The following is a 72,089-nucleotide window of genomic DNA, read 5'->3' as shown; positions in this document are numbered from 1 at the left end:
GGTCAAGGTACAACTCCGGGTCGTCCTTTTACCGAGGGACACGGCTATTCGAATAGATAAACTTCCCTGCAGGGGTGCACCACATAACCCAACACGCTCGATCCCATTTGGCCGGACACACTTTCCTGGGTCATGCCCGGCCTCGAAGATCAACACGTCGCAGCCCCACCTAGGCACAACAGAGAGGTCAGCACGCCGTCTAAATCCTATGCGCGCAGGGGTCTGGGCCCATCGCCCATTGCACACCTGCACGTTGCGTAGGGCGGCCGAAGCAGACCTAGCACCTCCATTACAAAGGAAGTTGTGTTAACGCATTCCAACCCGGCGCGCGCCGCTCAGTCGCTGATGTCACGAAGGCTTCGGCTGATACCACGACGTCGAGTGCCCATATCTTTCCCGCGTAGTTGGTTAGTGCGTATAGGCCAGTGGCCAGACTCACATCAAATACCAAGATCTCGTTAAGCGTGTTATTATGAAGCAACCGCGGACGCCGACCAGGGCCAGGCCCACCTCTCTCCTAGGTGGTCTCAACCCGCCCTGTCGCTCCGCCTCAAAGTAACAACCGGGGGCCGTCGGGAACCCAGGCCCACCTCTACCAGGATTGAGCCACCTGTCCTTCCAGCCCCCACATCGGAATCACTTGCGGGTACTCAACAAGCTGACCCGACTTTAGTCACCATCTGTATAGTATGTATGTATAGTATAGCATATACCCGTGATCACCTCCCAAGTGATCCCGGCCCAATAATATAGCAAGGCAGACTGACAAGAATGTAGGGCCAATGATGACAAACTAGCATCCTATACTAAGCATTTAGGACTGCGGGTAAAGGTATCAATGACTGTAGCAACAATGACAGGCTATGCAACAGAATAGGATTAACGGAAAGCAGTAACATGCTACACTACTCTAATGCAAGCAGTATAGAGGAGAATAGGCGATATCTGGTGATCAGGGGGGGGCTTGCCTGGTTGCTCTGGCAAGGAGGGGTCGTCAACTCCGTAGTCGAACTAGGCACCAGCATCGGCGTCGGTCTCGTAGTCTATTGAAGAGAAGAGGGGGAAGAAACAATGAATATAATGCAAACAGATGCATAACGATGCATGACATGACAAAGCGTGATGCCAGGTGTGCCCAAACGCGGTAGTAGGTGATACCGGCGAAGGGGGAAAACATCCGGGAAAGTATTCCCGGTGTTTCGCGTTTTCGGACAGATGAACCGAAGGTGAAAGTTGCAGGTTTGATAGGTTAGGGATGCATGACGGACGAACGGGCTGCGTATTCGGATTCGTCTCGTCGTTCTAAGCAACTTTCATGTAGAAAGTATTTTCATCTAAGCTACGGTTTATTTTATATTAATTTTAAAAGATTTAAATCATTTTTAGGATTTATTTAATTATTTTAAAACAGCATTATCCAGAACAGTGTTTGCTGACGTCATCATGACGTCAGCATGACGTCAGTAGTCAACAGAGGTGTTGACTGGTCAAACTGACGTGTGGGTCCAGTGGGACCCACCTGTCATACTCTGTTTAGATAACTAGGGTTTAGTTAAACTAATTACGGTTTAACTAAACTAACAAGTCAAACAGATTAATTAAATAAGATTAATTAACTTACTTAATTCACTAATTAATTAATTAGTAATTAATTATATATTTTATTAATTCATTTTTACTTATTTTATGTTCTTTTATTAAAAAAACTTTCTAGGGGCGGGCCCCACATGTCAATGGCCCTAGGGGCCTAACGGGCGAATGGGTTACGGGCATGGGGGCGCACGGGCGCTGGCGAAACGGGGCGGAGCCCCAGGGTGTGGGCGTAACCCGCCGAGGTGATGCGACAGAGCCGGGCGCGGGCGCCGGCGGCCAGGGGCCGCACGAGCGCCGGCCGGAACAGGGCGATGGGGTGGAGGGAACCGGAGCTGTGGGCGCGTGTGCGCAGGCGGGCGGGGCGCACGGGCAAGGTGCTGTGGCCACACGTGCAGGCGGCGTCGGGCGCAGCGGGACGACGGGGGCAGTGGCGGGGCGGAGCCCACGGCGGAGTGAGCTCCGGGCGCGGGTGCGGGCTCGCGTGTGGCCGTGCGTGGCAACGACGGAGTGAGGCGCCGAGCGTGCGTTGAGGGTGACACGCACGCACAGAGGAGGAGAGGGAGGAGGGAGGGGTGGCGGCTCACAGGGGAACGGGAGGGGCATGGCAGTGGGCTTGGGGACGATCCATGGAGAGGAGGACGGCGGCGACGTGCGGCGGGGCGACGAGATCCGGCGGCGGGGTGGACGTAGGCGATGGCGTCCGGTGCGGTCGTCATGGTCGGCGTGGCTTGAGGAGGCCGGCGGGGAAGAGACGATGGGGCGGCGCCGGCGATGCTGGCGAGTGGCGCCTGGGCGGTCTGGCGAAGACGGGTTCAATCCCGACCGCGTCGGGGCGAGGTGACGGAGGCGTTCAAGCCCGATCCCGATTGGATCGGCGGAGAGGGAGAGTGGGGGCGCGAGTGGGGGGGGAGTGGGGTGTCGGTGCCTAGGGTTCGGTGGGGAGTGGGGTTTAAGGGAGTGAGGGGGCCAGATGGGCCAGTGGGCTGGCCGGCTGGGCCGTTTGGCCCAGTTGGCCTGGGGGTTTCCCCCCTGATTTATTTATTTTGTTTGCTTTTCTTTTCTTATTTTTTTCTACAAGTTTATATTATTTTAGTTTTATAAAACATAAAAGTTGCACCTAAATTAGTATTACTAATTATACCTCGGTCACAAAAAGGTTTAACCCCCAAATAAAATAATTTACTATTTTATAAAATACAAAAGGCATTTATCTAGTTGTTTTAGCTACTGCTTAAATGATTTTAGAGCATTCAGACATTTTATAAAAGTGTGGTTTCTTCACCTTAATTACCTATGCATTATTTGTCACCGTTTGTACTTTTTAGTTTTGACATTTGAAAACCTTACTAGTTTGACTTTATTTAAATTTGAATTCTGAATCGGTTTTGAACTATCGAGAGTTTATCAACAGTAAGCGAGGTGACGTGGCATCGTTAACGTGGGATTACTGTAGCCTGATTATCCGGGCGTCACAATTCTCCTCCACTACAAGAAATCTCGTCCCGAGATTTAAGAGGTGGTGTAAGGGGGAAATTTGTGGTAGTGAAATTCTAACGGATCTTCTCGATCTTGGTTGCTCTTCTCGAAGAGGTCGATCCATTACGTTGATGTCTTCATTTCTCTGCTTCAGGTCATCATGATGAAGTCGGTGTCCTTCCTTCGGGAGCTCCATCGTACTTACGAATAGGAAAGGGGCAGCTTGACAACGATAGAACGCTACCAGGGGTAATCATCGGGGGTTACCCCACGAATGATCATCTGAGTATCTCTTGAGTTGAACGAATAAAACATGTCGAGAGCACAGTAATATGGTACAATAAGAAGTTTCAAACGGGTAGACAATCGTTCGATCACTGACACAAGGTGTGAAAGGGGTACAGAGTAACGAGAATAAGTATTATGTCTGATACCAGAATAGATCACTAGCAAGGTGGCTCACGAATTACACACGAAGCCAAGCGTGAGGAATAACCTTGGAAACGAGGGGTGTATTGGAGAGTCAGGTTTCGATCCTGTGGAACTATGGGTTATGGGCCCACCATGTGGGTTAAAAGTAGGAAGGGTGTTGACATCTTGCACAATCATGTAAGCAAGGCATGTTAGAGGTTAGTCTATCGGTTATGTCAACAACCACATCGGTATCAAGGGCGAGGGACAAAGAGAACCATTTTCCTTCTCATTGAAACGAGGCGGACCAATAGGCAAAGTTCTTGTCCATCGGTGGTTACCAAAATGTCATCAACAATAGTAACAGGGTCTTACTGACAGAGTTGTACACCGAGGTGTTTGCACAAGCAGGGAATTATTACTGCTTATATCATATAGATCATAGAAAGGGTTTAGACAAACCAATGGAAAGGGAAAAGTGTTTATCAAATTTAGTCAGAACAATGGATAGAAAAATGTGTTTAAACACATAATTCAGGGGTATATCCTTCCCAAGGACAAGCATAGCATGATATCATGACAGGATATAACGTAGAAAACTATTTAGGTAATGGGAGAGAATTTTCATGGCATTACCCCATGCAACGGTGTTAGGATAATTAAGAAAGAAACATTTAGCATTGGGCTTCAAACATTCTTATTGAAAATTGGAGTACCACAGACATGCTTCGAGATAGCATTGACATGGTTTTCAAGCAAAGGTCGGATTTTGGATACCCAAAGGATCAATCAGGAACAACTTATAGAATAAGTCTTACAATTTCCTCATGAAAGAATGGATAACCTTGCTGAAAAGGAAAACTATAACAATGGGTCCTCCGACCAGGTGTACTAGGCATGACATTATCTTACCGGGTCAAATAAAAGACCAATGTTATAACTCTTGGAAATATATTCCAACCATCATATCTGACCGAGATTCAGATCTGATTGGTGTCAGGATACCTCCGACTCGAGATGCCTGAGAAGAAAAGGTGCAACACAAATTGACGAGAAGACATCATAAGATTCTCGGGAAATGTACCATGGAAGCAAGTTCCGAAACAAGAGTTCATCATTAATTCAAGGAGAGGGTTAGGAGGTGGTTGATGGACTCAGCGACAATTCATTGAGATTCCCAAAAGATGAATTTCCACACTTATGTGAACAAAGAGATAACATTTGTCAGATCAAATGATATAATGATGTATGCTCGAGGAAAACATACACAATTTAACAATAATAGAAGGGGGCACCCGGAAATCTGGACTAGGTATCACGATCAATGTTTGAATGATGATTCAATAAGCAATAGACTTGGAGTGAAACTACCGACCATTAACTTCAAAGCAATAGGGTTGCTAGAAGTACAGAATCCAAGCAGCACGGTTCACGTGTTGGTATCCCGGGTAAAATCAACACGGGGACCCATGAATGAGCGGATATGGCAAGAAGTAGTACTATACCAAGAATTCTTAAGAGGTGGTGAAATTCTCACAACATTCTTGACATAAAAGATGGTAATACTCCAAGGTAAAGGAGAACAAATACTGGATAGCAAGAATCTCAAGGTATAACACAGAACACGAACAAGTTTGTGTTGGAGGGGAGGCATTAAAGTGGTCGATGACCACACAAATCATCGAGGGAAAGGATGGTATTTCTCATCATGAATTCAATTGATATCCAGGAAGGAGTCAAGATGTTGATGATGATCATGACAATTTTTGTCAAGAGGCTCCACGAAGATGTAATCAATCAGCGACGACAACAAGTCAAAGGAATGATGAAGCGGAAGGTTATTAGAACCATGGTTACGACAGAAACTCGAAATCAAGCTTGCAGTTCAAGGCGAAATGATATGATGAGGAAAATCAACGTAAGCTTAGCTCACCATCGAAAATTGTGCTCCAGGAAGAAGGACCAAGTAGCACAGTTAAAATTTAGCATGATAAAGATATAGTTGATCAGGCTAGAAATGACGTGATCGAGTACAAACTCGTAACTAAATAAGATTACTAATAGTTGTTCAATCATGATGCGGACTCGATTCAGTTATCAGTGTCCTTAAGTGTTTAATGACTTAGAGCCCATGAAAAAAAATTGGAATCAATGAGAACGTAGTACTTGATGGAGAACTCATAAGAAGTTATGTAGTTCTGTGATAATCTCGAGATTCCAGGGTGTAATACTCGACGAAAGATCAAAGTAAAGGTTGGACTGGTGTATTGATCCACAGAAGTCAAGTGCTTAAACTTGCCCGAGAAATGGGATCAAAGAAGAACATATTGTCAGAACCACAATTGCAAAAGATCAATTCTCCGATACCAAAGGATATTATATCAAGGAAATAGCTATTATCGCAATAAGCTCCCATGGTAGGATCTACATCGTGTCCATGGGCATGAACACAAAGGTTCAAGGTCGACTCCCACTTCCTCAATGCATAACCTTCCATTCACCTCTCGTATTTCAAAAATGACATTAGTTGTTGAACATTTTACCTGGTACAATACCAGATAAGTACGACCCGTGAAATCTTTCGGGTTCGCACTGATTAGGGAAGGTAATGGTTCAACCCATGGGGGCATCTAGGAATATATACCACAAACTTCGGAGTAAAGAACTCAAGCTCGGGAGCAGAGCATGGTTGACAAAAGCAAGGGATACAATTTATCAAAGGCCTTATGTATCTGAGGAAAAGCTCACAAGGTTAATGAATACGAAGGACGGTGTCGGACAAAATCCAACAAAGGACTTGGCGGTCCCTAAGGGATTTGGTGTGAGCATCGGTACTCAACCGGAAGAAGAAAGAATGCAAGGAGATCTGATTATAGAAACAACCAACTAAGTCAAGCTCAAATGCAAAAGGAATTAAGATTTCCAAACCAAGGGATCAGAAGCAAACACTCTGATAAAGGATGGATAATTTGAATACACTTAGGGGTACAATCGACGACAATTTAATTGGCCGAGAACCAGCTCATGTTCAAAATGACATCTGAGCCAGAAGGATAATTTTCAGGGAATAAATGATGATTGTGTGCATTCTCACACATGTTGAATTAACAAGATCAGAATGTCGATCACAAAGTATTTTAATAAATATTGCTAGACATATGGAAGTAACCATTATGCAAGCAGGTAAAGAAAATCAAGAGCAATAGGCTACTGAGGATTTTGGAAGAGCCAATGGCATTTAGAAGCGTTTTGCGAAACACCTGAACAACTGGGGATGAGCCGATAATCGGTAAGTGCGAGGAATTATCCGTAGGGGTATTTATGAGGAAAAGGAGTTGCAAGGCAGCAGACACAAAGGATTCTCGGAATATCCGAGGTATTTCAGGGTATCTTGTAATATCAAGATAAAATTGGAAATGAAGTTATGGACGACAAGTGTATGTAGCTTTCCATAGGGATTTATCGGTGGTATGGTATTGCAACGGCTAAGGGCACAAGGGTCTCAAGGAAACATCGGAGAGTATCTTCAAAATTTTCTGGTGCAGCAGGCGATCATCTGGACTGAAGGGGCTCACCGGGAGAAAGTATTATCGAGAACCTTGAGTCAGAGTTAGTAAAATCATTTAACCCGAATAGAATAGATGTCAGAGTCCCAAAGTATAGGTCGAGGAATAAAAGATCCTAATACCACCCAATGGCGACGTGGGCCCATGGGACGCACAGCCAAGTTAGTAAAACAATTTTCATCGACTAGACTCAACTTCGGCCAAGGAGTTGGAAAGGGGAATTCCTCCAGGCAGTCGGCTCTGATACCAACTTGTGACGCCCCCGATTCAATCGTACACTAATCATAGACGCAAACGTGTACGATCAAGACCAGGGACTCACGGGAAGATATCACAACACAACTTACTTACTTACTTACTTACTTACGAAGCCTTTTATCCCAAACAAGTTGGGGTAGGCTAGATATGAAACCCTTTCATGAGGACTTCCCAGGAGGTCACCCATCCTAGTACTACTCTCACCCAAATGGGTTTCATACCCAAAAGACTGGCTAGTTTTTACGTTGGCTCGCCAAGCCGATCACAACCCTTAGATATGAAACCCTTTCACGAGGACTTCCCAGGAGGTCACCCATCCTAGTACTACTCTCGCTCAAATGGGTTTCATACCTATGGGACTGGCTAGTTTTTACGTTGGCTCGCCACGCCTATCACAACCCTCCTCCTTTACCCGGGCTTGGGACCGGCTATGCCTAGAAGACATAGGCGGAGTTATATCACAACACAACTCTAAAAATAAAATTAGTCATACAAGCATCATAATACAAGCCAGGGGCCTCGAGGGCTCGAATACAAGTGCTCGATCATAGACGAGTCAGCGGAAGCAACAATATTTGAGTACAGACATAAGTTAAACAAGTTTGCCTTAAAAAAGCTAGCACAAACTGGAATACAGATCGAAAGAGGCACAGGCCTCCTGCCTGGGATCCTCCTAAACTACGCCTGGTCGTCGTCAACAGCCTGCACGTAGTAGTAGGCACCTCCAGTGTAGTAGTCGTCGTCGACGGTGGCGTCTGGGTCCTGGGGTCCAGCATCTGGTTGTGACAACCAGGTAGAAGGGAAAGGGGGGAAAGAGGGAGAAAAGCAACCGTGAGTACTCATCCAAAGTACTCGCAAGCAAGGATCTACACTACATATGCATGGGTATATGTGTAAGGAGGCAATATCGATGGACTGAACTGCAGAATGCCAGAATAAGGGGGGATAGCTAGTCCTATTGAAGACTACGCTTCTGGCAGCCTCCGTCTTGCAGCATGTAGAAGAGAGTAGATTGAAGTCCTCCAAGTAGCATCGCATAGCATAATCCTACCCGGCGATCCTCCCCTCGTCGCCCTGTGGAAAAGCGATCACCGGGTTGTCTGTGGAACTTGTCTGGGTGTATTTTATTAAGTATCCAGTTCTAGTTGTCATAAGGTCAAGGTACAACTTCGGGTCGTCCTTTTACCGAGGGACACGGCTATTCGAATAGATAAACTTCCCTGCAGGGGTGCACCACATAACCCAACACGCTCGATCCCATTTGGCCCGACACACTTTCCAGGGTCATGCTCGGCCTTGGAAGATCAACACGTCGCAGCCCCACCTAGGCACAACAGAGAGGTCAGCACGCCGGTCTAAATCCTATGCACGCAGGGGTCTGGGCGCATCGCCCATTGCACACCTGCACGTTGCGTACGCGGCTGGAAGCAGACCTAGCAACCTCCATTACAAAGGAAGTTGTGTTAATGCAGTCCAACCCGGCGCGCGCCGCTCAGTCGCTGACGTCACGAAGGCTTCGGCTGATACCACAACGTCGAGTGCCCATATCTTTCCCGCGTAGTTGGTTAGTGCGTATAGGCCAGTGGCCAGACTCAGATCAAATACCAAGATCTCGTTAAGCGTGTTATTATGAAGCAACCGTGAATGCCGACCAGGGCCAGTCCCACCTCTCTCCTAGGTGGTCTCAATCCACCCTGTCGCTCCACCTCAAAGTAACAATCGGGGGCTATCGGGAACCCAGGCCCACCTCTACCGGGATGGAGCCACCGGTCCTTCCAGCCCCCACATCGGAATCACTTGCGGGTACTCAACGAGCTGACCCGACTTTAGTCACCATCTGTATAGTATGTATGTATAGTATAGCATATACCCGTGATCACCTCCCAAGTGATCACGGCCCAATAATATAGCAAGGCAGACTGACAAGAATGTAGGGCCAATGATGACAAACTAGCATCCTATACTAAGCATTTAGGACTGCGGGTAAAGGTATCAATGACTGTAGCAACAATGACAGGCTATGCAACATAATAGGATTAACGGAAAGCAGTAACATGCTACACTACTCTAATGCAAGCAGTATAGAGGAGAATAGGCGATATCTGGTGATCAAGGGGGGGGGGCTTGCCTGGTTGCTCTGGCAAGGAGGGGTCGTCAACTCCGTAGTCGAACTAGGCACCAGCAGCGGCGTCGGTCTCGTAGTCTTCCGTAGAGAAGAGGGAGAAGAAACAATGAATATAATGCAAACAGATGCATAACGATGCATGACATGACAAAGCGTGATACCAGGTGTGCCCAAACGCGGTAGTAGGTGATACCGGCGAAGGGGGAAAACATCCGGGAAAGTATTCCCGATGTTTCGCGTTTTCGGACAGATGAACCGAAGGTGAAAGTTGCAGGTTTGATAGGTTAGGGATGCGTGGCGGACGAACGAACTGCATATCCGGATTCGTCTGGTCGTTCTGAGTAACTTTCATGTAGAAAGTATTTTCATCCGAGCTACGGTTTATTTTATATTAATTTTAAAAGATTTAAATCATTTTTAGGATTTATTTAATTATTTTAAAACAACATTATCCAGAACAGTGTTTGCTGACGTCATCATGACGTCAGCATGACGTCAGCAGTCAACAGAGGTGTTGACTGGTCAAACTGACGTGTGGGTCCAGTGGGACCCACCTGTCATACTCTTTTTAGATAACTAGGGTTTAGTTAAACTAATTACTGTTTAATTAAACTAACAAGTCAAACAGATTAATTAAATAAGATTAATTAACTTAATTAATTCACTAATTAATTAATTAATAATTAATTATAAATTTTATTAATTCATTTTTACTTATTTTATGTTTTTTATTAAAAAACGTTCTGGGGGCGGGCCCCACATGTCAATGGCCCTAGGGGCCTAACGGGCGAATGGGTTACGGGCATGGGGGCGCACGGGCGCTGGCGAAACAGGGCGGAGCTCCAGGGTGCGGGCGTAACCCGCTGAGGTGACGCGGCAGAGCCGGGCGCGGGCGTGGGGCCGCATGAGCGCCGGCCGGAACAGGGCGATGAGGCGGAGGGAACCGGAGCTGTGGGCGCGTGTGCGCAGGCGGGCGGGGCGGACGGGCGAGGTGCTGTGGCCGCACGTGCAGGCGGCGTCGGGCACAGCGGGACGGCGGGGGCACTGACGGGGGGGAGCCCACGGCGGAGTGAGCTCCGGGCGTGGGTGCGGGCTCACGCGTGGTCGTGCGTCGCAACGACGGAGTGAGGCGCCGAGCGCGTGGTGAGGGTGACACACACACACATAGGAGGAGAGGGAGGAGGGAGGTGGCGGCTCATAGGGGAACGGGAGGGGTATGGCAGTGGGCTTGGGGATGATCCGTGGAGAGGAGGACGGCGACGACGTGCGGCGGGGCGACGAGATCCGGTGGCGGGGTGTACGTAGGCGATGGCGTCCGGTGCGGTCGTCCCGGTCGGCGTGGCTCGAGGAGGCCGGCGGGGAAGAGACGATGGGGCGGCACCGGCGATGTTGGCGAGTGGCACCGGGGCGGTCTGGCGAAGACGGGCCGACGGCGTCGGGGCGAGGTGACGGAGGCATTCAAGCCCGATCCCGATTGGATTGGGGGAGAGGGAGAGTGGGGCGCGAGGGGGGGGGAGTGGGGTGTCGGTGCCTAGGGTTCGGTGGGGAGTGGGGGTTAAGGGAGTGAGGGGTCCAGATGGGCCAGTGGGCTGGCCGGCTGGGCCGTTTGGCCCAGTTGGGCTGGGGTTTCCCCTCCCCCCCCCCCGATTTATTTATTTTGTTTGCTTTTCTTTTCTTATTTTTTTCTACAAGTTTATATTATTTTAGTTTTATAAAACATAAAAGTTGCACCTAAATTAGTATTACTAATTATACCTCGGTCACAAAAAGGTTTAACCCCGAAATAAAATAATTTAGTATTTTATAAAATACAAAAGGCAATTATCTAGTTGTTTTAGCTACTGCTTAAATCATTTTAGAGCATTCAAGCATTTATAAAAGTGTGGTTTCTTCACCTTAATTACCTATGCATTATTTGTCACCGTTTGTACTTTTTAGTTTTGACATTTGAAAACCTTACTAGTTTGACTTTATTTAAATTTGAAATCTGAATCGGTTTTGAACTATCGAGAGTTTATCAACAGTAAGCGAGGTGACGTGGCATCGTTAACGTGGGATTACTGTAGCCTGATTATCCGGGCGTCACACATAGATAGATCTTGGTGACTCATAGGAAATTTTTGAATTTCTGCTACGTTCTCCAACAACCAAGCCTCTTTATTAACGACATATTTTCTAATCTTTCTAATCTTCAAGCGCACTGGATCCATCTTGATCTTGTGATCGTCGACGACATCGGCAACATACAACTCCAATTTCATCTTCTCTTCTTCAATTCTTTTCAATTTTTCTTTCAAATACTCGTTTTCTTTTTCAACTAAATTTAACTTCTCGACAAGAGGTTCGGTTGCAATTTCCGGTTCATATACGTCCTAGATAAAAATATCTTTGTCAACTTGATGGGCATAATTGTCATAAACACAAAATGCAACAAATAGTTATAAAAGATATTATACCACATCCGAATCATAAACCGAACGAGGGCCGACGGGGACGGATATCAAAACCATGGCACTAAGTATAACAAACAATCATACAAGTAAGAAAATTATACAAGCAATTATTTGAATCATACAAATACAATTTTTTTCACAAAAAGGATAAGAACAAGAGCGTCACCAAGGTAGTGCCGGCGACGTGACGGCGCGGGCGATCGACGACGGTCAGGACGGGGACGGGAAGGCCCTAGGTAAACCACACCTACACATATGCAAACTAAGCTGTTAATTTGAGCTCAAATTGCATATAAATCAAATAAACTCCCACATAATTACTCCCAAACTAGAACCCACATATCCACAAATGACTACACTTACAGAGCATGAAACGAGCTAAACTAGAAATGAGAGATGAAAGGAAAAAGTTGCTAACCTTATAAACACTTGGATAGATGGGGTGCCTTAGATCTTGACAAATCTTGGCAACAATGGAGGATGAGCTCGAGCTAGGGGAAGAAAACAGAGAGGAGAGAAAGGAGAAAAGAGAGAGGAGAGAAAGGAGAAAATAGAGAGGACGAGCTGGAGCTCGGGCTGGTCGAAGCAAAGGTTTATATAGGGACATCTTTAGTCCCACTTGATAATATAAACCGGGACTAAAATTCCACCTCTAGTCCCAGTGGGTGATACCAACTGGGACTAGAGGGGCTCGCAGGTCCCAGTCTGACGCCAGCCTGCCACCACCGCATTCAGTCCCAGTTGGTATCACCAACCGGGACTAGAGGTCACGGATGAATCGGGACTAGAGGTGACCGTGTGACATCTTCCGCTCCTAGCCATTGGAACTTGGACTAGTGGTCCCATTAGTCTCGGTCCAAAACTCGGTCGGGACTATTGCTTCAGACAAAAGGCCTGTTTTCTACTAGTGGAATAGCAAATCCATAATTTCAAACACTAATTATTACGTAAAAAACATCAAAATGAAATGTATTATTTCCAAGAACAAAGTTCACGACATTATTAGGACCATCAAAAGTAAAGAGAGGAATGCGGACATTGAGCATCTAATCCAGAGCAGAAATGCACATGCATCAATAGTAAATTTCAAAAACATAGTAAACAAAATCTAAGAAATCTATATTTTTTGTGTAGGAACATCAACTTAAAATCTAACATCCTACAAAATTTAACTTTCGGAAGACATCCGTGGAGGCTTATACAAAAATATAAGGGTCAATTATCCTTTTGCCCTTAGTGGTGTCCATCTGCTCAGTTTTGCCCTCAGATGCAAATTGTACTCAGTTTTGCTCCTAGTCCGTGCGCACCGACTCGTTCTGTGAACTTTGGCGTCTCTGCCATGTCAACGTTTTGACTCGGCCCTTACAGGTGGGACCAGGCGACAGAGGCGGCCAATTTTATTCAGACCGTTGCGCGCGTGGCTTGTGGGACCCAGCAGAGAGCCGTTGAGCATAGAGCCGTTGCGGGTGTGCTATATTAGCGGGCGACAGCGGCGGTCACCACGGCGACAGAGAGCACGGCGCTAACCACGGCGAGAGAGCGAGAGCACGACGGCGGTGGGAAGCTAGCTGTGGAGGGCGCGGCGGTGGGAAGCTAGCTGTGGAGGGCGCGGCGGCATTGAGATCCCGTTCGGCTCCGAGCTCCATGTATTCCGCAAGCTCCCGCGCCACCTCGCGGATGCAGAGTCGGGCGCGTGTGGAGATGCATGTCTTCGTCTGTCCATGGTGCCGGGCGAGCGTTGATCGGAGGTTTTCTCACACATCGAGGAACCACAATCGTTCGTTCTACGTGTGCAGCAAGAATGGGGTAAGAATCGGGGCAATTGCACCATTTTCGTGGTCGGGATCTTTGAGCAATCGGTTAATCTGTTCCGTGTTCATCCAGGTGACATGCTTCTTTCTTTGGGTCGATGCTCTGGCCAAGACTCTGATAAATGAACTGCAAGAAGAGCATGACGAATGGTTGTGCATGCTGCCCCAAACCGCAGTGGCCGCAGCACGAGCTCCGGAAGAAGAGATGGAGGGCGAAGCACGCACTGACAGAGAGCTAGCTGTTGAGCTTAGGATGTTGAAGAAGAAGGTTAGGAAGCTTGAAGATCAAGCACTACCAATACCCATTTGCAAATACTTTTGGGCATTTGTAGGTATGGTAATCGCACTGGTTGTAATGTTGAAAATGTATGGAAAGGCATGAATTATGGAGGAATTTGTAATCTTGAAATTGTATGAGAAATTCACCTAGTTTAAATGTTGGTCAAAGTTGTTTAAATGTTGAAAAAAAAGAGAAGAAGTGACCAACATTTAAATATGTTGAAAAAAGGAGAAGAAATGAGGAATTCAGAAACTTTTGATCAATGAAATGCAGCTAATGAATTATTCCAGAGCCAAACAATTAAGGTTAGAAATTTTTTGGAGCTGTTAAATATTTATAGCAATTTAAGTAATCCAATTCAAATACACCGTGATTTAAATAAAAGACCAAAATGTCATGGAAAATGTGCCTCAGCTCTGGTAGATGTTTACACCTAGTGCCAAAATAAATGAACATTTTTTAAGGGCATTACATTGAGTAGAAACTAATTTGTCTAAAAAATGAAGGGTGGAAAATGCACAAAAAATTGGTGCGGCTGGGGACTCGAACCCAAGACCGCGTGGGTTAGTGGTGTTTAGGGATGCGCTGGTAACCACTAGGACAGATGACAAGAGTTTGACATGGGTAGGGAAGCAATGTATACATAGTGAGACTGTGAAATTTGTCAAAAAAATGAAGGGTGGAAAATGCACAAAAAATTGGTGCGGCTGGGGACTCGAACCCAAGACCGCGTGGGTTTGTGGTGTTTAGGGCTGCGCTGGTAACCGCTAGGTCAGATGGCAAGAGTTTGACATGGGTAGGGAAGGAATGTATACATAGTGAGACTGTGAAATTTGTCAAAAAAATGTGAGACCGTGAATGTTTGCACACGCATGAGAGTGGTTTTCCTTTGTTTTGCACTGAAATTTTGGAGGGTTGGAAGGTTGAAAACGTATGTTTGCACTGCCACGTGGTTTTGGTTAGAGTGGCACTTGGTTTAGTGTCAGAGTGGCACTTGGTTTAGGATTTAAATAGAATAAATTTGCATGTTAGTTCATGACTTATTTTTTTGAATAAAACGGAGGGCTTCTCACCCCCTCTTTTGAATGACAACCACAAGTTCTCGAGCTTCATGACTTGGTTTAGGGAAGAAATTATATGCTTGGGAACGGACATTTTTTAACACACATAATAAACCTTAATAAATAACTTAGATAAGATGCAACACAAGTACCATTACAATAATAAGTTCATGGACAGTTCACGGACACATGATAAAACATGACACGACACGACACAACATAGAAAAGCAACAAATAAAAAATGGAACAGTCTTCATCTTGATCTCATCCTTCCACTTTGGCTGCGCGCGCCCCTTCAACACCGTCTTCATCTTCACACCTCCTCCTCGTCGTCATAGGGAAGGGAGTGCATCCCGGCTGGAGTGGGGAAGATATTCTCGTAGTTGGTGTAGATTGTAGACGGTGAAGAAGATGGCCTCGCAGCCGCACCAAAAGACTTGGCCGAGGAGCTCGCGCGCGTCAAACGGGTTGGTGAAGGTGACCGTGAGCAGTAGGAGGATGCCGCCGCGGTCACGAACCTCGTTGAGGGTGAACATCCTCGGCGAGCCCCGTGGGAGGTGGGCATAGCTGGCTCTGAGGAAGGCGCGGGTGAGTTCGACGGAACCCCTCCACCTTGAAAAAGCCCACAAGCGGAGCTCCCTCTCCACGAGCACGCCCGATGGGTAGCGCCGCTCCGGCACGACATGCGGATGGCTGAAGGCCGGCCCGTTGAACTGCATGGTCTCGCTTGGGGAGGGCTCAGTCGATTGGGTGTTTGAAGTTGGAGAGAATGGATCCGTGGGTGGGAGAGGAAGATAGGCACCCCATTTATAGGCCTGTGGGTGGGAGAGGAAGAGAGAAAGGGTGAGAATGGTGCGTGTGTGAATCCGAACGCGTGTGTGTATCCATTACGCTTTGCACTCTTAAATTTTTGCACAAAAACGATGCATGCATGGGGCGCGTGCGTGCATTTGAATCACTGCATAGCTCTTTGACCGGACGGTGCATCTGACTCGTTGAACCACCTAGCTGGCCTCACTAGCCTAGCGCGCCTAGCACGCCTCGCTCGCCTCGCTCGCATGCATGCACATCGCAGCCTCCCGCGCATGCAAACCCATGTCGCAGCCTATGCACGTCGCCGCCTCCCATGCATGCATGCAAGGCCTGGAAAGGCTGAGACGGGCTATTTACTGCGGTCTCAGCGGTCTCAGGCCCAGACAACAAGACGGCCCAACGGTCCATCCAGCGCACCCGATATTTGCTTAAAAAAAGAATCTCCCAGCCAATCAGATTGCATCTCGCGGATCGCCCCCCTCCTCCCCACAGATTCCTTCTAGAAGGGTTAGATCGACGGCCCTTGTTCAGCGCTAGGGTTAGATGAACGGTCCTGGTTCAGCGCTAGGGTTAGCGGGGTTTGGGAGGGGTTTGGAGCAGTCAAAGCTATGTTTGACCAGATTTCAAATGAGCATAATAAATTAAATAAAAATCAGAAAAATAAAAAACCTGCGCACATAGTCTTCTTATGTCATATACTAACGATTTAAGTTGATAAACAAGGTTTACATACATTTAAACGATAAGTTCATGTGTATTGTATGATATCTCGAGTATCTCAAACTCTTTTGTATGAAGTGAAGAGAAGTGTTTTGGGGAAATAAACATGAAAATTTCAAAAAACTCACCACAGCTTCATTTTAGAGTGACTAAGAAGGATCCAGGCTTAGTTTTTCATTTTGATGTTTTACACTTATTTAAATCTTGGTCAAAGTTAAGTTTGACCAGAATTCAAATGAGCAAAACAAATTTAAAAAAAATCAAAAAATGGAAAAACCAGCGCACATAGTCCGTATATATAGAATATATAGAATATATGTTTAGGAAAGTTATTTGGCTGATTTAGACAAGGTCGAAAAAAACCTTGCTTAGAGATGAGGCCGTTTACCCTACCTTTGGACCCTCATTTTAGCACATTTTTCATGAAAATTTCAAAAACCTCACCACAGCTTCATTTTGGATTGACTAAGAAGGATCCAGGCTTAGTTCTTCATTTTGATGTTTTAGACTTGTTTAAATCTTGGTCAAAGTTAGGTTTGACCAGAATTCAAATGAGCAAAACAAAATTCAAAAAAATCAAAAAAAGGAAAAACCATGTGCTCATTCAAACATCATCCAACAGATTTAAACATCATGTCAAACATAGTTCTAACATCATCCAACAGAAATACAACATTATTCATAATGTTTCATAATTATTCACATATAGCGTTCGGGCTTCTGTCTGTTCCTTGAGCTTCTTGCCATCACTTTGCTCCTCGTGCACCTTGTGCTCATTGCTTCTTCTCTTCTCCTCTTGGTTGTCGGTACCTTGTGCGTCTTCTTCAAACCTATCATAGAGCTGTGCAAAACATAAAGGGTAATGAGATCATGTCAAGTGACCCATAAATGTACAGTAGTATTTGACCCTTGCAAAATTTACATACCTAGCAGAACTCACAACAACAGAAGATTGGTCAGCATTTAGAGCCTCACTTGGATCATCATGATCATCATTTGGAGCCTCACTTGGATCACCAAGATCATCATTTGGAGCCTCACTTGGATCACCATGATCATCATTTGGAGCCTCACTTGGATCACCATGATCACTATTTGGAGCCTCACTTGGATCATCGTCAAAATCATGCGGCTGTTGACCATCATCATTTTGAACCTCGTCAAAATCCTCATCTGATGCAACCGGCTGCTGTCCATCATTTTCATCGAAGCCTTCATCGAAACTCTCTCTGAACGCTGGATCTACTGTGTTATCACAATACTTACCGAAATGACCAGACCCACTACATCTTGTGCACTTACGCTTCCTCGCTCCAAGTCCAGCTCCTTCGCTGCGAGGTCTGATTCGACTCTTCCTTGGTCTACCTGCTGCTCTCTTCAGAACTGGAGCACAAAGCTTGAATCCAGGGTCCACCATGTCCCATTGTTGTTTTCCGTCCATAGCAGGCAAGGCATAAGCATATGTGGCTTTGAACCTTGCAACAGAGTAGTAATCATGCACATACTGCTGAATGTTCCCTGCTGGACCAGGGAGAGAAGTGATGAAAAACAAGGCATGAATGCATGGCAACCCAGTTATCTGCCATTGCCTACAACTACAAGTTCTAGCTTCTAAATCCACTGGATATCTCCATTCCCTCTTCTCTTTATCCAAATATGATATCTCTGTTGTGGTACCCGAGCAAAGAGTCATGTTCATTTCCAAGCCTGTTGTTTTCTGCATCAGTTCATTCATCACGGCAGGGATGATAATGTGGCCCATGAATTTTGCCTCGGCTATTCCTGCATGATAATGAAATTTCTTCATGTATTCTATCCTTATCCTGTCCAGCAAATCCACCACATAATGACCCTTTAGTTTCCGGATCGTTGAGTTGAAAGACTCTGCTAGATTATTGTGCACATAGTCAACTTTGCTCAGTTCACTGAATTGGCTTCTGGCCCATAACTTGGAGTGGTGTGTTTCCAAGTATTCTTTCACTTTGGGATTCATGTATAACTGCCTCAAGTGGTAGTTGTGCTTCTTCACACTGCAAGTCAAAGATGTTGGCCATAAATTGTCGGTATACACCTTTCCTTTGAATTTCTTCATGAAATTTGCAGCAAGGTGACGCATGCATTCCCTATGCTCTACTCCAGGGAACACATTGTCCACGGCCACTTCTAAACCTTTGCAGGCATCTGTATGAATGACCAACCCATTGGGATGTGCAATAGCCCGACGCAGATTATGCAAAAACCAAGTCCAGCTCTCCTCAGACTCTGTCTCCAGCACACCGTAGGCAACTGGAAATACAAAACTGTGTGCATCAACTGCACAAGCAGCTACTAACTGTCCTTTAAACCTCCCTGTGAGAAAAGTGGCATCAATAGCCAAATAAGGCCTGCAACCTGCCAAAAAAACCCCGGCGACAAGCCTCAAAGCAGACAAAAACCCTCCTAAAGCATTCCTTGGTCTTTGTCACTCCCCTGAATGTGTACTCCACGGTGTGGTGATCAATATCTACAATACTACCTGGGCTTGTCCTCTCCACTTCACCTTTGAATGAATACAACAATTGAAAACTTTCCTGCCAGTTACCATAAATAGAATCCATAGCATGTTGTTTACCATTGAACAACCTCATGTATGGTAAATCTATCTTGAATTTATCTTTGATGTTCTTCTGCAATTCCTTTGGACCCACTTGCTGGTTTTCTTTCACCCACTTCTTTACTTCTTCTGCCACCCATCTTGACTTGGCTCTACTGATTGTATCCTTCCTAAGGGTTGATTCCTGCATGTGTGCTTAAAAGGGTTCACTTTGACCTGAACATTAGTGCTATTTCGCATTTTAGATGCGAGCAGCCTCCATGGACAACCCTCAGTCGGACAGTGCACTCTGTAACGTACTTGATCGCTCTTGTCAACTTTGAAAGTACGTTCTACCTTGATGCAGTATGTCACAAGTGCATTTCTACACTCATTCATGGATGCAAAAGCTGTACCTTCTTCCAAATTAGGGTTCAAAGGGTCCCATTCAACAGCTGCAAGGTCTTCGCCCTCACACACCGCGTCATCATCCACACGGACTGCATTGTGAGCCTCATCTTGGTTATCAGCCCGAGGTGCCCATCGTAAATTCCGAATAACATTAGAATATAGCTTCTCTTCATCAACCCCAGAATTGTAGTCATCATGCTCCACTTCAAGGGGGACCCTACTTCGGTTGCCCACACTTGTCGAGCCACCACGTCGTCGTGCACCAACTGAACTGTTCTGGCTAGAGATGCCATTACAAGGACTTGGTTCTCCTCGAGATGTTGCACCCGTCATCCTAGGTCCAAATGCCTGCTCAAGCACATCAACTTGCAGCCTCACATGAAAATTATCTTTCTCTTTATGCCTAACAAACATGGTAGCTAGATGTCACCCATTTCTTTTCCCCATCATAGTATTTGTATACCACTTCATCAAGCAAACCCCAAGGATATTGGCTACAAATTACCTCCGCAAATTGTCTGAAACTCCAATTACTAGCCATTGCCAACCGATAATCAAAACCTCTTTGGTATTTCTTCTGATCCTTTGCATCGAACGTGTACCGGTCCCTTCTAATGTGCATCAAGAAAGCAAACCGCAACTCCATCCTAACCGGCGAAAAACAGAGACGCAATCAGCACACTAATTGGGCAAACCTACTCGAATCGAGTGTTCAAATGCACAACTAAGCTCAATCCAAACAGGAGGCGAGACTTACCCCTCGGGAACCCAGTCGTGGACGCGGCGGATCTCCGGCCCGATGCCTGCCTCGCCAAATACTCTGGGGTCGCCGCTGCTCTCCATTTCGCCCTAGGGTTCTTCCTCCTAGTTTAAATAGCTCCAGCAGTCCCCACCTTTGAGCGCTCCGGCCGGGCGCACGGAAGGAGGCCGCGCCGCGGGTCGAGCAGGTGGCGGGCGCCCCACCCGTGGCGTCGCAGGAAGGTGGCGGGCGTCGCAGGCAGCCGTGGAGCGTAGGCGCAGAAAGGTAGCGGTGGAGTAGGCGTGCAGCTGGTGGCGGGGCAGGTCCTGGCCGCGGCGCAAGTGCCGGCGGCGGCGCAGGTCAGCCGGCCGGCGGGGAAGCGGATGGGCAGAGTGAGCTACGAATGATTTGGGGATTTAGTTGCACGGGCCTACATGTGAGCTCCGAACCCACGTCCACGCGGTCCCACATGTAAGCTCCGGACCCACAACTTAACGCTGGCGGACGGAATGGACTCAAATATGGCCGTTTGGCCTCGTCATAGTAGATGTGCATGGACTAGGGGCAAAACTGAGCACAATTTGCATTTGAGGGAAAAACTGAGCACATAGACACCACTGAGGGCAAAAGGATAATTAACCCAAAATATAAAACTCTGGACTAAAAAGGACACACTTTGGAGCAGTCATTTTTGTCTTTTTGCACACACCTCTACCGGTGTCTTCTCGGGGTGAAATTTTACAGAAAGTTAGAAAACATGTAGATGCTCATCTAAAAAAAGATTTTGATGATTTTTTTATTATTTTTCCAAAATTTACTGTTTATGCGAATGCATTAATGCTCGAGATTAGATCAACACTTTCGGAGGAATGCCCAAAAGCAAATCACATAGTGGAGCTTGTCTCATATCCTCGAATGCACCGATACTTCAGGCAACTAGCGAATCGGTACCGGATACCGTATTCAATACCGATACTCTTCCGATACGTATCCAAGGAGTATCCATAAATAAACGATTTAAAACAATTCAGATACTTGAAGGATACTTTTTCAGTTCATTTTGGATACGGCCCAGCTCATCTAAGAGACCACTCAGCCCAGCTAAGAGGTAGACAGCAACCCTAGTACCCCAATACCCCCTTCCTTTTCCTTCCAATTTTCTTTCCTCCCTCCCGAGCCCACACGAGGCGGCGGCTGGTGGCTGCGTACCTAGCAGCTACTCACCCAGGGCCAGCGGCAGCGGCGGCTAGCCGGCGACGAGCTGCTACTCCTCACCAACACCTTCTGTCACGCAGCAAGCAGGTAGATACACTTCTCTTCTCCTTTCTCCTGCCCAGCGAAGCTCATCCCCTCTTCTTTCTCCTCTGATCTGTGAAGATCTCATTTCTCTCATCTCCTCCAAATGGCTCCTCCTGCTGAACCTCCTATTGTACCTACAAATCTAAGGGCACCATTGTGGAGCCATGTTCAAATCATAGAGAAATCATCTAAAGGGGGCAACACTAAATAGAAATGTGACTACTGTGGTCATGAAGCTTTGAGTAGCTACTCTAGAGTTTTTGCTCATTTGCTAAAGAAGACAGGGAACCATGGAATCCATGCATGTAAAAAGGTCACGGTTGACATTCTGAATCATTTTTTTTGAAAAATAAATAAACAGTAAAATGTATCTGTATTGACACTTTTTCAAAATGATGAATTTACATCTGTATTGATCCGATACTGATACCCATTTCCGTATCGGTGCATTCTAGCTCATATCCCTATCCAGGAAAAAGCTTGTGCTAATGCACAAACAAAAGAAACACTTTATTCGTCATGCCACTATCCCGTGCATCACAAGGAAAAACTACACATAAACAAATTAAATAATTAATCAACAACAACACACTAGCGTCTTATTTTCTCCACTAAAATGAACTAGTCTTGGGACGTCGTCGTTTCTGTGGACGGCGACGGCGACCCGGCGCGCTCCATCTCTTGCGCCACCATCCTCCGGCTCCGGTTGATGGTGACGAGGCAGAGGCAGGCGTGCTCCTCCAGCTCCTCCAGCTGCGACCTCAGGTCCTCCCCGCACTCCTCCTCTTCCCGCGCCACCTCTTCCAGCAGCGGCCGCTCGCCGTGCCCGGCCACCGCGATGCGCGCCATGTCGCGCCCGTGCTCTAGCTCGTCGTGCGCGCGCCGCACCATGCGGCTCACCGTGTCCAGGTCGCGCCCAACGATGTACGCTCCTCGTGCTGCCGCGTCCACCGCCTCCTCTCCCGCGTGGGCGTGCACCCGCCTTCGCCTGCCGTGGAGGCGGCCGGACAGCTTCTTGACGGCGTTCGTCCGGCACGCCACGGGCTCGGTGGATGTGGCGCAGAAGGCCACCGCGGCGGCCGCGCCCACGCCCACGACGGCGTGCGCGGCCAGGACCACCGCGGCCACCACGACCGTGGCCGACGCGCCGACGACCGCGGTCGCGGCCGCGCACCGGGCGAAGCGCGCCGCCTTGGCGAGCCTCCGCAGCCGGCGCCGCGCTGCGGCGAGACGCTTGGAGAGCGGGCTGCAACGCGCGTGCGCCTCGTGGAATCCGTCGAGCCTGCCGCCCGCGGGCGAGAGCGGGTTGTCTTGGCGGACGTGCAGCGCGAGCGCGTCCCTCGCGGCATTGGTGGTATTGTCATCGCCGTCACCTTCGACGTCCAGCCGGCGGAGCAGGCGCCGGAGCACGAGGTGGTGCCTCCGCGCGGCTCCCACGGCGGCGAGCAGCGCGGAGCACGCCTCGCAGGCGTCCCGCGTGACGTCGAAGTACTCGAGCAGGAGCGCCTCGACGCGGTGTCGTCGGTGGCACCCCCACCGACACCGGCGCCGGTGCCGACGCCCAGCGGCCCGCGCGAGCGCCTCCGGCCTCGGCTCCAGCTCGAAATCGCCGAGAATTGTGTAGGAGCACGACGGCTCCTTATCCAGGGCCGCAGCGCCGTCGTCGAGCGTTTCGAGGCTGGTGCTGGGCCTTGACGAGAGCCTGAACGTCTGCCTGAGGCTGCGGTGCGCGTGCGACCAGAGGTCGAGGAAGGACCTGGACTTGAACGCACGGCCGTACTCCTCGTCGACGTCCAGCGGGCTGCGCGGCGGCGGCGTCCGAGTCACAGACGACGACGAGCTGCTGCTCCCGTCCATCACGGCGTCTGCTGCAACGCACAAAAATGATTCAATAAAATGAAGATAATTTAGCTACATTCAGAGCATAGTATATGGAAAATGCAACGCGTCAAGAAATAATTCTCTTCAAACTTAGTCAGAAAGAAAGGAAAATACAAGGCGTCAAGAAATGGCCTTGCGACTTTTGGGAGCAGTATACAGCTTGCTCGCTGTTGCTTGAGACGCAAGTGAAGCACTGGCATTTGCAATTTGAGTGGTAGTGGGCAGCACTCACAAGCTAAAAAATTCCAGGGAAACACGCATGGCTCAAGTATTTCAAACCCTGTAGCTCTCTCTTTCGGTAAAACTAGTTTTATGGTTGTAACATTTTCTTCTACTAGTATAAGCATGGTTACCCCTTTTGGCGTAAATTATCAAAAATTTGCAAATTTCATTACTTTTGGTACATACCAAAATAACATCGGTTCTGTCATAACATTTTAGCAATTACGGCAGTATACACAACTTCAATTTTTTTTTGAAATTTTAGAATACTCTATTTGGCTAGATTTCATTTAAATTTATGTGAAAATTTCGGTCCTTTGGCTGAAATGAAAACCGATTCAATAATTTTACTGAAATTCAGAAATTTCAGCCATCGAGGCCGGTATATTTTAAAGCTGGAATTCAAAACCTTGAAGCAACATGATGTGCTTCTTAATTAGCACTTGATTCCAGTGATAATTTTGCATTATTTCAATATGACATCATACGTGTCACCTGACGTTCATTGCAAAAGAAAAATGTCACCGAGGTGAAATTCACATTACTTCAAGCGTAAAGCCTTAATGCATGCATTTTTGTTGACATTGTTTGTTTTGAGATTGGTTACCACATACTCCCTCCGTTCCAAAATATAAGTCTTTTTAGAGATTTCAACAAGGGACTACATACGTAACAAAATGAGTGAATCCACACTCTATAATATGTCTATATACATCCGTATGTTGTAGTTCATTTGAAACCTCTAAAAAGACATTTAGGAACGGAGGGAGTACACCTCAATGCATGCATGCATGATCAGAACAAAACATCTATGACATCCCTAGCTCGATTTTTTTTGTCAAAACTCAAAAATAGTGATCAAGAAATTAATTATTGCAGTGGATGGAGGTGGAGTTAGAACTTACGAGTGTCGATGCTAAACATGGATTTAGCCAATGAAGGAGACGATGAAAAGGGCCACATTTGATCAAATCCCTCAAATTAACCGGGAGCACCGGTGGGAGGGGGAATCTTCAATCCTCTCTCTCTCTCTCTCTCTCTCTCTCTCTCTCTCTCTCTCTCTCTCTCTCTCTCTCTCTCTCTCTCTCTCTCTCTCTCTCTCTCTCTCTCTCTCAATTGCAGATGTATATGTGCACTTGGAGTTTGACAAAGCCCGGTGAGCAACGAATGTATTTGGACATACCATATGAAGATGAATGTGACCCCCTCTCACATATATATAGGGATGGATCGTCTGCGATTGTCATGTGTTAACCCGGATCCGATGAAGATCTTGCAAGGCAAGGAAGGGAAGGAGCACAAGCTAGCCAAAATGATGAATGAAGACATAAACGGTACGTGCCACTGGGCTCTTTCTTGGTAACGCGCACACAAAAGGAAAAGAGTTAAGGCGACACGGCATGCACATGGATAGATATAAAGCGGAACACTCAGAAAAGTAGGAGCACACACATGTACAACATATATTGGCTCGCGGCTGTCTGTGCCGTGCCATTTGCTGGCCGTGTCGCTGACTTGCGTGGATTAGCACAGTTCCGGTAATTCCATGTGTGAAACAAGTAATCGTATGTGCCGACGTGCGTACGTGTAGGTGGATTGTCGGCTGTTCTGGAAAGAGATTAGCTTGCGTGCACACATGCATGCATGCATGCACGACGGCCAAGGTGTCGATGATCTATCGTTTGATCGGGTACGTGGACAGGATCACACGATCACGTCCGTCCGAGCTCGCCGCCACGACTTAAGTTGTTGCTCCTACGGCTAAGTTTGGCACCGTCGATCTGGGGTTTTGTCTGGTCGACCCATGCGTCTTTGGTCGTGCCCGCTGGCCATAGATGGCGGCCGGTGGGTCGTCGGCGGTGACACGCACGGATGGACCCAAGTACGTGTCACAATGTCGTCTGCCGTGCGTGCCGGCGACATGGTGACCGGCCGGAAGCTAGCTATATGTGATCGAGCACCGCAAGCTCACGCCAACGTCCGACGATGGGTGGGAATGGGATCGTGGCTCCGTGTCGACCGGCCGCGCGCTCGGGTAATTGATGGTGAGCCACGAGACGACGCTGTGCGTGCTTGAAAAGGCAGACGAAACCAATCAACGCGTCAGTCGGCGCGCGCGATAACGAGGCTTGTCTGCACGCACGCGGTTCCTTGATCGCGTACAGATACGCACCGCACTCACGTGAAGATGACAATTTTCGACTTGTTTAAAAATATATAATATAAGAGCCTAAAGGCTATATAACCGAGGTTGGTTTTCATGAAACTAGATGATACCCTGCGCGTTGTTGCGGGAACTGGTTACAACTATTTCAGTGTGATTTGGTTGTATATGTATGAAACAATACTATTTAAACTCACAAGATGTGATTGGAAATAATACATATATTTATTACATTTTATTATTCTATAGTTGTAGAATATTTATTATGATTAGCATGCACGGTGCATTTTAATGCATGGTGGAATGGTGAGGTGACACCGTTGCATGTTGAGATAATTGAAGGTACTGTGAAATACGAGTAGCATGAACGGTGCACTTGGTCACAGTCGGAGTAACTTCAAGAATAACATCGGGTTTAACTCAGCAAATTTGTCTATGGGACAATGAGTTTACATTAGTAGAGAAAATGTCATTTGTCCCGGTTCGTAAGGCCCATCTGTCCCGGTTGTGGATCCGGGACTAAAGGGTCGTCACTAAAGCCCTAGGCCTTTAGCTAGTCCCGGTTTTTACAGGAACCGGGACAGATGGGCCTTCACGTGGCCGCTGCGATGAGCCCAGGCAGGAGGGCCTTTGGTCCCAGTTGGTGGCACCAACCGGGACCAAAAGACATCCACGCGTCAGCAGCTGGTAGGAGCTGAGTTTTTTTTGAAAGGGAGTGGTTTAGGGGTTTTGGGGGTTAATTTAGGTTGTTAGCTAGCTAATAGAGAGAAGTGTTCTCTCTTATCTCCATGCTTGGTTTACCAACGCTACTGCTATGCCTAAACATGGCTTAGATTGAAGTGAAGGCAACATGTGGTGCATGTCGAAAGTAATACTAATCCTAACTTGATCAAGTTTGGATTGTACTACTTTCGACATGCACCACATGCATGTTGCCTTCACTTCAATCCAATCCATATTCATTTCACTGATATATAATAACTCTTCGTGTTCGCATCTTGCATCATCATAATAACAAGTCCTACTAATCATCATCATACAACTTCTACTCGTTATTAATAACAAGTCGTACGATCATCATCCTCATAGTCATCGAACCGACCCTAGCTACTTAATTGTTCTTAGCACATGATCATCAGTATTAGGTAGGACCTAAATACCCTCTTTAAGGTAAAATAGTAGAAAACAATATAGACTCTGACTCTCCATTATGGAGAATGGAGATCATCATGTCTCCAATTCTTGCGCTTTGCTTCCTTTTGCTTCCAAGAACCTTCTTACGGCTGTCCATACATTTTTCCATTCTTTGATTGTCATGTCTCCATTTCTTTTAGAAATCCAGTATGGACAGTTGAGATTCGTAGGATGACCTGGCTGTATGTTCAAAACATCAAGGCGACCATGCTGATACATCAGATGAGGCACACAATTATTCGGGATTATCTGTTGAAAAACATAGTAATAACTTCGTAGTTAGCAATGATGTACTAGTTTTAGAAGTATGCAAAAGATGCACGGATGTCGTAATAGTAAAAAATCTTACCAGGGTATCTCCATGGTAGTTACCGTAGTTCAACACGTGCACTAGTGGCACGTATTGACCATAATGTTGAGGAGTTTGATTGTACATATTGTAATTCTCAAGATCAGTACAAAATGCGATCAGATGATTTTTCTCCTGATAAGTTAATTCGGAGCTTTCGGTGTAGTAGGTTCTCTCTACCATCTTCCGCACATTCTTTGAAGAATGAAAATAAGCTGTCAATGGAAATAAGTTGTCAACTATTTTGAAATAAACAATATAAATTAGCAATAACTATGTTTGAGAAACTCACATAGCGGTAAAATTGGAGGCGTATCAGTAAGGACCCAAATGTCCATATTGTGTTGCTCGATTTCAGGATAACCAAGATCCACGGTGACAAGCATACCCTCATAAAAACCACACATCTTACAAAGTGCTTCCCATTTTTTCAACCAAAATGGGTTACACTCTCAGAATTGTACAACTTTACTTCAAAATCCACACCATGATGGGTTCTTAGGTGAATTTTCTTTGCTTCCATACTTTCATGGTCTTCAAAACCCATCCTCTCCAAGACATAGCGTCTTGCATAACATGGGATAAGCTAGTCGAATTGGAAAAGATGAAAAGTACACGTTGAAATAGTTGAAGTCGTGCTTAATTATGAAAAAAAACACTTGTCATCGTTGCGTACCATTTCAACATCGAAGGTCTCCTTGAGCTTAATGTTGAAGCACCGATCTTCGTCCAGCTGAAGGAACCTGTTGCACATACCTCGGTCGTCGTGACACCAGTCACACTCCCCCGGGCGGTTTTCGTCGTCCGAGTACGACATTTCCTATTTTCATAATTCAAATATTAAACTTGTACAATTAAGTACATGTACTAAAAAACCTAAATTGGATCAATATTATTCATCATGGGTTGACTATCGGTCTGTCGAGCCTTTTCTTGAAAACTCTCAGCTCACGTGGTGTACATATTCGATCGTCGGTGATGGTAGCTCCTCCTTTCATTCCCGAGTGCATTACACCAAATTGTCTAGCACACGGGATTGAAGGAGAAGCTACCCCCACGAAACCAGTCGGGATTCTTCGTCCTCTCATATATATATATGGTGGAGACTCTCCCTCACTGATTCCTCTCTGACATTTGCGACCGTCGGTGATGGTAGCTCCTCCTTTCATTCCCGAGTGCATTACACAAAATTATCTAGCACACGGGAACGAAAGGGAAGCTCGGGATTCTTCGTCCTCTCATATATGGTGGAGACTTGACAGACTTAAAGTCAACCCGAAATACCGTTTAATTATCTTTCTAAAAAGGACATATCGAACGCCTGAAATTTGCCGGCAAGGAAATATACATGTTTTTATCTACTTCATATGAGCATTCAAACTTGATGGCCATTAAATTTCAATGGTTGAAAATATGAGAAAAAACATTTCAAAATATCTTATAGGACTCATATTGAGATGGAGATTTGGCTAGTTTCACCACGAGGTCGGAGGGGGGTCGGTGACGGGGACGACGGCAGGGATGATGGAGGGGGCTCCTAGATTTCTGCAAAAACAAAAACCCTATAAGCTATCAACTAATCAAATGCACACGCCTTGCATAGTGCTCTCCAATTTTAGCAAAACCAAATCGTAAAATGAAATAGTATTCAAATTAGCATGCATTCAATTATAAGAAAACATACATCATCTCTTGCGTCCGTACATCCTCGAATATTATCACTAATACACCTAGAATACTATCATACATATAGCATCGCTAATACAGCTAGAACCGTAGCGCCCGACGGGTATCGGCGCGGGCGGTGGACACCCAAAGAGAAGGAACCATCACAGGATCATAGCTCCAGTGAGGTCCCAGAAGAACCTGCCCTCCAACGCAACCATGTAGCGACGGACATGCTCGTCCTCCTCATTGACACAGTGACGTACCACCTCCGCGGTGTCCGGAAGTCTCGGCACCATCATTGGCCCACGCGATCGCCACCAAACAAGGATCGGGTCAACGACAGACTGGCTCCTCACCAACCTACGACCCCCGAAAAGTACCACCTCCCAATACCAGCCCGACGGAGACCAGTCCCGGACATGGCCCCTCTGATCAAGCAGGCCTCCTCCGCCAAGTCGACGACGAGGATGCGGGATAGGCATCTCGACGTCGATGCGGGAATAAGAACTAAAAAAATAAACTAGCTCTATTAGTTTTCTTGCTAAGAATAAACTACTTCTATAGTAAAATAAAATAGTTTTATTAAATCAACTAGTTCAACTACTAAGCACTTATTATAAATAAAATAAAGTAGTACTTACTAAAAACAAACTACTTCTATAATAAAATAAAATAGTTTTATTAAATCAACTAGTTCAACTACTAAGCACTTACTATAAATAAAATAATAGTACTTACTAAAAATAAACTACTTCTATAGTAAAATAAATTAGTTTTATTAAATCAACTAGTTCAACTACTAAGCACTTACCTAAAATGCACTAAATCAACTAACCTTAAATGTAACTTTTGCAACACAATTTTTTTTCTTCTAAATATGCATATATATATATATATATATATATGTATATATATATATATATATATATATATATATATATATATATATATATATATATGAACATATACATAAATTGACAAAAAAATTCTATGAACAAAAAAAAATCATACATCAATGCATACGTATCTATGGACCATACATACATCCGCATATATATACATATACATACAACATCCATATATACATACATCAATGAACAAAAAAAATCATACATCAATGCACCATAGAGAGCGGGCCGGCCGGGGCGGCGGCGACGGCACGCGGCAGAGGGCGGCGGCAGAGGGCGGTAGAGGGCGGCAAGCAGAGCAGGCAAGGGCGTCGGCGCGGGGGAAGGGAGGGCTAACTGGGCGGCGACGACGAGGCGCGGCAGAGGGCGGCGACGGCGAGCTCGGGGCAGAGGGCGACGACGGTGAGGTCAGGGCAGAGGGCGGCCACGTCGGGGCAGGGGTGGCATGGTGCAGCGACGACGTCGGGGCGGCGCGAAACGGCGTCGGAGGCAGGGCGACGACGGCCACGGGTGCGGGCGACGGGGCAGAGGGCGGCGTCAGCGGCAGGAGAATGAGGAACTGAAACAAAAATTTCACAAGCGCTGTTTATATAGACGAAGCATTATTCCTGGTTGGTGGCTAGAACTGGGACAAATGCCCCCCTTTAGTCCTAGTTGGCATTACTAACCAGGACCAAAGGTCTCTTTTCAGCAGCCCAAAGGGCGGGAAGCAGAGGCCTTTGGTCCCGATTGGTGGCACCAACCGGGACTAAAGGGGAGCATTGGTACCGGTTCGTCGCACCAACCGGGACCAATTCACCCCTTTAGTCTCGGTTGGTGCCACCAATTGGGACCACATGCCTCGTGCTGCCTGTGGCCAAAACTTTAGTCCCACCTCGCTAATTGAGAGGAGCGCGCAGTGGTTGATAAGCCCCACTGCCGCACCCCTCTCGAGCTCCTCTCGATTGTAGGCTTACGGGCCTAATTGTCACTGCTATGCCTGTTGGGCCTACTGGGCTATCTGCGGGCCTGAATCCTGGCCCATGGTAGGGTTTCTAGTCGTATTCAGGCCGTAGTGGCCCAGTAGTTGGCATTTTTTTATTTTTCCCAGTTTTTTTCTGTTTTTTGCATTATTTATTTTCTTTTGTTTTTTGCTTTAGTTTTTAGTTCCTTTTGCTTTTAGGTAATAAAAATTATAAATTTTCTATTAGTGCCATTTGTTTTCCAATTTGAATAGTTTAAATTTGAATTTTTTGAAATTTGTGTGAATCACTAGTTTTTTAAATTTGTGTGAATCACTAGTTTCTGTTATTGCTATTAAAGTTTCTAACAAAAAATTTCTTTATGAAATTTCTTTTTTCTTTTACTATTTTGAACAGAAAATACTTTGATAATTTTAGTTGCATAAATTTTATATAATTTTAGTTTCAATAATACTACAGGTTTTATAAAAGTTTATTTTGTTTTTACTTATTTACTAAAGTTTATTTTGTTTCTATTTATTTATTTTCTTTTCTTTTTGCTTCTTTTATTTTTTTATGAAAATTCTTTCTCTTTTGCTTTATTTATTTTATTTTGTTTCTACTTACTATTGCTATTTTTATTTATTTTATTACAGTTTATTTATTCTATATTATTAAAGTTTATTTTGTTACTATTTTTTTATTAAAGTTTTTTCTGTTTCTACTTATTTATTTTATTTTATTTCTACTTATTTATTTTCTTTTCTTTATTTGCCTTTTTATTTATTTTATGAAAATTCTTTTTGCTTTTAATGTTTTACACACAAAAGCCCTCTCCCCTGGCTGGTTCATTGGGGGATTGTATCTGGTGCACCGGGGCAATTGGTGCTACCGGTGCACCGGCGCCATGTTACAAACTCAAATATGTTCGAAAAAATCTGTAAAAAATTAGTGCATTGACACAACATCAATGTATGTTGTCACAAAAATTCAAATCAAAATTTGAAACATTGCTCGAGATACAAAAATGACAAATTTAACACTGAATAGTACATAACATAAGTTGGGCTTTAGTTTTGGCCCATTAGCACATTGATGTGAATTTTTTCATTTTTGTATCTCGAGCAATTTTTCGAATTTTGATTTGAATATTTGTGACAACTTACATTGATGTTGTGTCAATGCACTACATTTTTGTCCGGATTTTTTCGAACATTTTTGAGTGTGCAACGGAGTCCGGTGCACCGGTAGCACCAATTGCCCCGGTGCACTAGATAAATTCCCGGTTCATTGGTCCCGGTTTGTGGATCGACCCGGTCCTAAAGACAACCCTTTGGTACCGGTTGAGGCCACCAACCGGGACCAATGGCGGTGGGCCAGGAGCGAGGCCCATTGGTCCCGGTTCGTGCCGCAAACCGGGACCAAAGGGTCCAGACGAACCGGGACCAATGGCCCCATGAGGCCTGGCAGGCCCCTGGCTTCACGAACCTGGACCAATGGGCCCATGGGTACCGGTCCGTGACCGAACCGGTACTAATGGGCTTATTTGGCCCGGACGTATGCCTTGTTTTCTACTAGTGTTATGAGGAGAGAGGTAAATTGAGCAACTTAGCTAGTTAGACTGGTGAGGGAGTCCTGGATTAGGGGGTGTCCGGATGACTGGACTATGACCTTTGGCCGGACTCTCAGATTATGAAGATACAAGATTGAAGACTTCGTCCCGTATCCGGATGGGACTTTCCTTGGCGTGGAAGGCAAGCTTGGCGATCCGATATGTAGATCTCCTCCCATTGTAACCGACTCTGTGTAACCCTAGCCCTCTCCGGTGTCTATATAAACCGGAGAGTTTTAGTCCGTAGGACGAACAAGAATCGTACCATAGGCTAGCTTCTAGGGTTTAGCCTCTCTGATCTCGTGGTAGATCTACTCTTGTACTATCCATATCATCAATATTGATCAAGCAGGAGTAGGGTTTTACCTCCATCGAGAGGGCTCGAACCTGGGTAAAAACATCGTGTCCCTTGTCTCCTGTTACCATCCGCCTAGACGCACAGTTCGGGACCCCTACCCGAGATCCGCCGGTTTTGACACTGACATTGGTGCTTTCATTGAGAGTTCCTCTGTGTCGTCACCTTCAGGCTCGATGGCTTCTTCGATCATCAACCACGACGCGGTCCAGGGTGAGACTTTTCTCCCTGGACAGATCTTCGTAGTCGGCAGCTTTGCATTGCGGGCCAATTCACTTGGCCATCTAGAGCAGATCGAAAGCTTTGCCCCTGGCCATCAGGTCAGATTTGGAAGTTTAAACTACACAGCTGACATCCACGGAGACTTGATCTTCAACGGATTCGAGCCACAACCGAGCGCGCTGCACTGTCACGATGGGCATGATCTAGCTCTGCCGCCGGACAGCGCCCAGAGCGCCGCTCAGGTGTCCGCTCCGACCCTTAGCTCGGAGCCGACTGCGCCGATTGAGGACGGGTGGCTGGACGCCGCCTCGGGGGCTGCAATCTCTACGGCGATCGAGCCGAACACCAATCTTGTCCTTCGCGGAGCTCGTAACTCCAAGGCGCCAGACTCCATTCCGGACTCCGAATCTTCCGCACCCCTCCCGATCAAACCCAATTGGGCTCCGATCATGGAGTTCACCGCCGCGGACATCTTTCAACACTCGCCCTTTGGCGACATCTTGAATTCACTAAAGTATCTCTCTTTATCAGGAGAGCCCTGGCCGGACTATGGTCAGCAGGGTTGGGATGCAGACGACGAAGAAATTCGAAGCCCACCCACCACCCACTTCGTAGCCACTATCGATGATTTAACCGACGTGCTCGACTTCGACTCCGAAGACATCGACGGTATGGACGCCGATGAAGGAGACGACCAAGAACCAGCGCCTATAGGGCACTGGAAAGCCACCTCGTCATACGACATATACATGGTGGACACCCCAAAAGAAGGGGATGGCGATGGAACAACGGAGGATGACCACTCCAAGAAATAGGCTAAGCGCCAGCGTCAGCGGCGCCGCTCTAAATCCCGCCAAAGCAAAAACGGCGTGTCCGGCACCGGAGACAATAACACCCCGGAGAGTGCCGAAGACAACCCCCTCCAGCAGGATTCAGCGCAGGAGGATGGAGAAGCCAGCCCTCATGAGAGAACGACAGACAGAGAGGTCGAGGGCGATAATTACATGCCTCCCTCCAAAGACGAAGCAAGCCTCGACGACGACGAATTTGTCGTGCCTGAGGACCCCGTCGAACAAGAGCGTTTCAAACGCAGGCTCATGGCCACGGCAAGCAGCCTCAAGAGAAAACAGCAGCAGCTTAGAGCTGACCAAGACTTGCTAGCTGACAGATGGACGGAAGTCCTCGCTGCCGAAGAGTACAAACTTGAATGCCCCTCCAAGAGCTACCCAAAGAGCAGGCTGCTACCCCAACTAGAGGAGGAAGCAACTAAACCTACATCACCAGCGTATGATGCGGCCGATCGGCCACCCCATGGCCGCGACAGAGAGGCCTTTCGGCCATCAACTCAAGCCGCACCCCGGCGCCGCTCAAAAAGTACTAAGGCACGGGGAAACGCGCCAGACCTGCAAGACATATTGGAGGACAAGGCAAGGCAAACAAGATCGATCTACGGATCGCGTGGGTGCCCCACGACACGTGACGATAACCGTCACGCCGGATATGGCAAATACGGCCAGGCCGAACACAACAGACAAAGCTCATCTGAGCTACGTCGTGATATAGCCCAGTACAAAGGCGCCGCACACCCACTATGCTTCACAGATGAAGTAATGGATCATCAAATCCCCGTGGTTTTAAACCCGTAAACATCGAATCATACGATGGCACAACAGATCCCGCGGTATGGATCGAGGATTATCTCCTTCATATCCACATGGCCCGTGGTGATGATCTACACGCTATCAAATACCTCACACTCAAGCTTAAAGGACCGGCTCGGCATTGGCTTAACAGCTTGCCAGCAGAGTCAATTGGTTGCTGGAAGGATCTGGAATCCGCATTCCTTGACAATTTCCAGGGCACCTATGTGCGACCACCAGACGCCGATGACCTAAGCCACATAATTCAGCAGCCAGAGGAATCGGCCAGACAATTCTGGACACGGTTCCTAACCAAGAAAAATCAAATAGTCGACTGTCCGGACGCAGAGGCCCTCGCAGCCTTCAAGCATAACATCCGAGACGAATAGCTTGCCCGGCACCTAGGACAGGAAAAGCCAAAATCCATGGCAGCCCTCACGACACTCATGACCCGCTTTTGCGCGGGAGAAGACAACTGGCTAGCTCGTAGCAATAACATGACCAAGAGCCCTGGTAATTCGGATACCAATGACAACAATGGCAGGTCGCATCGCAACAAGCACAAGCGCTGTTTAACGGCGACAACACTGAGGATACGCCAGTTAATGCCGGATTCAGAGGCTCTAAACCCGGTCAGCGGAAAAATCCATTCAAAAGAAATACTCCGGGCCCATCCAATTTAGACCGGATACTCGATCGCTCGTGCTAGATACAAAGCACCCCCGAACAACTAGCCAATCACACCAACAAGGATTGTTGGGTGTTCAAGCAGGCAGGCAAGTTAAGTGCCGAAAACAGAGACAAGGGGCTGCATAGCGATGACAAGGAGGAGCCTCGGCCGCCGAACAACAGAGGACAGAAGGGCTTTCCCCCACAAGTGCGGACGGTGAACATGATATACGCAACCCACATCCCTAAAAGGGAACGGAAGCGTGCGCTCAGGGATGTATATGCGTTGGAGCCAGTCGCCCCAAAGTTTAACCCATGGTCCTCCTGCCCGATCACTTTTAATCGAAGGGACCACCCCACTAGCAATCGTCACGGCGGATTCGCTGCATTGGTCCTAGACCCAATCATTAACGGATTTCACCTCACTAGAGTCCTCATGGACGGTGGCAGCAGCCTGAACCTGCTTTATCAGGATACAGTGCAGAACATGGGCATAGATCCCTCAAGGATTAAACCCACAAAGACGACCTTTAAAGGCGTCATACCAGGTGTAGAGGCCAGCTGTACAAGCTCAGTTACACTTGAAGTGGTCTTCGGATCCCCGGATAATTTCCGAAGCGAGGAGTTAATCTTCGGCATAGTCCCGTTCCGCAGTGGCTATCACGCCCTGCTCAGACGAACCGCATTTGCAAAGTTCAATGCGGTGCCGCACTACGCATATCTCAAGCTCAAGATGCTAGGCCCTCGCGGAGTCATTATGGTCAATGGAAACACCGAACGCTCTCTCCGAACAGAGGAGCTCACGGCAACCCTCGCGGGGGAAGTACAAAGTAGCCTCTCAAAGCAATTCTCAAGTCCGGCTGCTAAGCGTCCGGACACCGTCAAGCGCGCCCGGTGTAACCTACAACAAGACCGTCTGGCACGTTCTGAGCTAGCAGAACAATGCGGCCCCAGCCCCAGCCCTCGCGAGATTGCGAAACCAGTACCACGCGTACATAATTACGCTCTGGAAATACCATGGGCATAAGGGAAGGGGCACAACCACGGCATGCCTAGAATGCAGCTTAACCACACTAGGGGCTTCCGATTTTTGTGATTTTTCTTTTTATTTTACTTTCAGGACTCCACTATCTAGAAGACCTGTCCGATAGTACAATCGCCGGACACACGATGCAACAGCTAGGGAGACAGCAAGCCACGTCGAACGTCTAGGTGGTCTCTATAACGAGCTAAATACCTATCTTACTTAAAGTCTCGCAGCTTGCCCCTGGAGGGGGACATGTCAAATAATCCCATCTCTTGCTTATCGCACTATTTGTATCGTTCTGCTCTCATAGCAGCCCGTTAATAAACAATATATAGCTCTTGTCTATTATTGCATTTATTTCTTACATATGCTCAGTTTTGACATTATGCAACCGTACACTTTGGTACGGCCAATACACCAGGGGCTTAATTACTCCAGAATACGGTGTCAGAAGACCGAATACCCTCATCAGTGCGGCACCCCGAACTTATAGCATTATATGCATCGGCTTCGAATCATGTCTTGGGTCAATAGTTGGGTTTGCCCGGCTCCCATGTTTTGGTACCTTACGTTCCGCTATATCGGCTAAGGTAGCGCTGGGAGAACTACTGCGATTGTGCCCCAGTTGAGCTGGATTAACACCTCAGTAGAGAAAGCTAAAGCTGACCGTCATGATAGGGCGAGTGTTGGGGAACGTAGCAGAAATTCAAAATTTTCCTATGTGTCACCAAGATCTATCTATGGAGAGACCAGCAACGAGGGGAAGGAGAGTGCATCTACATACCCTTGTATATCGCTTAGCGGAAGCGTTCAAGTGAACGGGGTTGATGGAGTCGTACTCGTCGTGATTCAGATCACCGATGATCCTAGTGCCGAACGGACGGCACCTCCGCGTTCAACACACGTACAGCTCGACGATGTCTCCCACGCCTTGATCCAGCAAGGAGAGAGGGAGAGGTTGAGGAAGACTCCATCCAGCAGCAGCACAACGGCGTGGTGGTGATGGAGGAGCGTGGCAATCCTGCAGGGCTTCGCCAAGCACCTACGGGAGAGGAGGAGGTGTCACGGGAGGGAGGGAGGCGCCAAGGGCTCAGGTATGGATGCCCTCCCTCCCCTCCACTATATATAGGGGCAGGGGAGAGGGGGGAGGCGCAGCCTTGCCCCTTCCTCCAAGGAAGGGGTGCGGCTAAGAGGGGGGGAGGAGTCCATCCTCCCCAAGGCACCTCGGAGGTGCCTTCCCCCTTTAGGACTCTCCCCTTTTTCCTATATCTTGGCGCATGGGCCTCTAGGGGCTGGTGCCCTTGGCCCATGTAGGCCAAGGCGCACCCCCTACAGCCCATGTGGCCCCCCGGGGCAGGTGGCCCCACCCGGTGGGCCCCCGGGACCCTTCCGGTGGTCCCGGTACAATACCGATGACCCCGAAACTTGTCCCGATGGCCGAAACAGGACTTCCTATATATAAATCTTTACCTCCGGACCATTCCGGAACTCCTCGTGATGTCCGGGATCTCATCCGGGACTCCGAACAACATTCGGTAACCACATACAAACTTCCTTTATAACCCTAGCGTCATCGAACCTTAAGTGTGTAGACCCTACGGGTTCGGGAGACATGTAGTCATGACCGAGATGTTCTCCGGTCAATAACCAACAGCGGGATCTGGATACCCATGTTGGCTCCCACATGTTCCACGATGATCTCATCGGATGAACCACGATGTCAAGGACTCAATCAATCCCGTATACAATTCCCTTTGTCTAGTGGTATGGTACTTGCCCGAGATTCGATCGTCGGTATACCGATACCTTGTTCAATCTCGTTACCGGCAAGTCTCTTTACTCGTTCCGTAACACATCATCCCGTGATCAACCCCTTGGTCACATTGTGCACATTATGATGATGTCCTACCGAGTGGGCCCAGAGATACCTCTCCGTTTACACGGAGTGACAAAATCCCAATCTCGATTCGTGCCAACCCAACAGACACTTTCAGAGATACCCGTAGTGTACCTTTATAGCCACCCAGTTACGTTGTGACGTTTGGCACACCCAAAGCACTCCTACGGTATCCGGGAGTTGCACAATCTCATGGTCTAAGGAAATGATACTTGACATTAGAAAAGCTTTAGCATACGAACTACATGATCTTGTGCTAGGCTTAGGATTGGGTCTTGTCCATCACATCATTCTCCTAATGATGTGATCCCGTTATCAACGACATCCAATGTCCATGGTCAGGAAACCGTAACCATCTATTGATTAACGAGCTAGTCAACTAGAGGCTTACTAGGGACATGGTGTTGTCTATGTATCCACACATGTATCCGAGTTTCCTATCAATACAATTCTAGCATGGATAATAAACGATTATCATGAACAAGGAAATATAATAATAATCAATTTATTATTGCCTCTAGGGCATATTTCCAACAGTCTCCCACTTGCACTAGAGTCAATAATCTAGTTCACATCACCATGTGATTAACACTGACAGGTCACATCACCATGTGACTAACATCTAAAGAGTTTTGGGTTTGATCATGTTGCTTGTGAGAGAGGTTTTAGTCAACGGGTCTGAACCTTTCAGATCCGTGTGTGCTTTACAAATCTTATGTCATCTCCTAGATGTAGCTACCACGTTCTATTTGTAGCCATTCCAAATAACTGTTCCACTTGGAGCTATTCTAAATTGTTGCCCCATTATACGTATCCGGTATCTCTACTTAGAGCTATCCGGATAGGTGTTAAGCTTGCATCGACGTAACCTTTACGACGAACTCTTTTACCACCTCCATAATCGAGAAAATTCCTTAGTCCACTAGTTACTAAGGATAACTTTGACCGCTGTCTGTGATCCATTCTTGGATCACTCTTGTACCCCTTGACTAACTCATGGCAAGGCACACTTCAGGTGCGGTACACAACATAGCATACTGTAGAGCCTATGTCTTAAGCATAGGAGACGACCTTCGTCCTTTCTCTCTATTCTGCCATGGTCGAGCTTTAAGTCTTAACTTCGTACCTTACAACTCAGGCAAGAACTCCTTCTTTGACTGATCCATCTTGAACACCTTCAAGATCACGTCAAGGTATGTGCTTGTTTGAAAGTACTATTAAGCGTTTTGATCTATCCTTATAGATCTTGATGCTCAATGTTCAAGTAGCTTAATCCAGGTTTTCCATTGAAAACACTTTCCAAATAACCCTATATGCCTTCCAGAAATTCTACGTCATTTCTGATCATTAATATGTCAACAACATATACTCATCAGAAATTCTATAGTGCTCCCACTCACTTCTTTGGAAATACAAGTTTCTCATAAACTTTGTATACACCCAAAATCTTTGATCATCATCAAAGCATACATTCCAACTCCGAGATGCTCACTCCAGTCCTCAGAAGGATTGCTGGAGCTTTGCATACTTATTAGCATATTTCAGGATAGACAAAACCTTCCGGTTGTATCACATACAACCTTTCCTCAAGAATCGTCGAGGAAACAATGTTTTGACATCCTATCTGCAAGATTTCATAAATAGTGCAGTAATTGCTAATATAATTCCAACAGACTCTTAGCATCGCTACGAGTGAGAAAGTCTCATCGTAGTCAACTCCTTGAACTTGTCGAAAAACATCTTAACGACAAGTCGAGCTTTCTCAATGGTGACACTTACCATAATTGTCTGTCTTCCTTTCAAAATCCATATGTACCTAACAGCCTTACGACCATCAAGTAGTTCTTCCAAAGTCTACACTTTGTTTTCATACATGGATCCTCTCTCGGGTTTTATGGCCTTGAGCCATTTATCGGAATCCGGGCCCACCATCGCTTCTCCATAGCTCGTAGGTTCATTGTTGTCTAGCAACATGACTTCCAAGACAGGATTACGTACCACTCTGAAGTAGTACGCATCCTTGTCATCCCACGAGGTTTGGTAGTGACTCGATCCGAAGTTTCATGATCACTATCATAAGCTTCCACTTCAGTTGGTGTACGTGCCACAGGAACAGCTTCCTGTGCCCTGCTACACACTGGTTGAAGTGATGGTTCAATAACCTCATCAAGTCTCCACCATCCTCCCACTCAACTTTTCGAGAGAAACCTTTCCTCGAGAAAGGACCCAATTCTAGAAACAATTCATATTGGTTTCGGATCTGAATTAGGAGGTATACCCAACTGTTTTGGGTGTCCTATGAAGATGTACTTTATCCGCTTTGGGTTCGAGCTTAATCCTGAAACTTTTTCACATAAGCGTCGCAGCCCCAAACTTTTAAGAAACGACAACTTAGGTTTCTCTAAACCATAATTCATACAGTGTCATCTCATCGGAATTACGTGGTGCCCTATTTAAAGTGAATGTGGTTGTCTCTAATGCCTAACCCATGAACGATAGTGGTAACTCGATAAGAGACATCATGGTATGCACCATATCCAATAGGGTGCAACTATGACGTTTGGACACACCATCACACTATGGTGTTCCAGGCTGTATCAGTTGTGAAACAATTTCCACAATGTCTTAATTCTGTGCCAAGCTCATGATTCAGATATTCATCTCTATGATTATATCATAGATCTTTTATCCTCTTGTCACGACGATCTTTCAACTTCACACTGAAATTACTTGAACCTTTCAATAATTCAGACTCGTGATTCATCAAGTAAATATACTCAACACCTACTCGAATCATCTGTGAAGTAAGAACATAACGATATTCACTGCATGCCTCAGCACTCATTGGACTGTACACATCAAAATGTGTTACTTCCAACAAGTTGCTATCTTGTTCCATCTTACTGAAAACGAGGCTTTTCAGTCATCTTGCCCATATGGTATGATTTGCATATCTCAAGTGATTCAAAATCAAGTGAGTCCAAACGATCCATCTGCATGGAGTTTCTTCATGCGTATACACCAATAGACATGGTTCGCATGTCTCAAACTTTTCAAAAAACGAGTGAGCCCAAAGATCCATCAATATGGAGCTTCTTCATGCGTTTTATACCGATATGACTTACGTGGTAGTGCCACAAGTAGGTGGTACTATCATTACTATCTTTTGGCATGAACATGTGTATCACTACGATCGAGATTTAATAAACCATTCATTTTAGGTGTAAGACCATTGAAGGTATTATTCAAATAAACAGAGTAACCATTATTCTCCTTAAATGAATAACCGTATTGCGATAGACGTAATCCAATCATGTCTATGCTCAACGCAAACACCAAATAAAAATTATTTAGGTTTAACACCAATCTCTTTGGTAGAGGGAGCGTGCGATGCTTGATCATATCAAGCTTGGAAAAACTTCCAACACATATCATCAGCTCACCTTTAGCTAGTCTCCGTTTATTCCGTAGCCTTTTGTTTCGAGTTACTAACACTTAGCAACCGAACCGGTATCTAATACCCTGGTGCTACTAGGAGTACTAGCAAAGTACACATTAACACAATGTATATCCAATATACTTCTATCGACCTTGCCAGACTTCTTATCTACCAAGTACCTAGGGTAATTCTGCTCTAGTGGTTGTTCCCCTTATTACAGAAGCACTTAGTCTCAGGTTTGGGTTTTACCTTGGGTTTCTTCACTAGAGCAGCAACTGATTTGCCGTTTCATGAAGTATCCCTTCTTGCCCTTGCCCTTCTTGAAACTAGTGGTTTCACCAACCATCAACAATTGATGCTCCTTCTTGATTTCTACTTTCGCGGTGTCAAACATCGCGAATACCTCAAGGATCATCATATCTATCCCTGATATGTTATAGTTCATCACGAAGCTCTAACAGCTTGGTGGCAATGACTTTGGAGAACCATCACTGTCTTATCTGGAAGATCAACTCCCACTCGATTCAAATGATTGTTGTACTCAGACAATCTGAGCACAAGCTCAACAATTGAGCTTTTCTCCTTAGTTTGTAGGTTAAGAAAGTTATCGGAGGTCTTATACCTCTTGACATGGGCACGAGCCTGAAATCCCAATTTCAGCCCTCAAAACACCTCATATGTTTCGCGATGTTTCAAAAACGTCTTTGGTGCCTCAACTCTAAACCGTTTAACTGAACTATCACGTAGTTATCAAAACGTGTATGTCAGATGTTCGCAACAACCACAGACAACGTTCGAGGTTCAGCACACTGAGCGGTGCATTAAGGACATAAGCCTTCTATGAAGCAATGAGGACAATCCTCAGTTTATGGACCTAGTCCGCATAATTGCTACTATCAACTTTCAACTAATTTTTCTCTAGGAACATATCTAAACAGTAGAACTATAGCGTGAGCTACGACATAATTTGCAAAAACCTTTTGACTATGTTCAGGATAATTAAGTTCATCTTATGAACTCCCACTCAGATAGACATCCCTCTAGTCATCTAAGTGATTACATGATCCGAGTCAAACTAGGCCGTGTCCGATCATCACGTGAGACGGACTAGTCATCATCGGTGAACATCTTCATGTTGATCCTATCTTCTATACGACTCATGTTCGACCTTTCGGTCTCCGTGTTCCGAGGCCATGTCTGTACATGCTAGGCTCGTCAAGTTAACCCTAAGTGTTTCGCGTGTGTAAATATGTCTTACACCCGTTGTATGTGAACGTTAGAATCTAACACCCGATCATCACGTGGTGCTTCGAAAACACGAACTGTCGCAACGGTGCACAGTTAGGGGAGAACACTTCTTGAAATTGTTGTAAGGGATCATCTTATTTACTACCGTCGTTCTAAGCAAATAAGATGTATAAACATGATAAACATCACATGCAATCAAATAGTGACATGATATGGCCATCATCACTTTGCTCCTTTTGATCTCCATCTTCGGGGCTCCATGATCATCATCGTCACCGGCATGACACCATGATCTCCATCTTCGTGTCTTCATGAAGTTGCCTCGCCAACTATTACTTCTACTACTATGGCTAACGGTTAGCAATAAAGTAAAGTAATTACATGACGTTTAAGTTGACACGCAGGTCATAAATAAATAAAGACAACTCCTATGGCTCCTGCTGGTTGTCTTACTCATCGACATGCAAGTCGTGATTCCTATTACAAGAACATGATCAATCTCATACATCACATATATCATTCATCACATCCTTTTTGGCCATATCACATCACATAGCATACCCTGCAAAAACAAGTTAGACGTCCTCTAATTGTTGTTTGCATGTTTTACGTGGCTGCTATGGGTTTCTAGCAAGAACGTTTCTTACCTACGCATGAACCACAACATGATATGCCAATTGCTATTTACCCTTCATAAGGACCCTTTTCATCGAATCCGATCCGACTAAAGTGGGAGAGACAGACACCCGCCAGCCACCTTATGCAACTAGTGCATGTTTGTCGGTGGAACCGGTCTCACGTAAGCGTACGTGTAAGGTTGGTCCGGGCCGCTTCATCCCACGATGCCGCCGAATCAAGATAAGACTAGTAACGGCAAGCATATTGAACAATATCGACGCCCACAACTACTTTGTGTTCTACTCGTGCAAAGAATCTACGCAATAGACCTAGCTCATGATGCCACTGTTGGGGAACGTAGCAGAAATTCAAAATTTTCCTACATGTCACCAAGATCTATCTATGGAGAGACCAGCAACGAGGGGAAGGAGAGTGCATCTACATACCCTTGTAGATCGCTAAGCGGAAGCGTTCAAGTGAACAGGGTTGATGGAGTCGTACTCGTCGTGATTCAGATCACCGATGATCCTAGTGCCGAACGGACGGCACCTCCGCGTTCAACACACGTACAGCTCGACGATGTCTCCCACGCCTTGATCCAGCAAGGAGAGAGGAGAGGTTGAGGAAGACTCCATCCAGCAGCAGCACAACGGCGTGGTGGTGATGGAGGAGCGTGGCAATCCTGCAGGGCTTCGCCAAGCACCTACGGGAGAGGAGGAGGTGTCACGGGAGGGAGGGAGGCGCCAAGGGCTCAGGTATGGATGCCCTCCCTCCCCTCCACTATATATAGGGGCAGGGGAGAGGGGGGAGGCGCAGCCTTGCCCCTTCCTCCAAGGAAGGGGTGCGGCTAAGAGGGGGGGAGGAGTCCATCCTCCCCAAGGCACCTCGGAGGTGCCTTCCCCCTTTAGGACTCTCCCCTTTTTCCTATATCTTGGCGCATGGGCCTCTAGGGGCTGGTGCCCTTGGCCCATGTAGGCCAAGGCGCACCCCCTACAGCCCATGTGGCCCCCCGGGGCAGGTGGCCCCACCCGGTGGGCCCCCGGGACCCTTCCGGTGGTCCCGGTACAATACCGATGACCCCGAAACTTGTCCCGATGGCCGAAACAGGACTTCCTATATATAAATCTTTACCTCCGGAGCATTCCGGAACTCCTCGTGACGTCCGGGATCTCATCCGGGACTCCGAACAACATTCGGTAACCACATACAAACTTCCTTTATAACCCTAGCGTCATCGAACCTTAAGTGTGTAGACCCTACGGGTTCGGGAGACATGTAGTCATGACCGAGATGTTCTCCGGTCAATAACCAACAGCGGGATCTGGATACCCATGTTGGCTCCCACATGTTCCACGATGATCTCATCGGATGAACCACGATGTCAAGGACTCAATCAATCCCGTATACAATTCCCTTTGTCTAGCGGTATGGTACTTGCCCGAGATTCGATCGTCGGTATACCGATACCTTGTTCAATCTCATTACCGGCAAGTCTCTTTACTCGTTCCATAACACATCATCCCGTGATCAACCCCTTGGTCACATTGTGCACATTATGATGATGTCCTACCGAGTGGGCCCAGAGATACCTCTCCGTTTACACGGAGTGACAAAATCCCAATCTCGATTCGTGCCAACCCAACAGACACTTTCAGAGATACCCGTAGTGTACCTTTATAGCCACCCAGTTACGTTGTGACGTTTGGCACACCCAAAGCACTCCTACGGTATCCGGGAGTTGCACAATCTCATGGTCTAAGGAAATGATACTTGACATTAGAAAAGCTTTAGCATACGAACTACATGATCTTGTGCTAGGCTTAGGATTGGGTCTTGTCCATCACATCATTCTCCTAATGATGTGATCCCGTTATCAACGACATCCAATGTCCATGGTCAGGAAACCGTAACCATCTATTGATTAACGAGCTAGTCAACCAGAGGCTTACTAGGGACATGGTGTTGTCTATGTATCCACACATGTATCCGAGTTTCCTATCAATACAATTCTAGCATGGATAATAAACGATTATCATGAACAAGGAAATATAATAATAATCAATTTATTATTGCCTCTAGGGCATATTTCCAACAGCGAGAGCCGGTCGCTGTTCGCGAGGTTTTTCGAGTCCTTAAAGACTTATGCCGCTTAGAGGGAGGAGCTGGCTTTGTCCGGCCTAGGCGTGGATAGCGCCCCGAACTCGGTCTTCCGAATACTAGGGGCTTCGCCGAAATTTAAAATTATAGAATTCTATGGCTAAGTGAGAGTGATAAAGCATTATAAGTCTGATTGCCTTGTTCGTTGTGCTGAGCGCCTCCCTCGAAGGACCCAAGAATGGGAACAAGAGCGCTCAGGTTTATCCTGAACACCCCAGCACTCGCGGCATGGGGGCAGAAGCCGACGACTTGCATCTCTCAGATTTAATAAATGGTCGCACAGAAGGTAATATTTTAAATTCAAAAAGCGTTGCTTAGCCCATATGAACAAGTTTTCAGCGCACAGGATAAACACGAGTGAGTTTACTCAAAAATTACATGCCTGGTACATTCATTCGCCACAAGGCGGGCACCCTTCAGGACGCCCTCATAATACATCTCGGGCCTGTGATGCTCCTTCCCCTCCGGTGGCCCTTTTGTCACCAGCTTCTCAGCATCCAGCTTGCCCCAGTGCACCTTAGCACGGGAAAAAGCCCTACGGGCGCCTTCGATGCATACGGAGCGCTTGATGATCTCAAGCCGCGGACAGGCATCTACCAGCCGTCTCACCAGCCCGAAGTAGCTCTCAGGCAGGACCTCCCCAGGCCACAGCCGGCCTATAAGGCCCTTCATGGCCTTTTCGGCCACCTTATGGAGCTCGACCAGCTGCTTCAGCTGGTCTCTCAAGGGCACCGTGCGTCCGGCCTCAGCATACTGGGACCAGAACACCTTCTCCGTCGAGCTCCCTTTTTCGGCTCGGTAGAATGCGGCGGCGTCGGATACACTGCGGGCAGATCTGCGAATGCTCCTGGAGAGCTCCGTATTCGGGTAAGTAACACGTAATTCACTTTCACATGCTTGCTTTGCATAAAGAATGCCTTACCCGCCGCTATCTTTTTCATCGCCTCAATCTCCTGGAGGGCTTTTTGTGCTTCGGCTTTGGCAGATTTGGCACTTTCAAGTGCCGAGGCAAGCTCGGACTCTCGCGTCTTTGAGTCAAGCTCTAAACTCTCGTGTTTCTTCACGAGAGCATTGAGCTCTTGCCACACCTCCGCCACCCGCGCCTCTTGTTTCTCTCGCTCGGTGCGCTCCATGGCCGCATTATCTTCGGCCTTGGACAGCGCTTCCTTCAGGGTCGCCACCTCGGTTGTGGCCCCTGTAACATTCATGTTGGTCCTGTCATTATTTGCAACCAGGTATTTTATATATATATATACATAAGGCACTACCTACCTTCCTTGTCCTCGAGCTGCTTCTTGGCAAGGCCGAGCTCGTTCTCGGACCGCTCAAGGCTCTGCTTCAATGGATCGACCTCCGCAGTCAGTGCGGCAGAGGTCAGCAGCGCAACCTGCATTCCCATATTGACATATTTATGTTAGACTCCTGCGTATATCTTTTTAGATCCTTAGTCCGGCTTTTCTTTCCGAATACCAAACTGAGCATCAGGGGCTACTGTCTATACGGTAACATTTTTTACATGTTTTAAATACATACCTCAAAGCCTGTTAAAAGGCTGGCACATGCTTCTGTCTGCCCGCTCTTGGCGGACTAAACCTTCTCGATCACCGCACTCATAACAGTGCGGTGCTCCTCGTCGATGGAGGCGCCGTTAAGCACCTCCAGCAAATTGTCCGGCGCCTCCGGTTGGATGGAGGCCGCCAGCGTCATAGGCTTGCCCTTCTTGCGAGGGGGGCGCCTGCCGGACTCCGGAACCACTGAAGGTTCTGGTGCGGTGTCCGGCCCAGGGCCGGACTTAGATCCCTCCGGGGTTTTATCCACTTTGGTCCTGGAGTCCGGGAGGTCGCCTTGCTGCGCCTCCAGGACCGCCTCCTCCTGGCTTAGCCCCTTTTGGGACTCCGCCTCGGCTTCGTCCGTAGGGCGGGGGGAGGAAGCCGTCGTGAGTGAAAGACTATTCATATCTGACGAGTCCAGGGAGCCACTCGACGAATCATCGAGCTGAGCCTTGGGCGGACTGCATAATTCTATTCGGTGTCGGAAGGTGCTGTGCACTAAAGGAACGCCATGAGTCATTCTAGTATCCGGATACTTACGATGTTGCCAGGGGCTTGGCCCTGGTTGCCCACTCCTCTCCGCCGTCTTCCCCTTCTTGGACCCTCCGGCCTCCCCAGTCGGGGCGGCCTTCCTTTTCGTGCCTCCCCCCGTTGGAGGGGGAGAGGCTTCTTCTTCCTCCTCCCCGTCTTCGGAGGAGGAGTGCGCTTTGGGGTCGTCGGGTGATGAGTCCGACACCACCAGTCGCCGGGAGCTCCTTTGAGTTCCCGTGGTCTTCTTCTTGGCGTTCTTCTCCGGCACCATGTGAGGTGCCGGAATCAGCAGCTTTGCCAAACGGGTGTCTGCTGGGTCTTCGGGCAAAGGAGCCGGACAGTCAATCTGTCTGGCCTTCTTCTTCTAGTCCTGTTAAAGGAATGGGAGTTTAGATCCCGCATAGAGTCAAACTATGAAAAACAAATACCCTGTAATGGGTAAACTAAGCTTACCGCGCTGGCTTGGCGCTTCGTGCAGAATCCGCGATCCTCGGTAGTGGGAGGGTGAACCTCCGAGCTCTTGAAAAGCACCTTCCAAGCATCTTCGTGCATTGTGTCGAAGAGTCTGGACAGAGTTTGGTGCTGGGCCGGGTCGAATTCCCACAGATCAAAAGCCGGCCGTTGACACGGGAGGATCCGGCGGAAGAGCATGACCTGGACTACGTTGACGAGTTTAACCTTCTTGTCCATCAGGTTCTGGACGCAGGTTTGTAGTCCGGTCGCCTCTTCCGGATTACCCCACGACAGGCCCGTCTCTTTCCATGAGGTGAGCCGCGTGGGGATGCCAGATCGGAACTCGGGGGCCGCTGCCCATTCAGGGTCACGCGGCTCGGTGATGTAGAACCACCCCGATTGCCACCCTTTGATGGTTTCCACAAAGGAGCCCTCGAGCCATGTGACGTTGGCCATCTTGCCCACCATGGCGCCTCCGCACTCCGCTTGTCGGCCGCCCACAACATTCGGCTTGACATTGAAGGTCTTCAGCCATAAGCCGAAGTGGGGCTGGATGCGGAGAAAGACCTCACACATGACGATAAACGCCGAGATGTTGAGGATGAAGTTTGGGGCCAGATCGTGGAAGTCCAGGCCGTAGTAGAACATGAGCCCCCGGACAAATGGGTGAAGAGGAAAGCCCAGTCCGCGGAGGAAATGGGGGAGAAACACGACCCTCTCATGGGGCCTGGGGGTGGGGATGAGATGCCCCTCATCTGGGAGCCGGTGCGCGATGTCGTTGGACAAGTATCCGGCTTTCCTCAGCTTTTTGATTTGCCCCTCCGTGACAGAGGAGGCCATCCACCTACCTCCCGCTCCGGACATGATTGGAGGAGGTTGAGGTGGGAAGTGCGGACTTGGGCGCTGGAGCTCGAGTGCGCAGGAATGGATAAGCGAAGGAGGAGGAAGGCGTAGATGGAAAGGGAGGATTCTTATCCCCTTATATGGGCGGCCAAAACCATGTGCCCCCACCAGCCTAGTAAAACTCGCTTATCTCCCAAGCGCCGCGATTAATGGCGCGGTTGGGTTACCCACGCCTGTATTGATGAGAATCCCGGAATAAGGGGACACGATCTCTGCTTTGACAAGACGTTCCAAGGAAACCGCCTCGCTAAACACCCTGAGGTGGGACAGTAAAACGATTCGAATAAAGGCTTGGCTGTGGCATGATGTCACGCCACGGCATACGTCAGCAGATTAGATTTGTGCAAATATTATTCTCTCTACGGTGGTATGTGGAAACTATTTTGTAGAGCCGGACACTATCCTTGTGTTCAACATCTTCTATGAAGTATTCGGAGGAGGAACCCGCCTTGCAATGCCGAAGATAATTTGCGTGCCGGACTCGTCGTCATTGAAGCCTGGTTCAGGGGCTACTGAGGGAGTCCTGGATTAGGGGGTGTCCGGATGACCGGACTATGACCTTTGGCCGGACTCCCGGATTATGAAGATACAAGATTGAAGACTTCGTCCCGTGTCCGGATGGGACTTTCCTTGGCGTGGAAGACAAGCTTGGCGATACGATATGTAGATCTCCTCCCATTGTAACCGACTCTGTGTAACCCTAGCCCTCTCCGGTGTCTATATAAACCGGAGAGTTTTAGCCCGTAGGACGAACAACAATCATACCATAGGCTAGCTTCTAGGGTTTAGCCTCTCTGATCTCGTGGTAGATCTACTCTTGTACTACCCATATCATCAATATTAATCAAGTAGGAGTAGGGTTTTACCTCCATCGAGAGGGCCCGAACCTGGGTAAAAACATCGTGTCCCTTGTCTCCTGTTACCATCCGCCTAGACGCACAGTTCGGGACCCCCTACCCGAGATCCGCCGGTTTTGACACCGACAACTGGCCATAGTGAGAGTAACTTCAAGAGTAACATCCGTCCCAGTCAGCAAATTTGCCTATGTGGCAATGAGTTAATGAGGAGAGAGGTAAATTGCGTAACTTAGCTAGTTACTCATTCTATTAGTAACATCACACATACCAAGACAAAATGAGTGTATAACCGAATAAATGAAGCTTTGCATGACACTACATATATGTTACTACCTATTATGGAGGTAGTAACATGGCCTAGGGTAGCGTGTATGTTACTAGTGTAAGTTATTCTCCATTGCTAGTGTAAGTTACTACTCTAATCTCGGTGCTATCACATGCATGGTGGCATGATGAGGTGTCAAAGTTGCATGTTGAGATAATTGGAATTAGTGGGAATCAACTATTTAGGTATAATATAGGATATATGATTAAACCAAATTTCGCGCCCGATGTTGGATCAGGTGCACGGATCTTGGCGTTGGAGGAGTTTGCTCACCATGTTTTCAAAGTGTTCGCTCTAAACTTTCCCCCTTACTTCCCTCTATCATCTCCTAGCACCACTCACTCACCCACTCTTTCATTTCCTCCACTATCCGCCTATCGTGGCGATTCCCTTTGGGGGAAGTCCCGGTGAAGGTGTCTCTCGGCGACAAGCTCCTGGCTGAAGCGGCCTTTGAAGGAGAAGGCCGATGGCAAATGAGCACTCATTGGCTATCTCGGCCAGCAGAGATAGCCACAATGGGCCACATGTCCAAAATGTTTGTCGTTATTCGGCCATCGGTGGCTTGACATAGCTTCTTTGTCGAGTATGCCATCTCTGACACTCGCAAACACCACCGTATATTCTAGGAAGCACATATAGACCAGGATACACGTAGTCCAGCAAGCACAATACTTATAATACATAGTTTTCATATAAGCATCAAAAGTTAAAGTATAGCACATGGTTTTCATACAACTCCATATAATCTTGAAGTGTAAACCATTTAAGTAGGCTTATGGCTCTATATTATATTTTTTGTAGGATCTCCAATTGTTTGTTCATGTGCTTATTTGTAAAATCTGCCACTCGACCAACAACTTAACATACAACTACTTCAATAGGGTGTATCTAGTTTGTCCAATGAAGATGAAAGAATGCACAATATTCCAAAGATGATATAGAATAAATGAGGAGAAATAACAATGTTGTGTGTTCATGAATCGAGACAACATTTGTACAAGCTTCAAGATATAATGGAAGAGAAGCCTGGTACATTATCTGACCTTACGTTGGGCAAACTACATAAATTCTAGTATTCGAGTAGTTGTATGGTAAGTTGTTGGTTGATGACATTCAACGACTTTTATGAGTAAGCTAACCCAAAAGCATCTTGTGACGTGGAGAACTACGTAATTAATTCCAATCACTACAAAAAGGTTACTATTTGTAAAGGTTAGCTAGGGATCATGCATCAACTACAAGATAATTGAAGCCTCTCCTCGCTTGACATGTATCGCTCACAATGACTGCTTAATGAGGGAGTACAATTTGTTTCTTAAAGAAACCAACTAAAACAAATGTTAAATCAGACGTCCAAATAATTAACTGTTTTCTCCTTACATTACATTTCTGGTACAGATGTTCCCGAAACAGTTGGCCCGGTGAACCCTCCTTGAAAATTACTAATTATTCTAAACTTATTCATGCACATGTACTCTCTTAGGAAAGGAAAGTACACAGTCACATACACCTCCTTATGCCCCGTAGGGCATTGCATGAGGTTGGTCACAATGTGAAGTATCATATACTAGCATCATGTATATGATACTAGTGTATGATACTATATTCAAAGTGCATATGCCATAACTTGGTATCATTGTGATCTCATTTATTATCATTCCGTACTAGTACATCATTTAGTGTGACACAATATCATATCATGATACTCAGGCCTCTCTTTACACGTTTAAATAGTGTGTCACCTACTCACCATAACAAAATTGCCTAGTTGAAATGAATGATACTAGTATTTATGATACTTCCATTATGACCAACATGTGCCAAACAAAAAGAAAACCCAAAAAAATAAGGCTGAATTCCACGGGAAGTATGGACCTCTGCATTGTGTATGCGCCAGCGCAAAATGCTTCATTTCCTTCTTTTTATTAGGGGAAGAAGTAACCCTTTCCTAATACCCCGTATGTGTGTGTGTACACATACTTCCACAGTTGCTCTATATTTTTAGACATAAGGAATCTCGGTTGGGCCATGCATGCATGCAGTTTGATCCTAAGACTATCCACATTGGAAGTAACATAGGTGGTAACATCACACATCTCTAGGTAAAACAGATGAGGAAAGAGGAGCATATGGTAACATAGCTAGTTCTTGTAACATCACACATACCAAGACAAAATGAATCTACAACCTAATAAATAAAATGTGGCATGACATCACTCATATATTACTCCCCACTATAGAGGTAGTAACATAAACTAGTAACATATGCATGTTACTAGTTTAAGTTACTACCCATTGTGACTCGTCTAATACCACGCGTTTGTGTGCCCCGGTGACGACGCCGGCGGGGCCGTACGTCGCCCTCCCGGACAGAACTACCGCGGAGGAACGAGCACCACATGCAGACCGGCCGTCCAAGCTACCTCCACGATTCGCTTGGCCATTTGTGCTCCCCAGATTTGAACCTGGCTAGATAGCGAGCTCTGCTCACAGTCACCCACACCCACAGCCATATGCGAGTACGACACACAACCACCAGCACCAGCCAGCACAATGGAGCACGCGCATGACGAGCTCAGCCTCGAGCTCACCCTGGCCGCCGCGGTCGTGGCGCCGGCGCCCGGCTTCTTCCTATGCGTGTACTGCCACCGCAAGTTCCGCACCTCGCAGGCTCTCGGCGGCCACCAGAACACGCACAAGGAAGAGCGAGCCAACAAGCGCCGCCGGGAGACTGCCGCCGCCACGGAGCATGCTTGGAAACCGGAGAGGGCTGCCGCCGCTGTTTGGGTGTCCGAGGAGCCAGCAGCAGCAGGTGGCATGGCGCACAAGCGCAGCACGAGCTCGTCGGAGCGCGACCACGAGCTGGACTTGTCCCTCCGGCTATAATTGGTCGTTCAGTCGATAGATCTCCTATTTCCAGTGCTAGGTAAGGCAAAATCTAGCTTCTTGTTTCAAGCTCCTATTGTGCATAAAGTGGATTCATCGGCGCTCTTCCTTGTCAAGGTACTAGATTCCTAGAGACCTTCCTGGTCTTTGGGTTGACACAAAATTTCCCATTCATGTTGGCATGTGATACTTTCCTGAAAAAACTGGATCTATACACGTCTAAATGTTCAAGTTACGATATTTAAAGGACACTGTGAAACTAGGGACGTTTTTCAACAAGGTGTTTATTAACTCCACTAGCTACCATACGTAAGATAGATTTTTTGGACCTCTGATCTTTAAGACATTTCTCAAAACAATTTACAATCTTCTATATTTTTATATGTCTATTACATAGTCTCTGTAACAATGAATTGCAATGCTAACCCAAAAAATTGGGTATGCTCCAGCTTCTCAGACTATCTTGGCTTCCAGAGGCAATAAATTAGTTACTGGTAAAAGTTCATTTTAAAACCTAAAAGCTGCTAAAAGATGGTTGAAATGAGCTCAAATTACCTGCGCACTTCAAATCACCATAAAGATTATAATGTAATCAGCATATGGAGGACTTGAGATATAGATTACTCATCGTCCACATGATGAGAACCCACCTCGTAACTTGACCGTCCTCCTTAGCTCTGTTCCGGGGATAGCTAGTATATCCACAATCATTTTGAACATGATGAGGCACCAAAAGGGTTCCCTTGACGTAGGCCATTAATTTATTTTGCTTGAAAAAGGGAGAAACTAACAACATCATTGACAATACTCGACACGTCCTTTCTGGATGATGGCCTCTATGATTCACAGGATTCTAAAAACGCAGGAATAGAAAAAATATAGGATCGCTAAAATTGTTCACGCAAGCTCTCGAGAAAGGGGTTCCACCCTTTCCGCATAGCCTGTCAGAGGAAAGACCGGCGGTCATTATCGTAAAAGATGAAAAAATCAAAAGAAATAGTTGCATTAAGTTTTATTATATCTTGCCCTTGTTTGTTTTGCAAAAATCTCATATGGAACAATCTCATAAAAGTATGAACATATTAGACACCAGAGCTTTGGGCGAAGGCAAGGTCAAGTTCCTCGAATGACAGGGGTGGGGAGGAGAGACACTCAACTAAGGGTGGGTGATGGTATTTCTCAATTGGAGGAGGGGGATGTGCTTGGGGATGGGTAAATCAGAATAACACAATTCAACTGGAGGAGGTGGGTGGCACTGTTGGTAAACACAACTTGCAGAACTAGGATCCAACGTGCATGCTGAAAATACTTAAGAGCACAAACTTATTGAGTGCTATCATCGAGCACAACTGACAAGCGCGTGTGCACTTGTGTGTGTGTGGGGGGGGGGGGGGGGGGGGGGGGGGGGGGGAGGGGTGCGTGCTTGGTTTATGATCACATGGTTGCACGATGTGGCTGTTAGTGGCACACCATGTAGGGGTGCGGCGGATAATTCTTCTGGTTTTGTGCATCTGGATACATCTTCTGGGCTAGTAGAACCGACATGAATATTCGTTCTAGAAAAGCAATGGCCTCGCTCACCATGATTGTTTCTTGGGCAATTTGAAATGAAAGGAACGCCTATGTTTTCCGGCACTATAGTGCGCCGCCCCTGATTGTTTTAAACATCATCTTGGAGGAGGCTAGGCTTTGGGTCGCCGCAGGTGCAATGAAACTAGGGGAAATTGTATCGCGTGAGTAATGGCCATGCAGTTTCGGAAGAGACGTTTGTAAAACTCTTTCCCGCTCTTAATTAATAGATGAGGAAAATCTTTTGCCTCCGTTTGAAAAAAATAGTATTATGGTTCGTTGGTCGAGCCTGGACATGTCGATGGGAAGGCACCAGTGTGATGGCTTGTTTTATTCTGTCACGGAAAACATTTTGCCAGATTATGCTTTTTTTAGACCAACCCAAGGGTTAACCCTCATTGGCATTTTTTATAGGAAAAACTCCGCGAGCACCGCGCGCCGAGCCGGGACTCGAACTCGGGTGGGCTGACAGCAACCCCAGCTGCCCAACCAACAGATCGATGCCCGTTCCTCAGATTATGCTTTTGAGTGTTCCATACAATTCGTTGTGCGATAAGTGTTTTTAACAACGTGTGATGACCCATTCAACTACGTATATTAGTGTGCCAATGACAAGCAGTCTATGACTGTGTGGTCGCATGAGAATGGACTAAGAGCATCTACAGCCGGACCTTTCAAAGCCGCTTCAAATACCTGGACGGGCTGCCCAGTCACTGCCCAGTCACGTCTTTTTGATCCAGGTGGGCGTCTCAAACGGGCCTCAAACGACTAGACTGACCGGCACCCCCATATCCAACCCAAATATGGGGCGGATATGGGGTGGCCCGGGCACGCCCGGACGCGTCCGCCTGACAAGCCTGGCCCACCACCGACCCCACAATTCTCCCACACAAAACCCCATCGCCCTCGTGGGTCCGAAAGCCTATCTCACTCAATCTCCTATCTCGCTTCGTCCTCTCCTCTCCCCTCACCGGTTCTGATCGAATCCGGTGCCATGTCCAGCTCTAGCAGCCGCTCCGACGACGAGGTGGATCCGGAGTATGAGCTTGCCCTCCGCATCGCCTTGGAGCGGTCCAAGGTGGAGACCGGGGGTGGCTCCAGATTTGTCGCCTCGCTGCTGCCACAGCTTCCCCGTCGGCGCATCTCAGACGCCGGTGCTGGCAACTCCCGGCCCATGGGCAGCCCCGACAGGCGGCCAGCACAATCGGCGCCTCCCCTACGCCGTCTCTTCGCCTCGCCTGCTGCTGCTTCGCCATCCCGTCCCCTCGCCCAGCTGGCTGCTGCTCCCCCTCGTGGTCAGCGGTGGGTCCTTGTACCCTCCCTGCCAGCCTGGACACACACGCTGGAGTCGGAGGCGCACGCTGCCCGTAGTGAGAGGCAGCAGGAAAGGGAGAGGAAAGCTATGGAGAGCTCTGTCCTCCGCTGTCGTGGGTTACTTGCGGAGCCTGACGAGGACCAGCGGCTCCTCACATGGGTCTACTGCTGGCCACTTACGATGGCGGAGACGGATGCTAGGAGGCTTCGCCAGAAGAACGCCAATGCTCTTCAGCTTGCCATCGAGCAGTCCGAGCGAGAGGCGTTGCAGAAGGTGAAGGAGGCGGCTCAGCTGGCCAAGCTCAGGCGCCAGCAGGACCGGGCTGTCCAGCGCCTCAAGGGCGTCGTTATCGCCGACTCCTCCTCCAACGACGACCACGGCTCCTCCTCCGACGAATTGGACGATCCTCCACCCGCGGCCGACGGGTACAACTACGCCGACAACCAGAAGGGGAAAGGGCCGGCCCGAAAGTGGTGAAGTTGATTTTAATTTCAAGTTTTAGATGTAGTATAAAGTTGTTCGTCGTTTATGTGAACTTTGGTGGATATTTTGCCGAACTATTGTGCTATTTCTATGTCCGAAGCTGACTTACGTAGTTTCATCGACGTTGCATGATATAGTATGGAAATAGGGGTTCGGAAATGAGAGACACGGATGTGGACGACAAGATTTAAGAAGTGCCCGTCACTATCCGTAGACGCATCCGGGCACGTCCGCGGGCATTTAAGGGTCTGGATTTGTCAAGTCCGGGTGTAGATGCTCTAACGACGATCCAGTGAGAAGAGCGGTAAACCTCTCACGGTAAGATGGTACTCATGCATGAGCTCCTGTAAGCTCCAGGCAGCCTCTGACTCGGCTCAGTATGCCACTTTTTCCTCGTTTGTTTGACACAATTAATGTACACTGGCCGCTGCTCTGTGGTGCGCAGCATATCCACGTACGGTCCGCAGCCTTGTATTGCAGCAGCTGCTACCTTGCCATCAAATGCAAGGTCCAAACGGCTCCCTGCCCGGCTTGTCCGTCGCCAATCATGCTGGACAGCCAAAGGCATGTCCATGAAAAAAAGAGGCACGTTACTAAAACTGTCACCCATCCAAGCTGCCTCCGGTGAAAGCTTCCCACTCATCTTCGCTGAGACCGACGTGGTTGGATCAGAGGTTCCATCTACTCACGACCTACCGGTAAACTGTACGCCGGCGGCGACGGTTGAGCTCGTGACCCTGGAGCTCCATCTTCACAACTGGAACTTGAACGATGTTGATCTCATGGCGCCTCGCACTGCCATCGAACCGGCGGCCGATCAGGGTGTTGAGGGGGCAAGATTCTACTCTAATGCCGTCGCAGGCTACTTGACTGCGGCGGCTTCTTCATATACTCGGCCGATAACAATATAAAGTCCTCATTAACGACATTCAAGGGCCATCTACAAAATTTAACAACGGCCAAAGTTGTCGTTAGTGTTAGAACCTGGTCATCGTTATTTCCTCACAATATTTTGTTCAGCGGTTTATCAACGACGGAGCGGAGAATACAGCGACGGCGAACGACCGCTGGTTTAATTGTGTTCATTAATGATTTTTAGTGACCGTATTCTGACTTCCAGGCCTCGTTTGGTAGAAGCGGATCGGAGGGTTTTCAGCGGAATTTCCTCGCGTGGCCTAGAATCCTCCCAAATCCCTGTTGGCCCATTTGGTACACAGGGTTTTCACGGCCCAATTCCTCCGAACCCCCTTCGAACCCCTCCTTTCCACGCGGCTCTCAGCCCTCGAGTCCCCCCTCGAGGATTTAGAGGAGCCGCCGCCGCCGCCGCCGCCCAGCTTCTCCTCAAGACATGGCCGCCCGACTCCTCAACATGCCGCCGACCGACGCCTCGACTGTTGTGAGTACATAGTACTAGAACATAGGTTGCCCTAGTTAGCTTTCTTGTACTAGTTATTTGTCTGACTTGTTGGCCTGTTTAGAAAGCTCATCGCCTTTTGTTTTAGCTGGCTCTTTGGCAACTAGAGAAGCAAGCTAGACAAACTTTTGGTCATTCAGAATCTCGATGATTATGACATCGTAAGAGCAATTCATCTGGAGGACAACATCATTCTCATACTTACTTGGTCTGTAAAAATATAATTGATTGTGAGATATGAGAGATTATGTTGCTGTGATGTTGACTGATACTACTGTGATGAGATATTTATTCCAAGTCAAGCAAAATTATGTTCTTGATGTGAAGAACTGCTGTTACATTTTTATTAGGTCTCATTCACAATTTTATGGGGAGTTTGTCTTGCTATGATGCTATTTAACCTGTAAAGATTAGATTTTTAACAGTTTCACACCATTTTAACTCAATAGGGCAATCCCTGCCTATCAAACAGTGTTTTATATAAAGGGGATTGTGGCAGGAGAGGAATTTGAGGTTTCAAGGGGATCTGAGGGGATTAGGTGTAAGAGGGAGATTCATCAAATCCCCTGAAATCCCGTCCTCCCCAAACCTCTCAAATCCACTCCTACCAAACAAGGCCTCAAGGACTGGATGGATATCCCTATCGTTACAAAGACAAGGGCTAACGACCCCCCGATTAATATTGAGAGGATCTCCATCCAACGACGTGATGTGAAGCCCCTGGAACAAATTTACCTTCATAGCTAACGTTGTACCAGCGCAAGATTGTTTACCTCGATACCCATGCATCCATGAAAGGAGTGTATAGTACGCAGTATGCAGGGGAATTTTTGGTCTATGAGTGTATACACACCCTATATGAAAAAAGTAATTAGATTAAAATTCATAAAAATCTGAAAATAGTTTTGAAATAGAGTTGACCATTCATTGTACATGTAAGAAAAATTCCATAAAAAGAAAAAGAAAAATAAAGTTGACCATTCATTGTACGATACGAATGGGAGCATAAGAGCATCTACATACGCGATGGATAAATATGACCACTCGAACACGCGACGTGTCCGCAGACACTGACTGGACACTCCTTAAATCGTGTCGACCACATCCGTGTTTTTTATATCCAAACCCCTATATCCATGCTAAATCATGCAACGTCGATCAAGCTATGTAGATCAGCTGACCGAACATAGAATCAAACATATGATAGCATAACAGTTCAGCAAAAGATCACGAATGGCTGTTCAAAGGTCCACCAAAGTTCGCATAAACGATGGACAACTTTAAACTACATATAAAACTTGAAATGAAATTGAACTTCACCACTTCCGGGCCGGCCCTTTCCCCTTTCGGTCGTTGGCGCAGTTGTAGCCGTCGGTGGCTGGTGGAGGATCGTCCGATTGATCGAACGAGGAGCCGTGGTCGCTGGACAAGGAGGAGACAATGAAGGGGCCTTCAGCCGTTGGACGGCCCCGTCCTGCAAGCACCCGAGCTTGGCCAGCCAACCCGCTTCCGTCCCCTTCTTTTCCGCCTCCCGCTGGGACTGCTCGATGGCAAGCCGTAGATCCTTCGTGTTCTTCCGGCGGAGCCGCCGAGCGTCTGTCTCCGCCGTTGTAAGCGACCGGCAGTAGACCCACGCGAGGAGCCGCTCGTCCTCGTCGGGCTCCATCGGTAACCTGCGGCGGCGGCGGACAGAGCTCTCCGTTGCGTCCCTCACCCTTGCCTGCTGCCTCTCACGGCGGGCGGCACGTGCCTCCATCTCCGGCGTGCGCGTCCGGGCCGGCGGGGAATGCGCATCCCGGCCGGCGCGGGCCGGGAGGAGCCAGCGCCGATGTCCACGCTGCGTCGGTGGGGGAGAGGCGAGGGTGCCGATCCGGAACAACCCCCCCCCCCCCCTCACATGTCCACCATGGACCTCTCAAGGGGAATGCGGAGGGCAAGCTCCTTGTCAATGTCTATGTCAGAGTCGGAGCGGCTGCCGGCGCTCGACATGGTCATGGGAGTTGCCGTAGCTATCGGATGGATCGAACCGTATGGGAGAAGAAGAGACGGAGCGAGAGCGAAGTGAGTTAGGGGTTTCTGGATTGGGAATATATGTGGCGACGGCGTGGGGTCGGGGTGGGCTGGGCCGACGTGACGGACAAGCCCGGGCGCCCCATATCTGGACTGGATATGAGAGGTGCCGGACAGTCTGAGCGTTTGAGACCCGTTTGGATCAAAAAATCATGACCGGATGGACAACCCAGAGGTTTGAAGCCGATTTAGGGTTGTAGATGCTCTGAGGCCGAAAACCTATCATATCGGCGCCAATGCGCATTGGGCCATGCAGGGCTACGTTGGTCGCCAACCAGCTGACCGAGCACGCACGGTACTAACTAGTACTCCGTGTAAAGTTGTACAACATGAAATTGTACAACTTTACACGGAGTACTACTTAGTTTTCGTACAATTGTTTTTGGAGAAAGATGATATATTTCTAGAAAGAAATCCCTCGTGCGCCCCCTCGCGACCCCCTCGTCCGCCCCCGTGGGCGGCCAGAGGCCTCTCCCCCACCTCCCCTAGTCCTCACCGCCGCCGGGCGTGAAGCCGGGCTAGTGTCGGTGGCGGCGGGGCCATTTTCCCTCCTCCCCTGGTGCTCTGCGGCGCGGGACGCGATGTGCTGGTGAGGAGCGAGGCGTTCGCTTGGGGCGGCTCGACGACGATACGGTCGGTCGTGCTGCGGGCGCCGCTATGCGACAGAGTGGCGGCGGCTGCGCAGATTTCTTGGAGGGACGTGCTTGCGCTTTGGGGAGCCGGGGCGCTAACTGTGGCGGAGCCTCCATTAGATCTAAAACTATGGCGACGAGGGCTGCAGTGGTGCGGGATCGCTGGTTGGGGCTGCTGGCCTCAGCCAAATCTGGCCGTGGCTGGTGGCTGGACGCATCTGTGATGTCCGTTGACCGTCCATGGTCACCGGGTTGCGGACGACGCAATGGCGGGTGCGGATCGCCGACAACTGGGCGGATATCGGCGGGTTCTTTTGATGATGCCGAGATTCAACCCTGGTCTGGGTCCTTCACACCACAGCTACTCCGTGGGAATCCCTAGGTCTCATTGGGACCGAGCGATGACGGTGCTTTTGTATCGTAGTCCCTCTTGAGGGCATTGTATTGGGAGTTTGCTCAGGTGGAAGGGACCAGCTGCGCCGGCGGCGTACGGACTGGTGTCGCGACGGCTGATCAAAATTGCGTCGACTTCGGTCATGGCAGATGATGGCAGCGTCTCCGATGTCATTTCCTTGTTGAGGCACCGTCGTTGCATTTTGCGTCATCAGACTCGGGATGCTTCGGGGGAAACCCTAGATCTGGGTCTCCGGGATCAAACGATGACGGCGCCTTTGGTGTCGTTCGCCCTCCTGGGGGCATCGTTTTGGAGCATGTGCTGGCTGGAGGGGACTAGAGGAGGAGTGGTATTCCATCAACCGCAAGGCCGGCGGCGGATCCCGGCGGAATGGCGCTGCGGAGTTTCGGTGACGGGCGCGGGCAGATGGATACATGCAGGATGGTGGTGTTGTCTGGTGCCGTGGTGGCGTCGATGGCAGGCCTGACAAGGTCGGTGCGTCAGTACCTGCTCTGAAGATGGACCAGTGGAAAACGATGGCGGCGGCTTCTGACAGTGTGTTGGACCGGTGTGTTACACAGTCCCGGTATGTGGCTGGGCTGGGGCATCCGGTTTTAGATGCCAGGTTTTGCTACGATGTCTGTTTGGTATTCGGCTCGGATATTAGGCACCCCTTCATCAAGGGGATGGGAATAGTGACATGTTGCCAAGATGGTGGCTTCAGGCTTACTGATGTATTACTTTGTAAGGTCTTTGTGAATAATTAATAAAGTGGACATATGCATCTCCCAGATGCAGAGGCCGGGGGTGCATCCTCCTTTTAAAAAAGAAAAAAAATCTATCCCTTTAAGACATCTCTGAAAATGATGTACGAGTTTCTATGTAGTGCTATTTAGCCTCCCGAGGCAATAAATTGTTCGACACTCAAAAGAATCTTTAAATTAGCTGCTTACTCAAATCCCCCAAAAAAGTATAATATTATTAACATGTCGAAGTAAAGATAACTCGTTGTCCACATGATGCAGAACACACCTCGAACATGACTGACCACCTTAGCACTATTGCAAGGATAGGTAGCATATCCGCAATAGTAATAATAAACAAGATGGGGAGCAAAAAATAGATCTGTTGATGTAGCTTGAAATTTTTTAACATCATCATTGACATTACTCGATGCTTCCTTCTTTGGCAATGTCATTATTTTTACAATGTCTTCTAAATGCCCCTAAAGTGAACATTCAGACTTATTTTGGACACGTAGCCCACTGAAGGAAATACCAGCAAGCTTTATCGTAACTTGAAAAAATGATAAGGAATAGTCTCGCGAAACACTTTCTTATACTCCGGCCTTCTTTGTGTTGCAAAAATCTCTGATGACACGATCTCATAAAGTACGGTCCTAGGGATATAGGAGATGGCAAGGCTAGTTCTGCAAACGACCGGGTGAGAGGAGGGGGGGGGGGGGGGGAGGGGAGGATAGGCACTCAAGTCAGGGAGGGTTGTTGTATTGCTCGACATGGAGATTTGTAGGAAGGGCTTGGGAATGGGTGAATCCTGGCAGTGATGATCAATTCAAGGAGGAGAATGCGGTGGTGGCACTCAGGAGAAGAGACGCTTGCAGCTAGTCGACGTGGGAACTATGATCCGGCGTGCATGCTCAAAATACTTGAAGCATGAACAAATTAAGTGCTATCATGAAGCATGACCAACGCGTGCACCCAGGAGGGAAAGCAATATTGAGAACATCATCATCGTCCGATCCGGGAGATCCAGATCTAGAGTTTTCCCGGGAGCATCCCGAGCCTGATGATGCAAGCTGCAAAGGTGATGCCTCGACAAGGAAACGAGATGAAAGACACCGCCATCGTCCGCCATGACCGTAGTCGGCGCAATTTTCATCGGCAGTTGCGCCACCGGGCGTGCGCCGCCAGCGTCGCTGGTCCCTTCAGCCGGAGAAAACTTCAAAAAGATGCCCTGAAGAGGGACTACGACGCAAAAGCACTGTCATAGCTTGATCCCAAGGAGATCTAGGGTTTTCCCCGGAGTTGCTTTTGCACCGACATAGCTCGATGCAAAAGCACCGCCACAGCCGTCATAATCTGTGTTTGTTCACTCATTTCAATTAGGACCATACAAGGATGGAATCTCACATATCCGCCCAGCTACCGACGTGTCACACCCGCCACCGCGGCAACCGCGACCCGGAGACCAAGTCCATGTCTGGGCCCAGATTCGACCTCGTCACTGCCGATCCGGTCACGCCGCCACCATCCCTGGCGACCGCGACGCCCCAGACCTTGAAGCCGCCTGCCGTGGAGGTATGGGATCACCAGAGCACGGCCATCCCCGTTGTGACGCCCGTCCGCACGCCACGCGCCGACCCGGGGGCGCCGGCCTGCGCTAGCCCCTCACGAGCGGGAGGACCCCGAGTCCCCGCCGCCGCCAGCGATGACAAGGCTTCGCCTGGCCGTGCCCCCGGGTGGCGGCAAGGGAGGAGGAGGAGGAGTGTGGGAGGCGGGCCGACGGGATCTGGGGGCTTCCCGGCCGCCACACGGCTGCGACTCAGGAGGGACACGCAACATCGAATCATGGGGGTAGCCAAGTTTTTTCAGTTTATTAGGTGAAAATCACACCAATTAATGACATGTTGTCGTCGTTATTATTTTCCCACAATTAATATGGACATGCTGGTATGCGTCGTTATTGCTTTCAACGACAGAGGTTATGAAGACGGCTAGCGACCACATTATGAGTTTTAATGACCACACGTCATGTCGTTAATTTTCTTTTCTTAGCCGTGTGTGCACTGTGAGTATAACATAGCATTGATTCTGCAATCGGACGAAGAGAGTACTCCCTCCTTTCCGGTTCATCTAAAAAAATAATTAGTTTTTTCATTTTATAAGTCTCAATTCTACTATTTACCATCACATGTTTGGATTTTGAGGTACATTAAATCACCCGTTGCATGAGGTATCAAGAGAAAACTCACAAATGCATGTAGAATCAACAAAATTATTGGTCATGCATGCATTTGTTGTAATTAATGCATTGGTAAACATAACATTTTTAGAAAAACGAGCGTACTAATTAAGTACTTGTGCAAACTACGAAATTTATTTCATCACTCATTGTCTACCTTGGTCGGAGAGATTTTGAAATAGCCTTATAAGGTTACTCATAGTGGGGAGTACTCCCTCCGTCCGCGAATAAGTGTACTTCCAACTTTGTTGGAAAGTCAATCTTTTTTAAGTTTGACCGTATTTATACAATAGTACACTAACATTTATATCATCAAATTAGTAGCATTAGATTCATGATAAAATATATTTTCATTATATGCCTATTTAGTTTCACAAACATTGATATATATTTATACAAACTTGGTCAACTTTGAGATAGTTTGACCCTCCAACAAAGTTGAAAGTACACTCTTTCAAGGACGGAGGGAGTATCATATACTAGTATCATGCATATGATAATACTGTATGATACTATCTTCATAGTGCATATTATGAAAGAGTTGTATCATAGATGACCTTATTTATGACCATGCATGACACAAAGTAGTATAACATTTATTACGTTACGGTATCTACCTATGTTACTCTAATTAACCTCCTCTCTCTTCTTTAATTCTCTACCACATCAGCATGTTCACTATTTCTGAGTGCATGATACCGGCTAAAATACCAGCACTATGACCAGCCTAATCCGAAAAGGAGGGAGTAGTGAACTTCCCATGGTGGTGGGAACCACAATGTTCGAACCTCCTAGCAGTATGAGTGTGTCACAACACTGGTTCTCTCCAACAACATGTCCAATTCGTATATTCAGAGAATCCCCAAGCATCTAAGGGCACGGTATCAAGCGGCCGCCTATAGCTAGAGTTGACAATCCTTTAATGACTAATTTGTCCGTCCTGGTTCGCAGTACCCTTTGTATTTTGGATCAAAATTGATCATAAATTTGACTAGAAAAATATAAGTTATATGCTACACATATATTGTTCTGCCACATAATTTCTACTCCCTCGCTTACAAATATCAAATGCTTTTTTATATTTTCTATGGACTACATACAGATTGAAATGAGTGAACAAATACACACTTGTGTCTATATACATCTGATTAACAAAATGACAAAACATCTTATACTCCCTCTGTTAAATATAAGTCTTTTTACATCCACACAGGGCTACATATGTAAAAAAGACTTATATTTAGGAACAAAGGTAATATTTGTGAACAGAGAAAGTATTTTCTAGTTTAATGTGGTAAAAGTTTGACCCAAAATGCGAGGGGTGTCAATAAACTAAGACAAAGGAAGTAGTTTGACAATATTTTCACCTTGTGCAGGTATGTCTGTCTGTAACGATTTTGGTCACCCATGGATTGGTACGTGCTTGTTGATGGGGAAAAAGGCCAGTTGGATGATCTGCAAAAAAAAGGATGATGAATTGTGTTACCTATGAGAGCAAGGCCAATAATACAATCTTTTTTTTTAGAAAAAGAGGATGAGCCCCGGCCTCTGCATCTGGGAGATGCATGCGGGCATTTTATTGATTATTCTCAATGACCTTACAAAGTAGAACAACAATATGTCTGAATCCGCCATCTTGGCAATATCTGCCGTAACTCCTATCCATAAGGTGAAGGGGTGCAAGCCGGACCACATACCTAGACATCTCACCTAAGCCTAACATCTAAAGCCGGAGGCCCTAACCGAGCCATCTACCGGGTCTAGGGCACAAACCGGTCCGACGCACTCACATGCGTCGTCGGCGCCATCTTCCACTAGTCCATCTTCATAGCAGATTGAGGTGTGAACCTTGGCAGGTCCTCCGCCATCGACGCCACCACGACGCCAAACGATGACCTCCACCTACACGAGCCTGGGGAGGTCCTCCGTCATGGACACCACCACGATGCCAAAGGACGACCTCCACCTACGCGAGTCCATATCCAAGCAATGGACGTAGATCCATGCTAGGATAGGTCCGCACCACCATCATAGCCCACCACCCACAAGCGCCACCCAACCCCAAGGTTCCCAAAGCGGTGCCTTCAAGAAGGGAACGGCACGGTGAGTGCCGCCGCTGCCCAACAAAGTTAGGGCTTCCGCCCGGGAGACCTATGGGAAGGGAAAGTGAGGAGATCAGTCCATAACGACGCCTCCAAGGAAGGGAACGACGCCCTAGGCGTCGCCATCGGCGCGGCCGGCCATGGACGGCCAGGGATTTCGCCCGAACTAGATCCTCTCCACCAGCAGCGCCTCCTGTACAAAATCGACGACCAAGGGAAGCGCGGCCCGACCAGGCTGACATGCACGCCGAACAGGGGAGGAGGAGAGGCGCCAGATCGCGCGCACCGACGCCGCGGAAGCAGCCGCCAGCCACCAACGACCACCGGGATCCCACCGCCCGCATGACCAGGACGCCAGATCCACCGCCCGCACTGCTGCTAGCCGGAACCTGCCATGCCTCGCCAAAGGAGCCGCCGCTCCAGATCCGGGAGTCCGCACGCAGGGGCAGGGTAGCCGTGACCCCATCGCCACCATCCTTGGCGCCTCGGGCTTGCCCGGCGGCTGCCTCAGGCGGCGGCGAGGGGGTGGTGCGAGGTTGGGAGGGGGCGGCGATGGCGCGACTAGGGTTCCCCTGGCGGCGCCCGGGGGTCGCAAGAGGGGTTGGGGACACGACTTAAGGCCAATAATACAACTACCAACTCATTATATGAGACTGCCATGTTATCAAGATCTAGTATTATAATCACTCATATAGGTTGGTTATTAAGTTAGTTATTTGTTTCACTTGTGTTCTTTTTTTGTTTTCTTTTTCCTCTCATTTACTCTTTTTACCTAAGAGCACGTGTAGACGTTGGCTCTTGTATGAGAGTCCACTCCGTCCTATTTTTCTTATCCTCCACATTTAGAAAAAAGTGTCATTTAAGTAGGCTTATAGCTCTATAATATACTTGTTCGTTGGGCATCTCCAATAGTTTGTACGTTTGCTTCTTAGAAAAATCTAGCACGTCATCGACCAACAACTTATCATACAACTACTCCAATAAGGTGTATCTAGTTTGTCCAATGAGGGTGAAAAGAATGCACATGGTTCCAAAGGTGATATGGAATGAATGAGGAGGAAATAGCAATATTTTGTGTTCAGGAATCAACAATATTTGCACGGGCTTCAACATACATTGGGAGAGAAGCCTTGCACACTATCCCAACTTATGTTTGGCAAACTACATAAATTCTATTTGAGTAGTTGTATGATAAGTTGTTGGTCGATAACATTGCTACTTTTACAAGTATGCTAACCACAAAATATTGGAGATGCCTTTATTTGGTGTCAAACGTCCTGTGATGTGGAGAACTAAGTAATTCTAATTTCAATGACTACAAAAAAGTTACACTTTGTAATGGTTAACTAGGAATCCATGCATCCATTGCAAGATAAGTGAATCTTCTCGCTCGATATGTGTCGCTCACAGTGACTGCTTAATGTGGGAGTACATTTTATTTCTTCAAAAACATAAGCTAAAAAACCTTTTAAATCTGGAGTCCAAATTATTAATCGGTCTCACATTATATCACAATTTTTGGTGCTGATGTTTTCAAAACTGTAGGCCTGGTGAACCCTCTTTCAAAATTACAAATTATTTTAAACTGATTCATCCGCATTATTACTATCTTAGGAAAGGAGAGTACACATAGCCCGTGTGCTTAGTAGGACGTTGCAAGAGAGAGAAAAAAGAGCCGAGTCCCACAGAAAATATGGCCTCCTGCACAGAATGCCCATGTCTACAGTAACCCTGCACAGAAGATTAACCCTTTCCTAATAGCCCGTGTGTGTGTGAACATACGTCCACAGATGATATTTTTTTTCCAGACATATGGAATCTTGGTTAGGCCATGCATGCAGGCAGTCAGAAAACCAGGGCCCCAGTGACGACGCCGGAGGGGCCGGACGTCGCCCTCCCGGCACGACCTACCGCCGAGAACAACGCCAAGGGCAATTAGCACCACATGGAGTCTGGCCGTCCAAGCTACCTCTACGATTGGCTTGGCCATTTGTGCTCCCCAGATTTGAACCTATAGCTAGCTCAGCACACAGTCACCCACACATGACACATCCATATACGAATACGACACACAACAACCAGCACGAGCGAGCACAATGGAGCACGCGCAGGACGAGCTCAGCCTCGAGCTCACCCTGGCCGCCGCTGTCGTGGCTCCAGCTCCCGGCTTCTTCCTATGCGTCTACTGCCACCGCAAGTTCCGCAGCTCGCAGGCCCTCGGCGGCCACCAGAACGCCCACAAGCAAGAACGCGCCGCTAAGCGCCTCCGTGAGACTGCGCTCGCCACCGCGCATGCTTGGAATCCGGGGAGGGCTGCCGGCGCTGTTTGGGTGTCCGAGGAGTCAGCAGCAGCAGGTGGCATGGCGCACAAGAGCAGCAGGATCTCGTCGGAGCGCGACCACGAGGTGGACTTGTCCCTCCGGCTATATATAGTCGGTCGGCCAATCCATAGATCTCTGCTAGTATCCTTTCTCCGCACCATTCTGTTTCCTGTGCTAGGTACGTCAGAGTCTAGCTACTTGTTTCAAGCTCTTGTTTTCCACGCATTTGATTCATCGGCGCTCTTCTAGTTAGTTGGAATTGGTTAAAGGTCTAGGTACAGCGGAATTCCTAGAGATTTTCCTGGTCTTTTGGGCTGACATAAAATTTCCCTTTTCTCCAGACTCCGTGACCATACGGTGTAGCTCAAACATGTTTACGCTTATAGATGCTATCTTTTTATGGTCTCCCTAATGGGAAATTTTACTTTTAAAGGTCTAGGTACAGCCCAAATTTTCCTAGGAATTCCGCTGTACCTAGACCTTTTGGGCTGACATAAAATCTCTAGGATTTTCCTGTTCTTTTGAGCTAACCATAAGTGAAATGGTACTTTCCTGAAAAATCTGAATCTTTAGGTAAGTCTAAATGTTCAAGTTGCCATATTTAAAGGACACTGAAAATAGGGACGTTCTTCAACATACGGTGTAGATTAAGTGCACTAGCTACCCTACGTAAGATAGGTTTTTGGGCTCTGACCTTTAAGAAATTTCTCAAAACAATTCAGAAACTTGTTTCTAGTGTCTATTACATAGTCGCAACGACACTGAATTGCAATTTTCACCCAAACATTTGGATTTGCTCTAGCTTCTCGTGCTATTTGGCATTCAATATATGTTTCCGTTGGCAGGTTACTTAATATTGATGGGAGAACTGCCTTGGTGAATTCCTCCCTCTCTAGTTTACGCTTATAGGTGCTATCTTTTTATGGTCTCCCTAACGGAAGAAAAAAGAAGGATGATAGACCAAGAGCTAGATTTCTGTGAAGTGGGGATAAAACCAAATAGAAATATCACCTAGTGTCTTGGCATTTAGTATATTTACATAAATATCAGGGTGGTTTGGGGGTGCTTGACCTTGAGTTAATGAACGTAGCTCTTTTATCCAAATGGCTTGCGGCAGAATCTTCTTTGGGGCAAATATGTCAATGGGAAAACTTGAGGCCTGGTACAACATAAGCAGTTGGATTCCCACTTCTGGCAAGGTTTGCTTAAAGTCAAGGAAATTTTCTTGTCTTATTGTAAATTATGTGTTGGAAATGGGAAAATAACTTGATTTTGGGAAGATAGATTGTTAGGCAAGTATTGCTTAGTTCAAACATTCTCAAGATTGGAGTATACCATTTCACTTGATCAAAATTAACATTTCTGTCAATGATGCTTTGTGTGGCAACGAATCTAGCTTATGCTCAGAATAGCTTTGGTGGGTGAAAAAGCAAAAAATTGGGTCAATTCGAAAAGCTTGTGCTAATTTTACCTTTTCTGATTCCGAGGACATATTATCTTGGCTTCTTTCTAGTTCTGGTATCTTTAATGTTAAATCCTTCTACTCTGCCATGCAAAATCCTTCTACTCTCTACGCCCACATAACTTTATGAGAAAAGTTAAGATTCCCATGAGAGTTTAAATATTTCTTTGGTTGGTTCCAGAAAAAGCATTCTAACCAGAGTTATTCTCCTTCACAGAGGTGGAAGTTGTGAACCTGACTGTGTTTTTTGTGGTAAACATGAATCGATAAATCATTTTTTTTTTCGAGTGCCCTCTATCTAGATACATTTGGAATGTGTTTATTTGCAGCCTGAGGATTAGTTGTGATTTATCACATGCAAAAACTTGTTTCAACGTTTGGCTTAAGAACATGGGATCAGAAAAAAAAAGGAAGTTATTTTTAGTGGGGTTTACAACTGTTCTACGGACTATCTGGAAAGCTCGTAATCTAGCTTGTTTCCAAAAAAATAGGACCTGCTGAACCTGTTGCTTGTCTTTACAGAGTTTATGATTGGATTAATGACTAGAGTAATTTGCAAGGGAGGGAGGATGCAAAGCTGGGAAGTGACCATGTGCAAAGCTGCTAGAGCGAGTCACGTCCAAAATAATTTTGGGCACAAAGAAGTTGGGCGTTGTGGATTCCTAGGCTGGGAGATGGATCTTGATTGTGGTGGCTTTAGTGTCAATTGCTCCTTTTCTTAGCATGCTTCTTCCAGGTTGTAGAGTTTTTGGCCAGTGATGTTCTCTTTGGTGAGGGTGTTGGCAAGTTTCATAAAGTCATACGAGTTGTACTATAAAAACGGGAGTTGTTTGGTTTTCCTGCTGCTTTGCTTAGACTGCTTTGCTAGGTTTAGTGCATGTCTGGCCTGCCTTTCAATGGTGCCATGGTGGTGCTGTGCATTGGCTGTAGAAACATTCAGTTTCATTGTATGAAATCAGCAGAGTAAACATATTTTATTCAAAAAATGGCCTTCCATAGGTAATAAGTCTATCACTTGTAGAAGTTAATTTTAAGACCTAAAAACTGATAGAAGACAAATAAAATGAGCTTTAAAATACGTATTAAGTGCCATGCTGAAAAATACGACGTGCAACTGACGATCGCGTGAGCGCCTGTGTGCGTGGGCGTACCCATGTTTGGTGTGAGATCACATGGATGCACGACATGTATGTTGATGGTATAATACGTATTAGTATGTCGTATTTTCACAGAAAATTCGCCACTGACACGGTGTTGTGCAACCCCGTTAGTGAAGCCAGTGGTGACAAGTTGATCAAGCAGCTTGACAACACCACAAATGGGCGTCAGCAATAAGTTGACCTCTTTTGCAAGCACGTAGATCAGATGATATTCATGCTATGAACAAGTCAACATGGTTCATCGGTAGAGTCTTGACATGCTAGAAGGCAACAACTTCACTCACCAGCATAATGGTATGTTTTATATTTTCCAGAAAAAGCATTTCACCAGATTACATTTTTGGATGGTCTGTCCCATCCGTCAGAAACGGGCCATGATAAGTTTGATGCCGACGACAAGTGGTTCGGATCAAGTGGTATCATAAGAAAGGCCCTACCGACGAGCAAATGCATCCGGTCGCACATGGTTAATTCTCGAAGAGCACGTCACACATAGTCGCTATGATATATTATAACTGTTGCCCACCGAGTGTTTAACCCGCCCCGCCCGACCCTGTGTCCGTTTGCAATTAACGAGGGGTTATATATCTTGAGAACGAGGCCGATTTGGATGTGAATTTTCGGCGGGGCGCCTGTCATGCAAGCAACTTGTAACAATATGCATTACTCTGGATCTGGAAGTAGACGAGGATTTATGGCACGCAGGTCTCAGGGCACAGAGTCCCTCGCACACGCTTTTAGTTTTGGCATCCGATTTTTTAGCTTTTATATATTTTAAACGAAAATTCCAAATTAAGTTCTATTTTCATATTCGTGTCTCTCGTGATGAGGACTTTCAAATAATATTTATTTTGAATACGTTTGGAAGAATTTTTAAAATA

The 72,089-nt window shown here is 47.3% G+C and overlaps 3 protein-coding genes across 4 annotated transcripts; 2 read left to right on the top strand and 1 right to left on the bottom strand.

Moving 5' to 3' along the window:
• Positions 1-22,060: 22,060 nt before the first annotated feature.
• Positions 22,061-24,897, bottom strand: LOC123159735 (putative UPF0496 protein 2). Of its 2 annotated transcripts, none has more exons than XM_044577548.1 (2): positions 24,597-24,897; positions 22,061-23,456 (listed from the first exon to the last, which is right to left on the bottom strand). In XM_044577548.1, exons 1-2 carry the CDS (start codon positions 24,652-24,654, stop codon positions 22,210-22,212), a joined length of 1,305 nt encoding a protein of 434 aa, XP_044433483.1. In that variant the 5' UTR covers positions 24,655-24,897; the 3' UTR covers positions 22,061-22,209. The 2 variants fall into 2 exon arrangements, with proteins under 2 accessions (XP_044433483.1, XP_044433484.1); XM_044577549.1 differs by having other exon boundaries at positions 22,061-23,453; positions 24,597-24,896.
• Positions 24,898-52,966: 28,069 nt separating this feature from the next.
• Positions 52,967-53,304, top strand: LOC123157875 (zinc finger protein GIS3-like). Its single transcript, XM_044576065.1, has one exon. It carries the CDS (start codon positions 52,972-52,974, stop codon positions 53,302-53,304), a length of 333 nt encoding a protein of 110 aa, XP_044432000.1. The 5' UTR covers positions 52,967-52,971.
• Positions 53,305-68,314: 15,010 nt separating this feature from the next.
• Positions 68,315-68,979, top strand: LOC123156088 (zinc finger protein 11-like). Its single transcript, XM_044574256.1, has one exon. The coding sequence runs from the start codon at positions 68,362-68,364 to the stop codon at positions 68,833-68,835; it is 474 nt and encodes a 157-aa protein (XP_044430191.1). The 5' UTR covers positions 68,315-68,361; the 3' UTR covers positions 68,836-68,979.
• Positions 68,980-72,089: the final 3,110 nt, after the last annotated feature.

This window comes from Triticum aestivum, chromosome 7B (assembly GCF_018294505.1).
Source record: "Triticum aestivum cultivar Chinese Spring chromosome 7B, IWGSC CS RefSeq v2.1, whole genome shotgun sequence".
In the NCBI taxonomy this organism is placed as follows: domain Eukaryota; kingdom Viridiplantae; phylum Streptophyta; class Magnoliopsida; order Poales; family Poaceae; genus Triticum; species Triticum aestivum.
This window is presented reverse-complemented; position numbering and strand designations above follow the sequence as displayed.

Coding starts and splice junctions, on each gene's coding strand:
- LOC123159735 (XM_044577548.1), bottom strand. CDS start 24,654: ATGTGGCCCTTTTCATCGTCTCCTTCATTGGCTAAATCCATGTTTAGC. Junction 23,457..24,596: donor CATGTTTAGCATCGACACTC/GTAAGTTCTAAC, acceptor TGTGCGTTGCAG/CAGACGCCGTGATGGACGGG.
- LOC123157875 (XM_044576065.1), top strand. CDS start 52,972: ATGGAGCACGCGCATGACGAGCTCAGCCTCGAGCTCACCCTGGCCGCC.
- LOC123156088 (XM_044574256.1), top strand. CDS start 68,362: ATGGAGCACGCGCAGGACGAGCTCAGCCTCGAGCTCACCCTGGCCGCC.